This window comes from Phascolarctos cinereus, unplaced genomic scaffold (genome assembly GCF_003287225.1).
Source record: "Phascolarctos cinereus isolate Bilbo 61053 unplaced genomic scaffold, phaCin_HiC Scaffold_3;HRSCAF=262, whole genome shotgun sequence".
Lineage (NCBI taxonomy): Eukaryota > Metazoa > Chordata > Mammalia > Diprotodontia > Phascolarctidae > Phascolarctos > Phascolarctos cinereus.
The window spans coordinates 184,899,691-184,971,779 of record NW_027555736.1 but is presented as its reverse complement, the minus strand read 5'-3'; the positions used below and the strand labels follow the sequence as shown (position 1 = coordinate 184,971,779).

The 72,089-nt window shown below is 42.2% G+C and overlaps 1 protein-coding gene across 1 annotated transcript; it reads right to left on the bottom strand.

Moving 5' to 3' along the window:
- Nucleotides 1-24,747: 24,747 nt before the first annotated feature.
- On the bottom strand, nt 24,748-44,666 carry IVD (isovaleryl-CoA dehydrogenase). The gene is made up of 13 exons (XM_021009345.2): nt 44,493-44,666; nt 42,615-42,704; nt 42,269-42,320; nt 35,250-35,419; nt 34,740-34,833; nt 34,352-34,488; nt 33,342-33,438; nt 31,248-31,341; nt 30,075-30,156; nt 29,262-29,366; nt 28,969-29,041; nt 28,347-28,489; nt 24,748-25,314 (listed from the first exon to the last, which is right to left on the bottom strand). The coding sequence occupies exons 1-12, from the start codon at nt 44,631-44,633 to the stop codon at nt 28,356-28,358; spliced, it is 1,269 nt and encodes a 422-aa protein (XP_020865004.1). The 5' UTR covers nt 44,634-44,666; the 3' UTR covers nt 24,748-25,314; nt 28,347-28,355.
- Between the last annotated feature and the right edge of the window lie 27,423 nt (nt 44,667-72,089).

Genomic DNA, 72,089 nt, shown 5'->3' with positions numbered 1-72,089 from the left:
CTTATCAATGGCTTCTCTAAAGGCTATACCCCAAAAGGCACACAACACTTCAGATGTAGTCTGACCAGGGCAGAGAACAGAAGAATTATCACCTCCCTGGTCCTCCTGGACACCACGCCTTTTTTAATGTAGCCTATGATGGAATTGGCTGTTAGGTGGCATAATGGATAAAGCACTGGGCATAGAATCAGGAAGACTCCTTTTCCTGAGTTCAAATCTGGCCTCAGACACCTCCTAGCCATGTGACCCTAGTCAAGTCACTTAACCCCACTTGCCACAGTGTCCTCATCTGTAAAACGAGCTGGAGAAGGACATGGCAAACCACTCTAGTATCTTTGCTAAGAAAACTCCAAATGAGGTCACAAAAAATCAGACACAACTGAAAAGACCCAACAACGCATAACAGAATTAGCTTTTTGGCTGGCTGTGTTATACACAACAGACGGGGATTTTTGTAATGTAGGTGAATGCTTATAGATGGTAACATTTAGTTTTGCAAAAATACTAATGGACAATGGAAGAACTATGAATCTCTGTGGGTGGAAATTTCATACTTGATAATATGTATAGAACCTACCTTATAGGATTGTTGTGAGAACCAAATGAGAGAATGTGCATAAAGTGCATTGTAAACTTTAATGCACTACCGAGTACCTACTGTGTGCTAGGTACTGTGCCAAGTGCCTCCAGATTTTGCTGTCTTCACTCTGTGTCACTTCATCCAAGGCTTCCAGTGTTTTTCTGAATTCTTCACATTCCTCATTCTTTATAGTACAAAAATGTCCCATTACATTCTTCAGCCATCAAATATTCAGCCATTCTCTAATGAATGGGTCCATAGCTTGTTTTACTATTACAGCAAGTACTGCTATGACCATTTTGGCATATATGGAACTTTTCTTTCTGTCTCTGACCTCCTTGGGGAGTAAACTTAAGAGTATAGAAAAGGATCACAGGATCAGCTTTGTGATTTCCTGCATAGTTCCAAATTGTGGCAAGATCCTAAAAAAGTGTGGTCAGTAAAACTAAACCCCAGAATGAGCTGAGGCTAGTAAGGGAAGTTAAGGAAAATAAAAAAGGGATTTTAAAAAGCTACATTAAAGAGCATAATGGGGGAGGGGCAAGGAAGAGGCGAACTAAAGGAGGAATGGAATTAGGTGGTGGATAATTAACAATAGTCACCGTAGCTTCATCAAGACTGAGTCATGCCAGACTAACCTTTAGTATTATTTATTGGATAGTATTATTAAACTATAAGATCAGGGAATGCTGTAGATATAGTACACTTGGATTTTACACTGTAGCCAAACTGAGTTACTGGGCATCTGGGCTACTGGGCTTTACCATCTGCCCTGCAGCCAACCCTGCTCATATTTTTATCTCCCTCTATTAGAATGTGATCTCCTTGAAGGTATTTCCAGAGCTCAGCACAGTGCTTTGTCTATCATAAGCATATGATAAATGCTTGTTTTATTTTATCAAAGCATCTGATAAAATATCTCATAGTGTTCCTGTGAAAAAGGTGGAGAGCTGTGAATTAGAAGATAATATGATTAGATAAATTAAGATCTGGCTAAATAGCAGAGAGTTTTTGTTAGGACAAATCTGGCAGGAGGTCTCCATGGTATGCCGAAGGGATCTATGCTTGGCCTTGAGCTATTTAACATTTTTGTCAATGACTTGGACAAGGAGATAGATGGCATGCTTGTTGAGTTTGCATATGACATAATTGGGAGGAACAGGGAATACACTGGATGATAGATTCATTACTCAGAAAGATGGCATTGGGCTAGAACATCGGACTGACTATAACTAGATGAAATTTGATAGATACAAATATAAAGTCTTACACTTGGCTTAAAAATTTGGATTACTATGTACAAGATAGGGGAAGAATAGTCAACCAATTGTCTGAAAAAGATCTGGGAGTCTTAGTGGGCTGCAAGCTCAATATGAGTCAGAAAAGTGTTTTAGGAGGAAAAAAAAGAATTAATGATGTTTGTGTTAAGGGAAGGATAGCTTCTAGGAATAAAGAGGTGATGGTCTAGCTGTATTCTGTCCTGGTTAGACTTCTGGGATTCCCAGTTTAAGGACACTAAGTGGAAAGTGTCCAGAAGACAACCAGGATGGTGGTGGAAGACATTGAGTATCTATGGTTTGAGAACCCACTGATGGAAATGAGGTTGCTGAGCCTGGAGAAGAAAAGGTTCAGGGGGCACAAGTGTTTGAGGGGTTCCCATACGGCAGACGATTAGACTTGTTCTTCTGGATTCCTAGAGTGGAATCAGGAGTAATAGAGGCAAATTGCAAAAAATACAAATGGTTTGATGTTAGGAAAAACTTCCTATCAGAGTTGTCTAAAAGTGGAACTGGGGCAGCTGGGTGGTGCAGTGGAAGGAGTACTGGCCCTGGAATCATGAGGAGCTGAGTTCAAATTCAGCCTCAGACTGGCCAGCTGAGTGCCTCTGGGCAAGTCAGTTAACCCCTATTTGCCTCAGCTCTTCATCTGTAAAAATAAGGACACAACTGAAGAAGGAAATGCAGACCACTCCAGTATCTTTGCCAAGAAAACCCCAAATGGGGTCACAGAGAGTCAGACACGACTGAAACAACTCAAAAACAACAAATGGAATCGACTGTCTGGAGAGGTCATTGGCTCCCCCTTGTTGGAAGTCTTCAAGCCAATCTCTTGTTGGTTAGGTCGTGGTAAGCAGGATTCCTGTTGGTATGGGCTGGATCAGCCAGCTGCTAAGGTCTCCTCCAACTCCGAAATGCTGGGATCCCAGGAGTCCATGAGCCTATGGACCTATGGACCGAGACTTTGTTTTCCAGAACAGTTGGACTAATTCCCAACTCCACCAGAAGTCAGGTGGTGTGCCTTTCACTTGAGAAGCTGGTGGTCAAAGGAATGACTAAACATGTCTCCAGAGGTCCTTTGATGAAACATGTTATCCACTTTCTGACGGAGACGCAATGGACTCTTTGTGACCCCTTTCAGGATTTTCTTGGCAAAGATGCTGGAGTGGTTTTGCCATTTCTTTCTCCAGCTCATTTTACAAATGAGGAAACTGAGGCAAACAGGGGGAAGTGACTTGCCCAGGGTGACATAGCTAAGTAAGTGTCTGGGGCTGAATTTGAACTCTGGTCTTCCTGACTTCGGGCTGAGCTCTCTATCCATTGCACCACCTCATTGCCCTAAGGGGACACAAGGTGCAGAGACATGCGTTTTTGAACACGATTATCACGTAGTTTTGTTTTGCTTGACTGTGCTCATTTGTTACAAGGGTTCCTCCCCTTCCCCTTTTCTCTGTTAATTGGGAGGAAGGCTGGGGTGGGGAGGCAGGGTAGGGAGGGTGGGAAGGAGTGTGTGTGTGTGTGTGTGTGTGTGTGTGTGTGTGTGTGTGTGTGTGTAAATTAACAATAATGATGCAAAAAAAAAGGCCGCTGAAATGTTGTGAGTTTTTTAAATACACAAGGTAACATAAGGAAATTCATAAAGACAGTTCTGAAAGTAATGTATAGAATTTTAAAAAGTAATCTTTGTGAAATGGAGACATGATGTCATATGGAATCTTTCTTTTTGTGTTCTGCTGTGTGTATGGAAATCTTCCTTTTTTGGTGTTTAAATTCAGAATAAAAAAAATAAATGAGTATGTACATTTCTTACCACACCCTGGATTCTTTGATCTTTTACTTTCTTTGCCAAATTGAAGGATAGGAAGTAATAACTTGGTGTTGTTTTAATCAGCATTTCTCTGATTATCAGTGGGGCAATGGCCTTTTTGACCTTGAAATGTCTTCAGAGTTCATTAGGGCTGATAGAATGGAGTCGGGTCAGGGTTTCCTCTCCACTACAGTGAAAGTTGGCAAGGGTCTGTGTTTGTTTTGGGGTTCCCTAACCCGAGATAGAGGAAGCATGAGGTCTTACAGGTCAAAGAATTCTCCTGTTTCATAGCCCTTGACCTTGCTTCTCTGCTGTGGGTGAAGCTGGGGAGATCTTGAAGGCCTCCAAAAGCATGTAACCTTGTAATTCACTTCAGAGCCCTGAACATTTGGAACTATGTGAGAAAAGCTGCTAAACTGTTCATACCCTTCTATCCATCAACTCCACCACAGAATTTATATCCCAAGGAGGTCATTGACTACTCTAGAAAGCAAGGATCCATGTGTACCAAAATATTCAGAGCAGTGCTTTTTTTTTTGTAACAGCAAAAAAACTGGAAACAAACTCTGAGTGTAGCACTTGGGGAACAGTTAAACAAATGATGGCATGTACATGTAATGGAATATTACTGTATTTATTTGGGGCAAGAGAGGAAATGGTAGGGGTCAGAGCTGGCCTTGGAGTCAGGATGACCTGGGTTCAAGTCTGCCTCTGGCATACTAAGTGACCACGAAAGAGTCTTTTGTAACCTCTCAATGCCCCCACATACTAAGACTTTAAGTAACAGATAAGTTGCCAATCCACATTTGTCCTGGGAATTCTTTATAAAAATGACATCACAAGTCAAGGCAAAAAAAAAGTTATGGGTAAGGGGAAAGTGGAGTAATGAATTACTGAATTTGGAATCCAGAAGTCATGGGTTCAAATATCATCCCTGACATTTACTAAATGTGTAGCTATGAGTAAGTCAACTTAAAACCCATCTGAGCACTAGGCAACTCTCTAAGATATCAGTTCTAAGCTGGGAATCTGTATAGGTGGAGGGATTTTCCATAACATCAAAATCAGAGACCTCTGATTATGAATTGGTGGTACTACAAGGCCCTGGGGTTCAAAGACAGATATGACAGACCAGACTGTTCTCTGGGGACTTAATAAGAGAATAGAAGGAAATGGCACGCATCCAAGTAACAGGGCAGCATGTGATAAGAGCAAGGGAGAAGTCCACAGAATTCTGTGAGGAATTGGAGGAGGGAAAGCTCATTTTTGTCTGGGATCTGGAGGAGGAGAGGCAAAGGAGGGCTTCATGGAGGAGGTGGCTCCTAGGTTGAGCTTTGAAGAAAGAGAGAAAACTCAGTGGACCGGGATGTGGAGGAGTCTGTGGTAGGCAGAGGTGTAACTAGAGTGTAGCTAAAGTGCTGGGAGCTTTCTCTCAGGGTGCCAACCTTGGAAGGAGTTTCTTCCCAGACACACACTGGCAAGTACCAGGAGAATATGTTTCCCATTGCTCCTTCTTCCTCTGGGTTGCTTTATTCTTCTGCTGGGTGTGTGTGTGTGTGTGTGTGTGTGTGTGTGTGTGTGTGTGTGTGTGTGTGTGTGTGTTGGGAGCCTCCACCCAGAGGCTCTACCCTTTTCCTCCCAGGGGTTGGAGAGGGTGTTGTTCATGGAATTCCCCCATCTTTGATTCCTCCCAGGAATTGCCTGGAGGCAGGGAGAAGTACAAGAATGCCATGGACTTCTAACCCTGAGATTGTATCATGAGGCTCCCTCACCTCTTGGGTCTTCTGGTGAGCCTCCACCTACCACCTCCCTTCCTGCCTACCTCCCCCAAAGAACTTCACCCAAAGGGATGGACTGTCCTCCTCTGCCTCTTAAACTGAGGTTGCTTCCAGGGACCTCAGCATGGTCTATTGGAAAAGAGTGTTGGATTTAGAATCAGAGAACCTTCCAGTGCTAGAATCTAGGTTCTAGACATTCTTTTAAAAAATCAATTAATTAGGAGCAGCAAGGTGGTGCAGTGGATAGACCTCCAGCCCTGGAGTCAGAAGGACCTGAGTTCAAATCTGACCTCAGCCACTTGACACTTATTAGCTGTGTGACCCTGGGCAAGTCATTTAACCCTGATTGCCTCACCCCCCCCCAAAAAAGATTTAATTAATTTTTAATTTTCAACATTAACTTTTATAAGATTTTGAGTTTTAAATTTTTCCCCCTCCCCAGGATGGCATGCAATCTGATATGGGCTATACATGTACAATCATATTAAACATATTTCCACATTAGTCATGTTATGAAAGAAGAATCAGAACAAAAGAGAAAAAACATGAGAAAAAAAAAGAGAGAGAGAGAAAATAGTATGCTTCAATCTGCATTCAGACTCCGCAGTTCTTTCTCTGGATTTGGATAGCATTTTCCTCATTAGTCTTTTGAAGTTCTCTTAGATCATTGCATTGCTGAGAAAAGCTAAGTCTATCAAAGTTGGTCATTGAGCAATGTGGCTGTGACTGTGTACAACATTCTCCTGGTTCTGCTCACTTCACTCAGCATCAGTCCATACAAGTCTTTCCAGGTTTTTCTGAAGTCCACCTGCTCATCAGTTTCCAATTCTTTGCCATCACAAAAAGAACAGCTATGAACATTTTTGTATGTGGGTCCTTTTCACATTTTTATGTATGATTTCTTTGGGATACAGACCTAGTAGTGGTATTGCTGGATCAAAGGGTATGCAAATTCTAGACATTCTAAAGTTATACTGTGATCCCACTCCGGTCCCCCACCCCCTACTTTTTGCTTTAAGATTCTGATTCCTCGGGGCAGCCAGGTGGCACAGTGGATGGAGTACCAGCCCTGGAATCAGGAGGACCTGAGTTCAAATCTGGCCTCAGACACATAACACTTAATTAGCTGTGTGACTCTGGTCAAGTCACTTAACCTCATTGCCTAGCCAAAACAAATAAATAAATAAATAAAAAGATTCTGATTCCTCCAGATGGTTGCCCAGGGAGAACAGGTTCTATGGGGCAAACTCTCTTTGGTGTCCCCTACTTCCCCCACCTTCCCCCAGTCCTTGCTTGATTTGACCTGAGGGGTGATTTTCCTTGGCTTCTTCCTTCCCCTCTTTCTTCTTCCCAGGGGGCTGTTGGAAGAATGCACTTGACCCACTGGGGAGGACTGTACTCAGTACCTCCCCATCCTCAGTGCCAACTTTGCTCCAGGCTCCAAATTGCCTAGTCAAAGCCAGGGGGACAGTGGGTGAAGATGTAGATGGGAGATAGCAGGAGGAGAACACAGAGGAAGAAGGTTCTGTTTGGTTGGCACACACATGATCTACGTAAGAGAGAAGGCCAGAAATACAGGTAGTGGGGCAGAGTGGAAAGAACACTGTACTCTTCTCTCAGGATTCCCAGGCAAGAGCCAGCATTTTACCAGCTTTGTGACCTCAAAAAGAGTCTCTTCATATCTGTGGACCTCATGAGCAAAATGAGGACCACTGCCGCCTTCCATGATTGTTGCAAAGAAAGCACTTTGTAAAACCTTAAACAGATAAATGATTAAATAAGGCCAAGTCACTTGTTCCAATCCAAGCAGAACTTCCTGCATCCCAAAGAAATAGGAAGGAACACCTCAGAAACCAGAAATCCAATAGTTGCTAAAATGTCATTGAATAATTACAACCCTATTCCTCGTTTGTACAAAGGAATATGCTCATTGTCTACTCAAATCTGAATTCCAAGCTTTTCCCAAAGTTTGACAGTTTGAATGAAATCAACCCCTCTTAATTCCAGTGCCTGCCTACTTTTAATTCTTTTCTATTTACTCTTGCATATAGCTTACTTCCTATAGATTTGTTTGCCATGTTGTCTTCCCCATTAGATTGTGAGCTCCTTGAAGGCAGGAGCTGTCTTTTGCCTCTTTTTGTATCCCTAGCACTTGGTAGTACTTGGGGCAGCCAGGTGGCATAGTGGATAGAGTGGATAGAGAGTACTGGGTCTGGAGGCAGGAAAACTCATATTCTTGAGTTCAGATCTGGCCTCAAGACACTTCCTAGCTGTGTGACCCTGGGCAAGTCATTTTGCCTCATTTGCCTCAGTTTCCTTATCTGTAAAATGAGCTGGAGAAGGAAATGGCAAACCACTTTGGTATCCTTGCCAAGGACATTACTGAAACAACCGAACAAGGACAACAAATAAATATTGATTGTATTTGAATGAATTCAAATTTGTGTGAATGTGAACTATTAAAAGCCAGATTGTGGAGTGCATTGAATGCCAACATCAGTAGTTTATTTGCTTGACATTAGGAAGCCACTCACTGAAGGCTTTTGAGTAGAGGAATGATTGAATCCGAGTCTTAAATTGGGAAGATTATAAATGTGTCTGTGTGAAGGATGAATTAGAACTAGGAGAGACTGCAGGCAGGAAGACCACTTCAGAGGTTATTTATTGCAAGAGCTCAAGGGAGGAAAGTGGTTGAGAGGAGACGAATTGGAGAGACATTGTCAAGGCTTCTGCTGTTAGCTGGCAGGTTCATATATGTGAATGTGAACTATGTGCCACATTCTCCTATTAGAATGTAAACTACATGAGGGCAGGGGCTTTATCTTATTATTTTGTGCCTCCCTCAGTGGCTTCAAAAATATTTGTTCAACTGCTATTGAACTTAACTGCAGATTCTTAGCTGGGGGCAAGAAGAAGCTATTAATTATAATTCTTTCATATTCCTTCCCTTCCTCCTTAGTTCCTGGACTGTTCCAGGCCACATTAAAGGTGCTCAGGAAATGGAAGGGACTTCTGAGGTCCTGTAGTTCAACCTTCTCATTTTACAGATAGGGAGCTGGCAGCCCAGGGAGTGCCCAAGGTCACCTCCCTGTGTGCCTTACCTCGCCCTATTAGAATGGGAGCTCCTTGAGAAAGTAAGCAGGGACTGTCTTGTTTTGGCTCTGTATTCCTAGCACTCAGCACAGTACTAAGACACAAGACTTGATAAATGCTTGTTCATTCTTTCATTCATCAGCTGGGGGCAGCTAGATGGCACAGTGGATAGAGCACTGGCCCTGGAGTCAGGAGGACCTGAATTCAAATTCAGTCTCAGACACTAAGTAGCTGTGTGACTCTGGACAAGTCACTTTAACCCCGATTGCCTCCCAAAACGATAGCAAAAATGAACAAAAAAACCAGATGGGTTTAAGTAGCGGGGGATTCAAACCCAGGTCCTCTAACTCCCATTCTAACATCCTCTCTGAGACTCAGTTTCCTCATCTGTCAAATAGAGATAGCTAATTCTGATTATACCTCACAGTGCTCCTGCAGGGAAAGCAATGTGTAAACCTTAAAGGGTTATATAAATGTGACTTATCAATCAGTATTACTATCTCTAGGTCCTGAACTAGGAACAAGATGCATGTGGGAGCAATGGACTCAAAAACAAGAAGCCTTGAGGATACACCTCTACCATAACTTTCCACCTGGAGTTTATTGTCAGTCCTCTTCCTCACAACCAGAGCCAATTCTGTCTAACTGGAGCCTTTCATTATGGAAAGGAGAAGGGAATAAGCATTTATATAATGCCTACTACCTGCCTCTGCTAAGTGCTTGGCTTTATAAATATTATCAACTTGAGGGTCACAGCAACCCTGCAAGGTAGGTGCTATTATTATTCCCACTTTACAGTTGAGGAAATTGAGGCCGAGAGAGGTTAAGGGACTTGTCCAGGGTGATAGAGCTACTGTCTGGGGTCCCACCTGAGCTCAGGTCTTCCTGACTCCAGACCCAGCTCTCTATCCACTGCACCCCTTAGTTTGTGTTACCCAGCTGTGGTCCTCTTCTAGCTGGAATGGGTCTTGGCTTATTGCTACAGCAGGTCCCAGCAGGGTCCATTCCTGACTTTCCCTTTTTCTGGATACAGACAGATGGGTCTCAATTTATCCCCACCCTCTAATGTTTCTTATCTCTGTTCAGTTTCCCAAAGCCTGGGGTGTGAATTCTGCTCTGATCCAATCCGCCCTGTCCCCCTCTGTCCTCCCCCTGACCTATTTCATTCCTTCCTTGCTGGAATGAGGCAGTTCTTCCTATCTTTCCTTCTCTCCAGTCCCTTTACTCCTCACTTTTAGGGGTGGGGCAGGGACCCATCCAAGGGCTTTAGATAGTTTTGTCCCCGCCAGACAAACCATGAGAAAGAATGGGGCAAGTCCAGGACCGAGGTAGGTTCTTCTCCCTCTATTTCCAAGAAAACACTAGGAGGCATTTGCAGCGTGAATGAATGAATGAAAAAATAAATGAAAAGTATTAATATATTATTTACAATATTTATTAAGCCCTATGCTAAATGCTGGGGATACAGAAACAAAAAAGAGTCCCTGACCAGAGGAACTTACATTTTAATGGTAGAAATAATCCACGTAGGGGAGTGGTGGCCAGGGAGGGGTATTTTGGTTTGAGAGTTGTAGGGGCAGTGAGAGGAGTCATAGAGGAGTAGACGTGACACAATTTTTTGAGTAGCAATGGAAGTATTGATTTGCTTATCGTTCCAGACTAGATGCAGGGAGGGGTGTTCTCTTTGGAGAACATTATATGAGCTTCTTAAGAGCAGATACTGGTTTGTTTGAGGGTTTTTTTTTGCCTCTTTTTGTATGTCTAGTGCTTAGTACAGGGACTGGCATACAGTTGGTGCTTAATAAATGTTTGCTGACTGAGTGAAGGTATGGGTGAAGTGACAGGGCAGGTGGTGAGAAGGGGCCATCTGGATTTGGGCCATAGAGTTCCAGAGCTGAAAGAGTGACTGAACAAACTGAGGAATGACTGAACAAATTAACATATATAAATGTAATGGAATATTTATTGCCCCATAAGAAACAATGAATATGAGAAAGTCTTGGATGAACTGATGCAGAATGGTATAAATAGAGTGAGGAAAACAGTATATATAATGACTATAGTGCATATAGTAGGTGCTTAATAAAGGCTTATTGAATGAATGACTAAATGAAAAGAATCATGAAACAAAGCTAAAAGCTGTGTAATTATCTTGACCAGTTTCAGCTCCCAAATGAACTGAGGAAATATATCTTTCTTCTTTTGTTGAAAACGCAGGGGGGACTATGGGTATGAAATGTTGCATACCTTGTCAGATACAGTCATTGTTTCAGTTGATTTAACATGTTTTCCTTTTTCATAAGAGATGACTCAGTGGAGGAGAAGAATATCTAGAACTGATTGTGATATTTTTCAAACACACATGAATGAAACTTTTCTTTTTAAAAGCCAATGCTGGGGCAGTTAGGTGGCATGGTGGATAGAGCATCAGCCCTGGAGTCAAGTGGACCTGAGTTCAAATCTGGCCTCAGATTCTTACTAGCTGTGTGACCCTGGGCAAATCACTGATTGCCTCCTTATTTAAAGAGATAAAAGGAGATGCTGTAACATTGGTTTGAGGCAGGCCAGGGTACAGATCAGTATACAGGAAGGCCTCAGACCTCAGGATATGACAAAAGTTAGCCTCTCTTTCCCTTTGTGGATGAGCAGCCGGGGAATGGTCCCAGGCCCCTCTGTGCCTAAGACCCCCCGCTGCCATCCGAGATTTGAAATGTTGCTGAGGCTGCTTGTACATGGTACAGCTGTGGCTCTGGAGTCAGTCAGAAGACAGGGGTTAAATGTCCTCCTTAAAAATGGACTGTATGTATGACCCTGGGCAAGTCACAGATTCCTTGGCCCTCAGAGAGGGGGTTAATCCTATGTTCTACTCCTTGGTGAAAAACAGAGCATGTATATAACTGATCTAGCTGGGCAAGGGTGCCATGCATCCCCAGAGCATAGTGAAATGGTGCTGGAGAGGGAGCTGAAAGATTGGAGATAGGAAATGGGACGGGAAAATTGGAAGGGGTGGGGAGATCTGAGTGTCAGAGATCATACTTGAACTCAGGTCTTCCTGACTCCACGCCCAGCACTTTTTATACGCTGCGCCACCTAGAGGCCTCTAAAGGAAGAGAAGAGAAGACAACGGGCCAGTAAATTTGAGTCTGATCCCTTGCAACATTCTAGAATGAATTATTAAAGAGATAGTGAGTGAATGTCTAGGAAAGGCTGTGACAATCACAAAGAACCAATGGAGTTTTATCAAGCACTAACCTTATTTCCTTTTATGACAGGGTCATACAGTTTGCCTAGATTTTAGCAACAGATTTGATAAAGTATCTCACATTATTCTTTCTTTTATTTCCCACTTCATTTTTAAAAATTCCGTTTTATTTTATTCTCCCTCTCCCACTCATTGAGAAAGCAAGAAAAACAAAACCTGTTATAAATCTGTATCGTCAAGGAAAACAAATTCCCACATTAGCCATGTCCAAAAAAAAAATCGCTTCCTTCTGCCCTTTTCCCATCACCTCGCTGGAAGTGGGCAGCATGTTTCATCATGAGTTTCATCATGGAATTGGGGTCGGTTCCTTTAATGTCACATTACTCTTGGGGAGAAGATTGTACTAGACAGTCCAATTAGTTGTATGGATGAATGGCTGGATTTAAAAAGCAGTCATTAATGGTCAACCTAGGAGAGGGTTTCCAGTGGAGTACGAAAGGGGTCTATGCTTAGCCCTGTGCTATTTACAATTTTTTGTCAATGACACCAATAGTGATAAAGATGGCACATTCAGCAAATTTGCACAAAGCTGGGAGGAATAGCTAATATATTGGATAACAGATTCCTGATTCAAAAAAACCTTGACAAGCTAGAGCCTCGGGGTTAAGCTGAAGAGGATGAAATTTAATAGGGACAAATGTAAATTCTTTTTTTTTTTTTTTTGGTGAGGCAGTTGGGGTTAAGTGACTTGCCCAGGGTCACACAGGTAGTAGGCATCAAATGCCTGAGCCTGCATTTGAACTCCGGTCCTCCTGACTCCAAGGCCAGAGCTCTAGTCACTGCGCCACCTAGCTGCCCCTGTAAATTCTTACACTTGGTTTCAAAAAGTCGATTTCACAAGTACAGCATGGGGGATGGGTGGAGGCCTGATGAGACAGCCGTTTGTCTGAAAATGATCTGGGGGTTCTAATGGACTTCAAGTGTGTTATGAAGCAGGAGTGTAATGTGGTAGCTGGAAGCTACCAGAATACAGTCAGCAGTGGGCTGCATTAAGAGAGGCATAATTTCAGGGCAGCTAGGTGGCACATATACAGCACCAGCCCTGGAGTTAGGAAGGCCTGAATTCAAATGTGGCCTCAAACACTTACTAGCTGTATGACCCTGGGCAAGTCACTTAACAGCAATTGCCTTTAAAAAAAAAAGAGGCATAATTTCTAGAAATAACGAAGTGACAATCCTATTATATTCTGCCATGGTCAGGGCACACCCATAGTACTGTATTTAATTTTAGGTGCCTCAACAAACTGAGAATTGTCCAGGAGATGGCAACCAGTATGATGAAGGGCCTGAGTCTATTTCACATGAAATAATGTTGAAGGAATTAGGAGAAGAGATTTGGTGGTGGGGCAGCATAGGAATGGAGAGTATGACACAGTAGTTGTATTTAAATATATAAAGGACTGTCATGTGGAAGACGAATTCTATGTGTTCTATTTGGCCTGAGAGGGCAGAACAGGAGCAATGAATGAATGGATGGATAAGGCATGTATTAAGCACTTGATGTATGTCCTGTGCTGATCATTGGGGGTATAAATAGAAAAGTAAGACAGTCCCTGTTCTCAAGGGACTTCCATTCTAACGGGGGAGACAAAACATGGAAAGTTTCAGCTCCAAGTCAGATGAAAAGTCCCATGGTGCTTAGGCCATAAGGGCAGAGTGGATGTTAAAAACTTTTTTCTTTTAATGTCATTTCCACTGATAAGATCTTAATTTCTGATGGTGCACCATTTAACTGTGCCAAGGACCTTCTTTTTTGGGTCTTCAAAAGATTTTCAAAGAGGTGAATCTATTGAAGGCTCGGAGATAGAAGACAAGACTTAAGGGGAGCATGGTAGCTGCCTTCAAGTGTTTCAAGGGTAGCCATGTGAGAAGACAGATTCGATTTATTCTTTTAGAACCCTAAGTCAGATTTAGGAGCAGCAGAAACAAGTTTCGAAGAGATAAAATGAGGCTTGGTGTAAGGAAAGCCTTCCTAGCAGTTAGAATTGTCTGAAAGTGAAATGGGCTCTCTTCGGAGGTCTTCAAGAAAAAGCTAGATGGGGCAGCTAGGTGGTGCAGTGGATAGAGCACCGGCCTTGGAGTCAGGAGGACCTGAGCTGAAATCTTAACTCAGATACACAGCACTTACTAGCTGTGCGACCCATTGCCTAGCCAAAAACGAGAAAAACAAAAAGAACCAAAGAGGACCAGCTCATTTTACAGATGAGGAAACTGAGGCAAACAGGGTTAAGTGACTTGCCTTGCTGAAATCCAGTTCACTCTCAAGTGGAGACAACATCCCATGATGTCATTGGTCCTCTTAGAAACGAAGAATAAACAGCTTACCCTAATATCACAACTTCAACTTACTTTGCAGGATTGTTGAGAGGATAAAATGAAATAACATGGAGTATTACAAAAAACTTAATATAGTTTTTAGCTTAAAACTCCACTCACTCTGTATAGACAAAGTATAAAGCACTGTGTGAATGTTAGCCACAGTTGTTGCTACTACCATCACCTCCTTCCCCTCTCCCCTCCATGTCTTCCTCCTCCTTCCCCTTCTCCTCCTCCTCATTCTCTCCCTCCCCTTCCTAATTTTTTTTTTAGGCAATTGGGGTTAAGTGACTGGCCCAGGGTCACACAGCTAGTAAGTGTCAAGTGTTTGGTCACTGCACCACCTAGCTGCCCTACTTCCTCCCCTTCCTCCTCTTCTTCTTCCTCATCTTCTTTCTCCTCTCTCTTCCCCTCTTCTTCTCTTCTTCCTCCTCTACCTCCGTTTTTATTCCCCCTCCTCCTTCTTCTCACTCTTTTCCTCCACTTCTCCTCCTCACCTCCTTCCTTTTCTACTCCCTTTCCTCCCCTTCCCCTTCCTGCTCCAGAGGAGAGAGTGAGACTGCTGACTTTGCACAGCCTTCCTCACTTAAAGCCGATTCACTTGCAAGTTATGGCATCGCCTTCCTGATGCCGTGGTCCTCTTCGAGAACGAAGGATAAACCACAACAGCCCCCTCCTCCCCTTCCTCCTCTCTCTTCTCCCCCCTCCACTCCTCCTCTTCCTATTACTACACCCTCTGCAGGCACCTTGTACCAGCTCCCATCAAACCCGATCTCAAAATGAATGTTCACCAGGCCATACATTTAGACTTGGAAGGGCTCTGAGGTCACCTGGTCCAGTCTCCTCACTTTATGCATGAAGTTTAGCTTCACTTTAGCGTTTATTAAGCACCTGCTGCATTCCGGGCACTGTGTGAAGTGCTAGGGATACAAAGAAGAGTAAAACCGGTCCCTGCGCTCAAGGAGCTCACAGCCTAATGGGGGAGACTGACATGCCGACAGCTGTGTGCAAACAAGACACAGACAAGATACCTTGGAGACAATCTCAGAGAATGCACTGAAATTAGGGAGGGTGGGGAAAAGCTTCTTGCAGAAAGTGGTTTGTAGCTGAGACTTGAAGGAAGCCAGAGAAGCCAGGAAACTGAGATGAGGAGGGGGAGTGTGGCAGGCATGGGGGATGGTCGGAGACAATGCACAGTCAGCAGAAGGAGGGTCTAGTGAGAAGAACAGCGAGGAAGCCAGTGCCGCTGGATTACAGAGTATGTGGAAAGGAGCAAGGTGTAAGAAGGCTGGAAAGATCTGGAGGGGGGCCAAGTTAGGAAGCACTCTGGAAGACAGATATTTGATCCCCGAGGTAATAGGGAGCCACTGGAGTTTCTCGAGTAAGGGGGTGATACAGCAAGATAGTGCTTTAGAAAGATCAATTTGATAGCCGAGTGGAGAATGGACCAGGGTGGGGAGGGCCTGGAGGCAGGGAGACCAACCAGCGGGCTGTTTCAGTAGTCCAAATGTGAGGTGATGAGAGCCAGATTGTCAGAGGGAAAAAAGGGGAGCGTATAAAAGAGGCATTTTTAGAAATGTCAGCACTTGACTACTGGTTGGATATGGGGGGGTGAGAGAGGGTGAAGACTCGTGGGACACCCATGTTGTGAGCCAGGGTGGTACCCTCCACAGTCATAGGGAAATTAGGGGAAAAGAAGGAGTATCTGAAGTGGAAAATAATGAGTTCAGTTTTAGACATAATGAGTTTAAGATGTCTATGGGATGACCAGTTCGAAATGTCTAAATAGGCAGCTGGAGATACGAGCCTGGAGGTCAGGTTAAGGGTCAGGGTTGGACAAGCAAATCTAAAATACATGTACATAGAGATGATAATTGAAAACATGGAAGCTGATGTGATCACCAAGTGAACTAGAACAGAGGGAGAAGAGAAGAGACAGAGCTCTGGGGAACACCCATTGTTGGTAGGGTTAAATGGATAAAGCTCCAGAAAAGGAGACAAAGTGTGTATATATGTGTGTGTACATACATGTATGTGTACATTCATGTATATGTACACATGCATGTTCATATACATATATGCATGTGTTTGTGTGTGGGTCATGTATGGTCATGTGTGGTGTATGTATGTATGCATGTGTGGTAGACATATATAACCAGAAGAGAGAAGTGTCACAAAAACCTAGAGAGAAGAGAGTATCAAGGAGAAGTGGGTAATTGACAGTGTCAAAGGTGCAGAGAGGTCAAGAAGGATAAGGATTGAGAAGAGGCCATTATAGTAACTTTAAAGAGAGTAGTTTTAGTTGAACGATAAGGTTGGAAGCCAGACTGCAGAATTAAGAAGACCATGAGAGGAAAGGAAATGGAAATACCATTTATACTCAATTTGTAGGCAAACCAAAAGGAGAGGACATGGACAATGGTTGGTGGGGATAGAGAGCTCAAGTGAGGGTTTATTGAGGAGGGGGGAGACATGGGCATGTTTCAGGCAGTAGGAAATCAGCCAGGAGACAGGGAGTGATTGAAGATTATCCAGAGGGTGGGGATGACAAAGGAAGCAGTCCACTGGAGAAGACTGGATGGAGTGGGATCACTTGTACAAGTAGAGAAGTTAGCCTTGGCAAGGAGAAGGACCATCTCAGTATGTGGTCCAAGGGCGAAGGAGGAGATAGCAGCAGAAGGCATCTGGGTGATATGAGATGCAGAGGAAGGGAGACTAGAAGGCTCTCTTAGGAATGGCCTCCATTGTTTTAATGCATATTGAAGTGAGGTTCTCAGCAGAGACTGGTGGAGGGAAGGGAAGCCGTGGCAAGTTTACAAAGGTATGGAAAGATTTAGAAAAGTCTCCAGTGAGCGGCATAGGAAATTGATTAGAAAGGTGTCAAAAGACTGCTTTGTCACATCAAGGGTTCAGTTGAGATTATATAATATAAAGTCAGTCCAGTATTGTGACTTTTTCCAGAAGGTCAGAGAGATTAAGTGATGGAAATAGGATTTGAACTCAAGGACTTTGAATCCCAATCCAACAATTTTTCCGCTGCTTTTTGATGCCTTTTATCTTTTAGGGGGCTACCTGATCTTCATAGACCAAGAGGAAATCTTAACGATTATTTTACATGGATCCCATTTTACAGATGATAGAACTAAAGCTTGGCTTACCCAAAGTTAATTCAGTTATATTTAGAAAATACCTGAGTGTCTATGATGTGCTATGTGCTGGGGAGTATCAAAACAAAAGCTAAATGACCTCTGACACTAGGGAGTTCACGCTTTACGGGGGGGACATGTATGCCAGGGGTGGGGAACCTGCAGGGGTGGGGAAACATGTGGCCTCGAGGCTGCGGGTTCCCCACCCCAAGGTATACAGATAGATAAATATAAATCAGGTACACATTGGGGTGAAATGACTGGGTAGATCAAAAAAAGCCCCACATAAGAGGTGGCACTTGAGTTGAGCCTTGAAGGGAGCCAGGAGTTCTAAGAGACAGAAGTGAGGAGGGCATTCTGGGCATGCAGGACTGCTCAGGCAAAGGAGTGGAAGTGGGAAATGGGATGTCTCTAACAGTAAGTAGGCCAATTAGGCTGAAACAGAGTGAGTGAGCAGGCTAGTGTGAAATAAGCCTGGAAAGGCAGCTTCTAAGCAGATCATGAAGGGCTTTGCGTTTTATGTTATAGGCACCAGGAAGACACAAAAACTTCATGAGTGGAGGAATGACATGGTCAGACCTGCATTGTAGGCATATCAGTTTGGAGTGGATGGATACAGACTATTGCAGGGGGGAGGGGAAGGAGAGAGAGGGAATTTGAAACTCAAAAGGCATCACAACTGAATGTTAAAATTAGTTTTTACATGTAATTAAAAATATAAAAATATTCTTTATAGAAAAAAAAGAAGAAAAAGGAAGACTGTTACAATAGTCTGGGCGTATTATATGCAGAGAAAGGGGCAGAAGGAAGAGATGTTGTAGACATGTTGCCACCAGTGGGCAGTGTGTGGCTGACACACTTCCAGCTGTGGCCAGAATCAGATTAAAATATAATTCCTATCTGATTTTAATGTCTTGATGTAGTGAACATATGGGGGCAGCTAGGTGGCGCAGTGGATAGAGCACTGGCCCTGAAGTCAGGAGGACCTGAGTTCAAATCCGGCCTCAGACCAAACACTTGACACTTACTAGCTGTGTGACCCTGGGCAAATCACTTAACCCCAATTGCCTAAAAAAATATAAATACATAAATAAAATAAAATAAATAATGTACAAACATGTGATTTTCCAAGTCAATATGTGGCCATAGGGCAGTTTGGGGGGTGTCTCCCCTTGCCCATTTCTATTTGACTTTGACACCCCTGTTGTTGACAAGACTTAGCAACTGATTGGATATGATGGGGTAGGATAGTGGGAAATGAGGGCCAAGAACAGAACTCAGGTAGAAAGATAATCTGTTTCAGAAATGTTGAGTTTGAGATGCTCACGACATCTTATGATATCTTATGATCGGTGATATGAAGTTGGGAGAGAGACCTCCTATGCTGTACAATGGAATCAGTATCTAAAAAGAGCTCAGTCTGAAATGATGGATGAAATCTAATAAGATGGAATTTGATGGAGAAAAATGTAAAGTGCCACAGTGCCTTACAGTGGAGAGAACACTAGCTTTGGAATCAGATTGCTAGGATTCGGAGCCAGGCTATCCTATTTACAAACTGAGTGATGTTGAACAGTCATTTAACCAATTTAGGCTTCTATTTCCTAAGTAAAATAGGGGCAGTCAGACCAAATGGTCTCTAAGCTTCCTTGGGTTATTAGGATCACCTGCAGCTGTATAGGATTGGGGAGGCCAGTGTGATTAGACAATATTAAATTAAAGACAGTAAGTGATAATTAGGACTAAAACTTCGATTCCCAGCCTCCTCATCTCCTTGCCACTACTTCATTAGTAAACATTTATGGAGACCTGCTAGACAAAAGAAAGGCCCAGACAGAGCTAGGCCAAGAAAGCAAAGAAAGGAGTAATTGTATTTTAAACCTTATCCTAAGTGTCTAGTGAAAGACTGTCCAGTTATAAGAATTTCCACTTCAAATGAATAGAGAAGTTATTTTTGGAGATCAGGGCCCCTCCATATTCACTCTTCTTTTGAAGGACCACAGAATCACAGAGCTGGAAGGGACCTTTGAGGTCACCTAATCCAATTCTTTTGATTTATAGATGGAGAAACTAAGGTCAGAAAAGGGCCTATCTCAATGTCACTCTGACAGAACTGGGATTCAAACCCCGGGATTCTGACTCCCAAATTAATGTTCTTTCCAGTAGAATAGGAGGTGCTGTCTAAGCTGCAGGCAAGCCCCAGAAATGAAATTGAGATATTAGAGTAAGTTGTTTGCCCTTCATTTCGAAGAGGACCAATGACATCATGGGGTGATGTCTTGACTTCAGCAGAGCTGTGCAAAGTCGTCAGCCTCACTCTCCTTTCCAGAACCATCGGAGTCCAGTGGCAAGACAAAAATCAAAATGACCAGTGATGGCCCTGGAGGCAGTGCATGAGCCTGTTGTCTTTGATGTCTGACCAAGCTCTATATACTCCACAGCACCTGCTTCAGCCACCTTCAAGGCCAGGGGAAGTCTTCACATGCTTGGGGTAGACATCCCCGTGACTCATTAATGGGTTTGATTGGTGTTCCTGGGGTATGGCTTCTGTGCATACTATAGCTTCTTGGAACCACAAGTGAGAGTTGGGTGACAGGTAGATACTAAAGGTGGATGAGCAGCCCTGAGAAGGGCTCAGCAAGCCCTCACACCGGAGGTGCCAGTCTTCCCTGAACACCCCACATGCAGAGTTTGTGTCTACAAGTGTTATCTGAGACCTTCAGTATGTTCAGCCATCTTTTAGTCGTGTCAGACAATTCATGACCCCATTTGGGGTTTTCTTGGCAGAAATCCGGAAGTGGTTTGCCATTTCCTTCTCCAGCTCATTTTACAGATGAGGAAACTGGGGCAAACAAGGTTAAGTGACTTGCCCAGGGTCACATAGCTAGTAAGTTTCTGAGGTTGGATTTGAACTTAGGAAGATGAGTCTTCTTGACTCTAGGATTGGCACTCTATCCATCGAGCCACCTAGCTGTTACATATCTGAGAAGGGTATGTATTTTTAAAAGAGGTTTTATCGATGCCTTTATATCACAGTTATTTCCCACCTTCCTTCTCTAGGTTAAGTTTTCTCTTGTTACAAAGGAAAACTAAGCAAAAACATCCCACATGTAGTGACCATACCTAACAATGTATGCAATATTCTGTTCTAATAGCTCCCGACCTTTCTTCTATGAGAAGATATGGCTTCTTTCATTTTCTTTTCTGGGACCATTACTAACTTTTCAAGTTCTGAGTTTGATTGCTTTTGGTAATTGTTTCATTTACATCATTGTACTCCTGTATTTTGTTCTCTTGTTTCTGCTTATTTTACTTTGCATCCTTTATACAAATCTTTCCAATGTTTCTCTGAATTCTTCCTTTTCTTTATTTCTCACTGCACAATACCCCATTGCATTCACAGATTATGAACTGATGACCACTCAATTTACTTCCAGTTTTTTGCTGTCATAAACAATGCTGTGATGATTTTTATTGTTAAATTGTGTCTGACTCTGTGATCCCATTTGGAGTTTTCTTGGCAAAGATACTAGAATGGTTTGCCATTTCCTTCTCCAGCTCATTTTACAGATAAGGAAACTGAGGCAAACAGAGTGAAGTGACTTGCCCAGGGTCACACAGCTATTAAGTGTGCCGGTAAGTATCTGAGGCCAGATTTGAACTCAGGAAGATGAGTTTTCCTGACTCCAGCCTCAGCCTCTATTCACCTAGCTGCAATAATATCTTGATATATATTGGACCATTGTCTCTGCCTTTGACTTCCTTGGCGTATTTATGTACAGCAGTGAGATTTCTAGGCCAAAGAGTATGGACAGTTGTCGTTTTTCTTGCATTATGCTAAGCTGGGGTATATCTTTGTGAGTCATTTATTTGTGGGTAAATAACACATATATGATTGGGTTAGTACTTTCTGTTTTCTACTGTTGCTATTTTCTTTCTCTTTCTCACCTTTACCACTGCTAGGCTTAGTTGCAGGTTTTTAGCCAATGATCCATCCATCTTGGATTAGGTGCTGAAGGTTAGGGTAAGCCTGGGGGTGGTGAATACCATAGCAATAGAGAAGAACACAGCTTACTCTTTATTTTGGCTTCCTTCCTCTTAGTGCAGAGAATGTCTATAATTGGCAGCTATGGGGGTATAACTCGGGCAGGGTACCAGGCTTAGCTTGGATCTCAAAAACACAACCCAAACTTATGGGGTTCCATCAAGGAAAGTGGGTACCCTTATTGTTTTTGTTCTAGCTCCATGAAGAGGAATTGATGCCTTGTTCTTATTTTCTAGCTTGTAAATTACAGAGCATTTAAATAATCCCTTAAAGAATTAATTCAGGGAGCACCAGCCCAGGAGTCAGGAGGACCTGAGTTCAAATCCGACCTCAGACACATAACACTTACCAGCTGTGTGACTCTGGGCAAGTCACTTAACCCCGATTGCCTCACCAAAAGAAAAAAAAAAGAATTCAAATTTGTAAGACTAAGAGTCATTTCCCAATTGACAAATGGTCAAAGAATATGGATAGGGAGTTTTCAAAGAAAGAAATCCAAGCTATCAATAACCATATTTTAAAATGTTTAAAATTACTAATAATTCTACCTAAGCTAAGTTACTTATTCAGTGCCATACCAAACTACCAAACATTACTAATAATTAGATAAATGCAAATTAAAGACACTCTAAGGTTTTACTTCACACCCATCAGATCAGCAAAGATGACAAAAAAGGAAAATGATTAATGCCAGAGAAGCTACTGGAAAATAGTCACATTAATACACAATGGATAGAGCTGTGAATTGGTGCTACCATTCTGGAAAGCAATTTGGAACCTGTCCCAAAAGTCACTAAACTGAGCATACGTGTGGACCCAATATATACCATTACTAGGGTTATATCCCCAAAGAGATAAAAGGAAGAGGAAAAGGACCCATATGTAGAAGGCAATTCTTTTTGTAGTAGCAAAGACCTAGAAGTTTAAACTAATGATGATTTGGGGGAACAGCTGAACAAATTATGATATACAAACATAACAAAATACTATTATGCCATAAAAAATGATGAAACAGCCAGTTTCAGAGAAACCTGGAAAGATTTGTATGAAATGATGCAATGAAGTGAGCAGAGCCAGAAAAATTTATACCATAAAACTATAAAGGCAAATAACTCTGCACTTTAGGTCTCTAACCAATGCAATAACCAATTACAATTCCAGTAGACTGAAGATGAAGTTAGGGACTAAATATGCAGAGACACACATTTCTGGTTGTGGAGTTTATTTTTGCTTACCTCTGCATAATTGTTATAAGGGTCCCTCCTTATAAATGGAGAGAGAGAATATAAATGCTTATTAATTTGAAAATATAAATTAGTAATTTATATTACTTATATATTATATACATATATATTATATTACAATATCACAATTCCTTCAATGCAAGTTTGGGTCTATCTTGATTGAGCTGGGAGCCCCTAAAAGGGATGGCAAGGAATGCGAATGCTGATGGAACCTAACTAATCCTGAACCCTTGGGTTGGAGTGGAGGCTCTTTTTGTCCCTTGTGCTGCTGGTTCTTCGGTGTACCCTTTATACTGCACAAACCTCGAGAGTCCTGATTATTCTTTCCCTTGGAAATATTCTCCGTTTCCCCAAGCTGGAGTATTCCCTAATCTTTTCCCATTTACTTCTCAAAGAGAAATCCCTGCTTCAACTAGAGACTTATCTGTGAGTAGCCAAGTCAGAGCCAGGAATATGCATGTAGATTCTTGGCCCACCAGGGTAGACAGAACCATAGGTGAATTAGAGGCAGGGAATGGTGATCTACATGGACTGAACAGTTTTGTTTCTACCAAGCCTGAAAACGGGCTTTTTAAAAGAGTCATTCATTCATTCAACAAGTATTTGTTAAGCATTTATTATATATAAGGCACTTTGGCACATACAAAGTCCTTGTCCCTGCCCTCCAGGAGCTTACACTCTAAAAGAAAAGACTGTATACAAATAACCACAACACTAGGTATCATGCGATATAAATACTAATGAAGCTGAGGCTGGGCGAGTGTGAAGGAATAGCTCAAGATAGCTACAGCTATCAGGTAAGACTGCAAATCCCAGTGTGCTTCCTTTCTTTCCTAATCAACTGAGATATTGCATGTAAAGCACTTGCTAAGCCTTATACAAATGCCAACTATTATCTGAATATTCCCAGGGGCAGTTAGGCAGCACTCAGCAGGATGGGCACTGAACAGGCCCATCTGGGAAGGCAGGGAAGTTTGAGTAAAAGGGAAAAATCACAATCTTCTGAAATTCCAGCAGGGGGCAGGCAAGCTCTACCCAGCCCAGCCGTAAGACTAGGTTGGCAGCAGAGCCCAGCCCAAGCCTGGCACTGACACTTGAACAGAATTGGCCAGAGATAAAGCTGAAGTATTAGCCAAAGCCCAGGCGGGAGAAGAAGAGATGAGGCAGGTCTACCTCTTTCAAACTGCACCGCTTAAGTCACTTTCACCTCGGAATCCTAGGCTCTTTGCACAAGCTACAGCTCGCTCTTCCTGGTGCCCATTTAACTCAAACTTTTTAATGCCATGGACTGCTTGGCAGTCTGATGAAGCCCTTCTCAGAATGCTTTTAAATGCATAAAACAAAACATACAGGATTATAAAGAGAGCTACTTATATTGAAATAAAGTGATAGTTTTAAAGTTTGCATACACTCCCCTTCTTCCCCTCAGTTAAGGGAGGCAGGGGTATCTTGAGGGTTTTCAAACCCTCCAGGTTAAGGAAGGCAAGGGCATCTTTGGGGGTTTCCAGGCACTATTCCCCCCATCCCCAACGGAAATTGACCTGCACTTCTCTCAAGGGTGGATGAACCAGGGAAGGGTCCTCCCCCAGGTCCAGTCTGGAGGAGCCCAATAATGACTCTAACACTTTAATGCAGACTGTGGACTGGACTAGGGTGTGCATCTTGCCTTGGGCTACTTATGAGAATAAAAGATCATAGGACTCAGAGATGGAAAGGACCTTAGAAATTATCCAGTTCAGTCTCCTCCTCTTGCAGATAAGGAAACTGAGGTCCAGAGACTAAGATTTGCCCCTAGTTGTACAGATGCACCCTTTTGTGCATGCTGCTCCTTTAAGACCACCTCTCCTAACCCCTGAATGGTCATTCTTCTGCTTTTGACTGATTTAAACCAGTGGCTCTTTTTTAAAAAAAAAATTTATGCTATCCACATCCAGAGAAAGAACTATGGAGTCTGAATGCAGATTAAAGCATACTATTTTTTTTCTCTTGGTTTTTCCCTTTTATTCTGCTTCTTTTACATGACTAATGAGAAATGTTTAATACATGTATATGTACATGTATAGCCCATATCACATTGCAAGCTATCTTGGGGATGAAGGGGGAAAAATTTAGAATTCAAAATCTTATAAAAAATGAATGCTGAAAACAAAAATAAATAAATAAATTTTTAAAAAAAGAAAAAATCTTTACAAACAGAAAGTTTTTATTTTAAACATTTTTATTTTTAAATTCAATCCCAAATTCCCTCCCTCTCACCCCCTTCACCACCCACTGAGAAGGCAAACAACAATAGCAATCATACATGTGAAATCACATAAAACATATTTCCCCATTGCCAAAAAAAAAAAGCCAGAAAAATAAAGTGTGAAAATTATACTTCAATTTGCACTCAGACCATTGGCTCCTGATCATTTAAACCAGATTTTACTTGAAGTAAGGTCACACAGATGTACCCTCATGCTGCTCCTCTAAGATCTTTCCCTTCCCAAAATTCCCCCTGAAGACTACTCTTGGTGGCCACTTAAATCTGATTTTACTTGTACTCTTAAAAATAAGAGTGCAGGAAGGAAAAGCTAAGGGATAGTACACTGTGTGGCTTATCCTAGGACGACATTTGAGAGATGACACAGAATCTGGGGCTAGCTAACAGAGAAATTCAAGCAGGCAAGAAGCCAAAGGGTCATCACAGGTCCTGCTGGGCATCATGCCAGAAGCACCACTTTCTCCTCCTCCTCCTCCACTTCCACAGTGGTAGGTAGTATGTGCCTGAGGAAGGAATGGAATGGAATAGAACAACTCAGACCAGGGGTAGCTAGTGGTGCAGTGGATAGAGCACCAGCCCTGAAGTCAGGACGACCTGAGTTCAAATCTGGCCTCAGACACGTAACACTCACTGGCTGTGTGACTCTGGGCAAGTCACTTAATCCCAACTGCCTCACCAAAAAAGCAAAACAAAACAAAAAACAAACCCAAAAAATAAAGAACAGCTCAGACCTGCGGCAGCATGGAAGAAAGTTGAACAAGGTGTGAAATGACAGGCTGGTGGATTCAGTACAGCAGCAAAAAGGCTTCCATTTCCTCTGCTAGTGCAAGTCACAAGACCCCGAATCTGGCTCTAAGCTCCACTTTGGGCAAGTGACCATCTCTCTAGCTAGGCCTCAATAGTAGCAGCTAGTACTTACACAGTAGTGCTTTAAAGTTTGCGAAGCACTGTGTATATGACCTCATTTGAGCCCCACAACAACCCTATGAGGTAGGTGCTATTACATCCATTTCACAGATGAGGAAACAGGCTGAAATAGTTTCATTTTATCCAGGGTCACACAGCTAGGAAGTGCCCAAGGCAGACCTTGAACCCAGGTCTTCCTGACTCCAAATACTACACTCTGGATACTACACCACCTAGCTGCCTCAAATATCCTTGTTTGTAAAATAAGAAGGTCCCTTTCAGCTAGCTTCTTAGCAGTCCACTAATTCTAAACCTCAGAGAACTTTAATGCAGCTAGGACAAGCCAATAGATACACATGGTTTTGCCAGCTGGTTAAAAAGATCAGAGAGAGGGGTGTGTGTGTGTGTGTGTGTGTGTGTGTGTGTGTGTGTGTGTGTGTGTGTGTGTGTGTGTGTGTGTGTGTGAGATGTATATGTGTGTGCATATACATACATTCCTTCAGGAAACAGGCTAGCCTTTTGTGACTTCTCTTCCTACTCAACTATCCTTAATGGTCACTTAAACCTGATTTCACATGTAGAAAAATGTCTGGCAGGGGAGAGATAGTAGGGGAACAGTCCCACATAACTCCTGGAACCCTTTTAATACCTCAGGGAGGAAGGACTAGATCCTGCAGGGGATTCTCCAAATCCCTTAAGCCAACAATGAGGGCTAAGGACAAGAATGAGGCCATACTCAGAAATTCCACGATGGCCAAAGGACAGGACACCAGTCAGAGTAAGAGGTCAGGAAACAAGGCGAATACTTGCCACCCACTAAAAACACATTTTGAAATCAGATGGATTGGGCTCACCACACGTGTTACAAAACAGCCAATGCCAAAGTGCTGTGACAAAAAAAAAAAGCTCCAGAGATTACAAGGAAAGGCACAGAATCCGGACACTGGCCAGCGCTGTTCAGGTTGAACTGGCACTGCAGTGAACTGAGACATAACTTAGCTCCTGGTGTTTGGAAAGGTGGGGAAGAGGGTTCAAAGATGCTGACCGTTCCAACGGAGCACAGGCACAGGAACCTTTCAGCTACTGCCTTAGTTCAGATAAAGAGAACACTTCTAACATGAGATGGCCCTGAAAGGGGGGCAAAAAATAGGTATATACTAACAAAGACAAAATAAGGATTAAATGTTTTCCGCTGCTTCATCCTCATTTTGTTCTCTTAATAGATGTGATTCTGGGCTGTATATAAACCAGACTAGGGGAAAGTGGGGCTTCTATTTAGACCAATACAGTATACTTTCAAGTCATGCCAACCCTGAACTAGACTCTTCTTTGCTAAACTCTAAGGACACTAGGAAGTTAGGTTAGGATGCTTGGGACCTTTGTGAATGACACACAGCTTCCTCAAGGTAGACACTCCAGCAACCATTTGGTTTTGGGGGAATGAAAAATATAGTATAAGTCTTTCTTTGTAGGGTTACATGTAACTGAAAGAATCAAGGGATTGCAGGAACTGGCTAGGTGTTATGCAGCCCTTCTTTCTACACCTATCATAGCAGTAGGGTACTTGTTTGAGGCAAAATTTAAAATGAGAGGGTCTCATCTAGAACAAACTAGCCTCATCTGTTCTTAGCAGCAAGCTTCTAGGATCTGAGACTGCTGAGTGGGGAGGGGAACTAAGGCCATTTTTCACTTTAGGGAGGGGGGTAGAAGCAAGCAGGAAGAGGAGAAGCCTGAATAAATAACTAATTCTTCTCTTCCCCCACAACCATGGCAGGTGGGGAAAGGTTCAACTACCTCAAAAGTTCAACACAAGCTGGAAAAAACAAAACGCCCCAAAACAAACTGAAGAGGGAGAGCTGGCCAACGACCAATGTTCTGTAACAATTCCCAGGAAGAATTTATGTGACCTCATGGTACATTTTCAGTTAAATAGGAGAGAATATGTTAACCTCTGACTATAGACAGACACCATGGAGAAAGGCAGGGTGGAGTGCTTGCATGTGTTTGTGAGCATGTGCAAACGGACTGAGCAGAGAAGCTGCAGTTTAAAAGGAAAAGAGAAAACCAAGAAAAATTCAGCAACTGTTGGAGCAATCACATGCCGCTCCCCAAAGACAGACAGAGGAGATGGGAGGCTGGAGAAGCCAAGTGACCACCTGCTCCTGTGGAGAGAAGGCCCCTCTGCAAGAATCCCTCTGGTGATGACCCTTCCCAGGCGGCCAGGCCCTTCTACAGCAGAAGAGTGGAAGTGCGGAGCTGGTGGGGAGTGGGGAACAGAACAAAGGAAATCTGCCTTAGAAACTCCAAGGCCCTTCTCTAGCAGTGCCAGCATAAGCTGACTTCGTTTGTGTACTCAACCCAGCAAAAGCCTTAAGGCTTAGGAAAACACTATCCTTGGCTGGCTGGCTACAAAAGCAGAGTCAAGGTCATCTTGAGCATGCCTGCTTCCACTGACCCATCATCCTCACTGGGCATATCTCAGTAAATCCTGCCGGGTGGTGAGCTTCAGCTGGACAGTCAGACAAGCAGCAGGACTGGCCTTCTGCTGCTCTGGGTTACAGGAAAGAGGCAACAACCCAGCTTCCCACAGAAACAGCCTTTGGCTGCTCTGCAAGGGAGGGGTACTGACTTTTAGGGGTTACTTGAAGGCCTCATTGAAGGCCCGGCCAATGACTAGCCTCCGAATCTCACTGGTCCCAGCCCCGATTTCATACAGCTTGGCATCTCGAAGAAAGCGTCCCATAGGGAAATCATTAATGTATCCATTGCCACCTGCAGCCAAGAAGGGACAAGATGACATTAGTGGAACTAGGATGTGGGAAAATATCCATCTTTTGCTACCATTTCCTTCTGGGCTTCAAGTAGGGATTGGATGGTGAGGGGGTAGGGATGAGGAAGGATAATGTGTGGAGGCTGGTCCTCAGCTGTGGCCTAGACTGAAAAGGACCTGAAAAAGGACCAGGGAACTAAGAAGGGTAGAAGTAGGAAAGGGCATTGGGACTGGTTGTGGTAATAATGCTTCTTCTGTAACTACAGGCAGCTATGTTTGTGTGTCTGCATAGGAGAGAGGCCAGCATACTCCCCCAGCAGCAGCCATTGCCCCCCACTAGCTCCTTGTCCCCTAATGTGGCCTGAACAGTGTATCAGGAGCCAAACAGTGAGAGGGTTGGGGTGAGTGACTAACATGGGCAAAAACCTCAACAGAAGCAGCTGCTCCCATGAGGCAGCTGAGTAGCACAGGGTACACTTACCTAGGCACTGGATGCCATCCAGAGCCACTTGTGTGGCTGACTCTGCTGCGTAAAGGATCACACCTGCACAGTCCTGTGGGACGATGACATTACCCTGTACCTCTGATAGGGCCCCTGCTGGACCCTGACAGAGGGGAGCACCTTAGGAGCTGGGGGGCCCTTTTGGCAGAGTCTTTGCCATAGGCTGGCATACAGAGAACCTCTTCTTCTTCAGCATTCCTTCCCCTCCTCCCCATTTCCTTTGGGTCTGAAAGCCCACCCACCCCCTTTTCCCTGACAGGGGAGGCACTTACCTTGGGAGTATGATGTCCCTCATCACAAGCTTTGGCAACATTATAGACGTATTGCCGACTGGTTGTGAGGCGGGTGTACATGTCTGCCATTTTCCCCTGCATCAGCTAGGCATAAACAAGTATCCATGGTTATTATCTCTAGTTCTTTTCCTCCTAAGAGGAAAAGAAGTGGCTCTAGGCTCCAGCAGGGGAAGCAGCAGCAGCAGCAGCATAGGGAAGGAATTAAGGAAGGGAGTTGGGGTAGGAGTGGAACTTGCTTAAAGTGCCAGTGCTGGCTGAAACCTGGGAAGTGACACTCTCCATCATTCCACCCCAAAAGATTTAGGCTGTCTTAAAAGTACTTTCTTCTAAACAGCCTTTCAAGGGAGTTATTAAAAATGCCTTATAGGACTCACCTCCTTCTTTTCTCACATCCTTTCCTGCCCCTGCCCCTGCCCCAAACAATAACTGAATGTTCCCACACCAATATCAGAAGAGAAGCCCTGAATTGACGTGGTGCAGCCTCCTTAAAAGCCAAGCGTGTACGCAGTAAGGGAGCAAAGGCATGTTTAGCGAAGCCCATTTTCTACATGAAAACACCTAGAGATCAGGGGAGTAGGTGGTGGGTCCCATGAATACTTCTTGGACAGCTCGTGCCAGGAGTCTAGCTCTATGGAGATAATCAAAGAACAACTTCCAAGGCAACTGGGCTGTTTCCACGAAGCACTTGGGGTGCTTAAGAAACCTCAGCCAGGGAAAAAGCAGCCAGATCTGCATCCCATGCCTTGCTCCTTCCTCTAGCATGGCATACCTCCCCAGCCAGATTCTACTCACTTGAAAATGGCCGATCTTTTGGCCAAAGGCTTCCCTCACATGCAGGTAGGGGATGGTGTGATCCAGGACGGCTTGCATGATCCTGCCAGAGGGAAGGGAGCCCTTCATTGCCCATCCCTGAATGAGGATAGCTGGCAAAGGAGCTCGGTGGGAGAGATGGGGTAGGACTAGTGATCCCACAGTAGCAGGAGTTAGGGGTCAGTGATGGCAAAGTCACAGAACCATAGGGAGAAAAAGGAGCATGACATTGCATGCTCTTCTGATCTCTTTCTTCCTCTGATCTCAAAGCACTAGAAATGCAGTATATCACAGATGAAAAAGCACTGAACCAGGAGTCAAAAGACTTAGGTTCCCAGGCCAGCTCTTACCACTAACAACACTGCGGAGCCTTAGTTCTCTCATTTGAAAATTGAAGCTTTTACTCAATAACTCCAGCCAGACCAGATGATCTCTAAAGGCTGTTCTAGCTCTACTTTTTTTTTGAGGGGGTGGGGGTGGGATGGGGTGGAGGTGGGGGACTAAGTATATGGATCTATGATTTTATCCATACAAGAAATATTTCACGTGAAAAATCCCTTAACAGATTCAGCCTGGGAACTTACCTGCAACTTCTAGTCTGAGAGACTGGAAGCACTAGGAGGGTAAGTGACTTGCCAGGATCCCACAGTTGGTATGAATGTCTGTATGTGAGGCAGTACTTGAACTCAGCACCTCAGTCTAGTCCTCTATCCACTGTGCAGGCTGCTTCTCTGTCCTATGACTGTGAGTTATTAACTTCTCTTTCTCTAAGGGTTCTTGGCAGAGGAAAACTGAGACGTGGAAAAACTTAGTGATGCCTGCTACTCCTTGACAGCAGGTTTGGGTTTAGAACCCAGGCCTTCTGCTTTACCCTGTGTGCTGAACAACACAGCTCCCTGTGGCCTTTTCATGTTGCTCTGAAGCACATTCCATTGCTATGCTAAGAAATGTAAAGAGAGAGAGAGAGAGTATGTGTGTGTGTGTGTTTGTGTGTGTATGTGAGAGAGAGAGAGAGAAAAAAAATGGAGATATCACCTTTGTTCCAAAGAAGGAAAAACTGAAGCCAGAGGTGAGGAATCAAGGGTCCTAAAGGAAGACTGATGATGGCATCAGCTGATAAGGAGGAAGACTCAAATCTAGGTAATGCATACTTACCCCAGAGGCCCGCCAGCCAGCACCAACCGCTCCAGATCCAGTCCACTCATCAGTACATACACACCCTTATTCAGGTGACCCAGGACATTGGAGACTATTGGGGAAAGTGTCTAGTCAGTTGGAAACAGAGGACTATACAGAGCCGCCAATAAACAGTATCACTTCATCTTGGATGGACTTTCAGCAAAGTACGCATTAGCCCATACGGTTCCAGATGCATGCAAGTGCTTAATAAGCTGCATGGGACTCATAGTTAACAGAACATGTTGCTCACAACTTTTTGATGTTACTAATGTCTACAAGGCTTAAACTGTTACATCTACCTCCTGTCTTGTAATCCATTGGTCACATCACCCAACCATGGCCTTTAGCAGACCTGTGAGATTAGGTAAATCAGGTCATTCTCTGGGCCCACATGTTCATCTATAAATTGAAGAGATTAAGGGGCAGCTAGGTGGTGCAGTGAATACAGCTCTGGCCTTGCAGTCAAGAGGACCTGAGTTCAAATCCAGCCTCAGACACCTAACACTAGCTGTGTGACCCTGGACAAGTCACTTAACCCTGATCACCTCACCAAAAAGCAAAAATAAATAAATAAACTGAAGAGACTGAACTAGGTGATCTTTAAGGTCTCTTTCAGCTCTAAAACCATCACTGTTACCTTTACCTATATTTAGGGTCATGATAAAAGAACACTTTGTGTTCCCTCTACTGACACCAATCTTCTACACTGATGCTATGCTTCCTACACACCAGTCCCTAGGACCACCTGGGTTAGGGTAGTGGGTCTAGAATAGGAAGACCTTAGGGATTTGTGAACTGAGTCAAATCTCCTTTTGGAAAATCCCACCAGATTTGTATCGTGGTGGAAAGAGCACTGGGTCAGGCCCCAGAATCCTTGGCTTGTGACAGTGGCTCTGACATTATTAGTTACATGAATGACATTTCACATCTCTGAGTTTCTGTTTCTTTGTAAAATGAAGAGGCGGGATTGTGATCTCTAGTTCTCTTTCAATTCTATCATGGAATCATCATTCTGAACCACTCCAGGGTCACAGAAAGGGGAAGACAGGTTTTAGGCCCTAGAAGCCACTCACCTCATGCTCAGTGACACAGGGATTTGGCTGAAAATTTTTTCTGGATAACCCATTAGGACAGTGGATATCTTTGGGGACAATATGACTGTTCCATTAATAGAAATGTCCTTTAGTCCTGAGTTTGCAGAAATGATGCACTTCAGTGAGTTGAGCTTTGAGCTCTTCAAAAAAACATCAGTGGACAAACACTGATCCATCCACATTTATCGCCTTGGGACAAAAGCAGTATTTTGTGAGGCATGTAGTCAGGGTGGGAAATTTAATGAAGAACTTAACAGTAATGCCACCTGGGCCACGGGATGATCAGACTAGCACTAGCCCTCCTTAGATGCTGTCTCTCCATACTGTCACCTTGTCACAGATGCTGTTTGATCAGGGAGGAAGAATTCAGATGGTAAATTAGCATCTCTCCACTGGGTCTACATTGACAGTTCTGTTCTGTTTTTCACCCTTGCCAGTGAATAATTCAAGTTGTCAGTGTAGACAAATATTCCATGTACTTAGTAGGGAATTACTGGCTTGGAACAGACCCTGTTTTTGTGTCCCACACACTATTTCTCTGTCAAGATTAACATGAACCAGAGACCTAGCCTATTTCTCTGCATAAGGACTATAATTTATCCCCTTAGACTCTGGTGTGTGGGCATGACTGCCTAAAACTACCTGGTCAGGAGTGACATCTTCCCAATATTACCCATGAAAACAGTGGCATGTTCAGGGCCTAGCTACAGATCCTTGATGGACAGTCTAACAGGACTTTTCAAGGAAGAACGGGAAAAAACCATGGATTTTAAGTCAGAGGAGCTGGGCCTAAAACCTGGCTCCAATGCTTATGTGACCTTGGGCAAGTCATTAAACTTCTGGGCCTGTTTTCTTGACAGTAAAATGAGAAGGTTGGACCCAATGATCCACAAGATCCTCTTTAGCTCCAAACCCCTCTTCCCACCGTCTCTGGGTGGAATGGCTGGAACCAGGGCTCATGCTCAGGGATACTCACCAGGCACCTTGCAGTTTTCAAAGATCAGCTCACAGGTGTTAGAGCCCCTCATTCCCAGCTTGTCTAGCTTCTGGGACGTGCTAAATCCAGGCATGCCCTGTGTGGAGGAATAAAACATGCTCCTAGGCTGGATCCTTAGAAAGGATCAAAGATCCTCACAAGGAGGCACAGAGCAAACACAGAGACCAATTAGATCCAATTAACAACACACATTAAATGAGAAATGGTGATTCTGTACTCTGGTAATGCAGAAACTGCTGAGCCTCATGCTTGGGGATCTTATTCTAGCATAAGTTTCCTATTCCACTCAGGTCCTCCAAATTCCTAATGGAGGAGAAGATGGGGAAAAAAGAGAGGCTGGTCTTTGGCCAGCAATACAAAACATTTTTGTTGAGCTTTTCATCTCACGTGGTACTGGATGAGGGGCTATCTACAAGTAAAACTCCAGACATAGTCCCTGCCGTCTTGGAGCTTAACACATATCGATACAGATAGAGATAAATGGACAAAAAGACAAGAGAATATTATATAATATAGTAACACTGGGTTTTAGGTGAAGAAACTTTGGGGGTTGCATTTTTTTGACAGAAGGGTCCAGGGAGAATGAACTGTTTCTTTCAACTAATTAAGAAAAGGCTTCAAAGAAAGGACAGCATTTCAAACGTTGCTTGAGAGGAGACAGTTTTGTGCAGCAAGTGGGAATTCTAAGTGTGGGGTGTAGTGTTGGATAAAGTTTAAAGACATGTGTAAAGTGATCAGAAGCAAATTTGTTTGAGATAGGTAGAGAGGTTAGTCCAGAGGCATAGGAAGAGACATAGGAAATGAGGTAGCTAAATTTAAAGTATCTTAGACTTGACCTACAATGTAATATGAGGCCTGAGGGTATTAAGAAGGGGGCTATCAGGGTCAGAGTTGGCAAAGAATAGTATTTTGGCAGTAAAATCAATCTCTTGGCTTTAGTGCCATGAGGAAACACATCCCCTCTGGGATGCATACTTGCCCCTGCTCACCTTCTCCACGATGAAGGCTGTGATACCTCGAGAAACTGGCACAGCAGACATATCTGTCTTGGCATAGACAATGAGGACATCAGCATCCGGTCCATTGGTGATCCAAAACTTTGTGCCATTCAGGATATAGTAATCCCCTAAGGAGATGTAGTTCTGGCTAGTCAACCCAGATCCCTTGTTTCCATCTTAACCAGTCAGACAATGTAGATCCTTTCCAAAGTAGGACATTCCCTGGTCCAAGGAACAGGTAACTAGAACATTTATGTGGAGCCCAAATGCTATTCTTCTAATATGCCATATTCCCACCCCCCACCCCCCGGCCCAAAGTCTTCCCTGGACCCTGTCATGGTAGCCAGTTGCCCAGGGTTGAAGCTAAGAGTCATCATACCTTTCTTCTCAGCTTTCAGCTTCATAGACACAACATCAGAACCAGCACTGGGCTCACTCATGGCCAAGGCTCCAATGTGTTCCCCACTGATGAGCTATGAGAGACATCACAAAACCATCATGAGGAAATGTGGGGCTCTTCCAGCAGCTACCCATTGTACCAAAGTCCTGATGCTTTCTTTGTGGCTTCTTTGGATCTGAGCACTGGTGAGGGCCCAGGAAAAGAAAGGTTCGTTTCTCAAGAACCAGAGAGAGCCTGTCTTGTCCCTAAAGGTCTGATGAATCATGCCAATCTGTTTCCATAAGACCTCACATATCGGTACTATCAACGGATTTGCTCTGGAACGCTGAGTTTTATTCCAACCATATCAGGTCCAGGATGGAATGGTTATTAAACTGTCATTGGACCAAATCACTAAGGCAGGTTCCTGAATGATAGGTTATTCCCAAGTGCCACTTTAGCATCAGTACACCCTACCCTGCTGCACACACTCCTGCCATACATCTTTACCTTGGGGAGGTATTTCTCCTTTTGGGTTTCATTTCCATTTCGTACAAGCTGATTGACACATAGGTTGGAATGGGCTCCATAACTGAGTCCCACAGATGCAGAGGCTCGGGATATCTCCTCCATTACTACTACATGGTCCAGAAAGCCCAGGCCTGAGCCACCATATTGAGCTAGGGGGAGGGGGAGGACAGGAGGAGGAGGAAGAAGAAGAGACAGCAAACATAAAATAATGGCAGCCATAAAAATATAACTGCTTTGAATTCTTTAGGAGAAAAATGCTGTGAGTGATACATTTTCAGACAAGGCTAATGTGTTAATTTGTTCTGCTTGACTGCACTTATTTGGTGCACTGGAAGATTCTCTTAGTGGTGGGAAGCTACTGGGAAGTGACTATGACATAAACAAAAAAAAGAGCATTAAAAATATTAAATCCCAGAAAGAGAATTTGTATGCTATATAGGTAGGAGACTTCTGTGTAATCACAAGCCCTTGGTTTTTGGGTTCTCCGGCAGCTTGTCATTGAGACCATTCTTAAAAAACCTTTCCTGCCTGCTGGGATCTGGCAAAGCCTCCAACAACCCAGGGTTATCTGTATGCCATAATGAAGCATTAGATTAGATGCTGGTGTAAGGGAGGGAGAAAAGCATCATTTGGTAATAATGCCTCGATGTTTAACCTATTAGTGATTCTAGTGATGAGCATTTCAAGTCAGGTGAAATGAGAGGTTAGTTAGCACAACAGGGCTTTCAAATAACTTTTACTTTTAAACTCAACCAGCCAGCCCAGAGAAGAAATGAGAAAATGTACCTCCCTTTCTTAAAGGGGTGGAGGACTCTATGCTTTAAGATTTGACCAAAGGGTTGGCTAGTTTTGTTTAACTAGCTTCCCCCTCTGCTCCCCCATTTCTTTTTCAGTCTTTGTTAGAAGAGATGACTCAATGGCTAGGAAAGTGAGGAGGTATATAACCAAAAATTAAAGTGCTATAAAAACAAAAGCAATATATAAAAATTTAAAACAGACTTAACCAACTCCCACCAAAAAACTGAAACATGACTGCCTAAATTTGAGGATCTTTCATGTTGTGACTTAAGGAAAATATTTGTTTGTGTTAGTAATGACCTTATTGTGAATATATAATGAAGCTTAATTTGTTTATTACATGAGTTTAGTTTCATAGTAGTTAAAACAATGTCCATTATACTTGTTTACTTATTCTTGGAATGACATTTAAAAATTTTTTAAAAGAGAAAAATAAAGATATTCTGTTTTAGTCTATGCTAAGAAAACCTCAGCCATTTAAACCTATCTGTCTTCTCCAACCCCAGAGAAAAGTGGTCTTTTCTCAACGGGAAAGCCAAGGCAGGGTGGTACAGTTGGCTAATCTGTTATGTCTTTTTTTTTTTATCTTTAAAGGCATTTATTTTGAGAACTTAAAATCTGCACATGTACAAAAAACATTTGAGCTTTTTAGTAAAAGCCAATATACTGTTTCAGTTTTTATCCTACCTATTAATATTCTACCTTAAGAGTTTAAAAAAAATCATTCCAGTCTGTCTGAGTTAGTGAGTTAAAATACTCCTGTTACATTGAGATATTAAACTACAAAAGAAATACTGAAAATCCATTCATTAAAAAAAACCTAAAACTAAGTTATCTTTCTTGGTTCATATACAGTAACCGAAAAAAAAAATTCATTTGGAAAAGTGTCTTTAAAAAGAAAAAATTTCTCACTTATAATTATCTATTTAAAAATGGAAATGCATTTAAAATAATGACAAAGTAAACTAATCTTACCAAAATGCCCCCTACCAAGAAGAGTTTCATGGTTTGCAATGTCACACTAATGCTGTTTGGCTACAGCGTTCCATTTTCAAAGGAAGAAATTTAATCTGGTTGGCATTTTCAACATTTCAGTTCTGCTATTGTAAGTCTTGTCTCTTCAAGCCAGGGTATCCTAACCTGCAGTTTTGTTACAGTATTTGAGGCCCACTGGCCTATTTCCTTTAGGATTACAAAAGTAGGAACTTCCAATTTGTGTCCAGCATGGTCTTTTCTTTTTTAAAAATCTATTTTCTCACCTGGAAAGACTTACATCAATTGATGCTGAGTGGAATGAACAGAACCAGGAGAACACTGTACACAACAACAGCAACACTGTGTGATGATCAACTGTGACAGACTTGGCTCTTCTCAGCAAAGTAATGGCCAAGACAACTCCAAAAGGCTCGTAATAGAAAATGCTATCCAGAGAAAGAACTGTGGAGTCTGAATGTAGTTCACAGCATGCTATTTTCACTTTTTTTTTCTCTCTTGTAGTTTTTCCCTTTTGTTCTGATTTTTCTTTCACAACATGATTAATGTGGAAATATGTTTAACATGATTGTACATATTTAACCTATATCAGATTGCTTGCTGTCTTAGGGAGAGGGACAGGAGAAAAATTTAGGACTCCAAATCTTACAAAAATGAATGTCGAAAACTATCTTTAGGGGGCAGCTAGGCGGCGCAGTGGATAAAGCACCAGCCCTGAAGTCAGGAGGACCTGAATTCAAATCCGACCTCAGACCAAACACTTGACACCTACTAGCTGTGTGACCCTGGGCAAGTTACTTAACCCCAGTTGCCTTAAAAAATAGAAAAAAAAAAAAAAAAAGAAAATATATTAGGGGTCTTGTTTAGGGGCAGCTAGGTGGTGCAGTGGATAGAGCACTGGCCCTGAAGTCAGGAGGACCTGAGTTCAAATCTGGCCTCAGACCAAACACTTGATACTTACTAGCTGTGTGACCCTGGGCAAGTCACTTAACCCCAGTTGCCTTAAAAAAAAAAAAAAAGGAAAACTATCTTTACATGTAATTGGAAAAAAAATACTATTAAGTGCAAAACAACAACAAAAATCTACTTTCTCTCCCTGTCTTCCCTCCCCATTGGAAAACAAAAACAAAATCATTGTAACAAATATGCATAGTCAAGCTAAAGAAATTCCCACATTGGCCATGTCCAAAATATTTAATGCAGATTTAATCAATTCTGTCAGGAGGTGGGCACATGTTCTCTGGAACAGCTGTTGGTCATTGAACTGATCAGAGTTCTAGTCTTTCAAAGTTGTTTGTCTTTAGAATGTTGTTACTGTATAAATTATTCTTCTGATTTTGCTCACTTCACTCTGTATCAGTTCATACAAGTCTAACCAAGTTTCTCAGAAACTATCCCCTTTCATTTTGTATTCTATCACATTCCTCAACTGACGGGTACTCTTAGTTTCTAGTTCTTTGCTACTACAAAAAGAGTTGCTGTAACTAATTGTGTACATTTGGGTCCCTTTCCTTTCTTTGACTTTTTTTGGGTATAGGCCCAACAGTGATATCACAGATCAAAAAGTGTTTACAGTTAAATAACTTTTTGAGTATAGTTCTAAATTGCTTTCCAGGATGGCAGGACCAATTTATAGTTCCACCAACAGTGAATTAATGTACCTGTTTTCCCACAGTCCCTTCAACATTTATAATTTTCAATATAGTCTACAGGATAGTTCTGGACTATACCTGAAAACTTACCAAACTGGTTCTGTTTGTCTTTCCTTTCCTATCAAGCTGATGCCTAGAAGGCAATTACAAATCGTATCTCAGGCCATATCTATCACTTCAGGAAAAAAAGGAAGAAATAGCAGGTTGTCAGGCAACTCAAATGATTAAGTTTGGAGGTATGGAATTTAGACAAGAAGGGGTTTTTGCGACATTGGTACAAGAGATGCTGGTAAGGGGTCAAGGGTAGATAGGCTTTAAGTGACAGGTCTTCTTGGCAACAGATTTATAAACCTAGAGAATCAAAAACTGGGCTGGTGACACAGATGACCTATTTTCGATGGGAAGACTCTGAGATGGAGATAAAAAAAATGAGTGGAGCTATGTAGAAAAATCAGAGTAGTTCTTGGGAAAGGCCATGTTAGGGTCTTTCAGGGAGTAAAACTGTCATGCCATTTGAATTTAAACAAACCAAAACAAGGCGGGGCACTGTGGTAGCTAGGGAATTTGCCAAGCTATTTTAGGCAAAAGGGCTCAAAGTTAGCTATCTTTTCAAGGATACCCCAACTCTACAGGTGCATTTTTACTGAGTTCTAACTCACATTAAAAATCAAACACTTTCTGACGCAACATATTCTCCATAGGGACTGGTGGAAAACTAGCACTTTCATTTAGAAGTTAATGGTATTTTTTTTTATTCCTTTAGTTAAATTTAGATTGTTAGGAGAACTCCTTGTTGTGACGAACCATATTTGCCATGGAAGGGAAAGAAGAGTATGTTCATTCAACATTTTAAAATCACCTACCAGGACAAAAGCACTGTTCCAGCCACTGGGCAAGAGTAATATCAAGAAGAACGTCAAAGGAGAGCAGCACACGAAAGCCTGCTTCTGCCTATGCCCTGATTCTGGAGCTTGCCAAGGATGAGAATTTACCTTTGGCTCGCCACTCCAGTCAAATGCACCACTCACACTCTTCGGGTACATAAGAGAACTAAGAGAAGGAATGCCTCCTGCACCCAAGGCCAAAGAGCACTAAGGTGCAGGCGCTTCACAAATCCCCAGGTTTGGAAACCCGTGGCAAACAGCAGGACAAAGCAGATTTTTGTACTGGGGTGGTGAAATTCTGTTCTCAAAGTCTTGGATCAGGCTATTCCAGGCAGGGGTGGAAAGGGGGAACTCGCCTAACTATCCATCAGAAAGAATAACTGGGCTTCATACCTCCTACTCTCAAGTCCTTTGGCATATTAAAAAACAACCTCCTCCCCACACCCCCTCTCCCACCCCATGTTCCTTCCCTGACCAGGCTCAAACCTCTTGGGATAGATGTCATTACAATCTCCTCCCTCTTCATTCCCTCCCCTCCCCGTCCAATCTGACCTAGCAGCTCTCCACAAAGAACCACGGCTGATAATTAAACCACATGCTGTTCCCACACATTTTCCTCTCTCTACGTCTTTGCTATGCTATTCCCTCTGTCAGGAATGTCAACCCTCCTCCATCTCTGCTCTACCAGACTCAACTCAGAAGCTACATTCTTTAAAAAGCTCTGCCTGATCAGCCCAGACAGAAATGATAACAGCATACTGGATGACAATCTTAGAAAGGATCGTAGAGACTATCTAGTCCCACACTTCACTTTACAGACGAGGAAACTGAGGCCTGGAAAGGTTAAGTGACTTGGATGGCACTTTGTTGTTCTCCCAAGACACTTACAGTAACTTGCAGGTCTTCCCTCTCCTCATAGATTATAATCTCCTTAAAGAAAGATACAGTCATTTGACTCTGTTCTATTTCCCCACAGTGCTTTTGACATAGTGGAAACTCGTTAGTTAAATGAATAACACTGAACTTCCACCGCACTCAAGCTCTTTGTGAGAGATGAGGCTCAGCAAAGGAACAAGCAGAACTGCACAGGCCTATGGATCTCTCATCTACTCTCCCCGCCCAGCACGGGAGACCTTTCCGATCAACCATGCAGCTTGTCTTGGGCTGGAAATTTGCTTCACTCTGTCTTTTTGTGGGTTCTGCTGCTTCAGAATGTTTAGAGCCATTTTTTATGAGTATTTGGAGGGGTCTGGGGGAGAGCTCAAGCAAGTCACCGCTTTTACTCCACCATCTTGGCTCTGCCCTCCGATTTCTCATGTTAATAACAGCAAAAGACAACCTCCCTGCTGCCAATGGATCTCAAGGCCAAATGGCAAAATTACACACTGGATCTGACATATTCAAGCAAAAAAAAGCTGTTGGCCGGACTGTTGTCAAATGAAGAAGCAATGCTAAGACACTAAAGCAGCCACCATATCTCATCCTTCTCTGGCCGCTGAGAATTGAGTCCCCTGGGCAGAAATCTAACACAAGGTCTTTTAGCCATTGGAGGGGTAGGAGCAATGAGGAATGGAGAAGACTGATTCTGCTAAGTTAGCTGGGTTTCATTTCTTGATTCAGTTCCCACAGAGGTTCCCAAAATGGGTGACACTGCAATGATCCAGTGGGCAGTGGTAGCCTTGGGTATAACTGGGGGGCACTGAATAAAAATGAGGGTGCTATGGAAGCATAAGGAAAGAGGAGAAGAAAATTTTGAAAAACTGTTCGTACATGGTTCATCTATTGCGTAACAAAGCTAAAGTCATAGCGATTGCATTATTTTCCAAACAAACACACAAAATGCAAGTTATAACCAATCAGTGGTCAAATCTGCTGACAGGTCTTAATAAGCAAGTGTTGGTGAGTTTGTCATGAATTGTTGGGAAGCAGGAATGTGTGCGTGTAATGACTTGTTTACAGTATGATACTATATGATTACATGATACAATATTGCATCATCAACATTTCAATGCAGGAAAACCCCCACAAATTTACAATGAATTATTAAATTTAAGATGTGCCATTTAGAAATTTTATTTTTTAAAAATGACACAAATTTCAAAAAAAAATCATTAAAAGGTTAAAGAAAATAAATTTCCAGGGGACACTGACTAATTTTTTTTTTTAAAAAGGGGGCGGTAGGCCAAATAAGTTTGGGAATCTCTGAGTTCCCATAGCCTCATCAGAGCCTGAATTCAGTACTATCCATTCATTGCCTGGACTCTGATTAAGTCTAACCAGAAATGAAGATGAGGGGGAGGATGCGGGAGGACAGATCTTACCTACCCCTGGCTACTTCAAGCTCTCAGAAGTCAAGACTACTCCCAAACCCAGACACAACAATGAAGGAAGATACTGGGAGCCACCATAGGAGGTTGGGAGTTAATCAACAGACCAGCTGGTGATCATGTTGACCCTTCAGCTGACAAGGATGGAGGAAGATGCCAGGCAGAAAAAGAAGAGAATTCCCTGAGCTGAGGCAGGCAAGAAGTTGAGGATACTGGGCAGAGCTGGGGAGGGCGAAGAGAAAAATTTCTTGTATTATCAATAAACACTACTCTTCCCGCTCCTTCTCGGAATACTGGGCATAAAGACAATAGGAAAATCTGTTTTCTTCAGGGGCCAGACTCACCAGGGACTGTGATGCCCAACACTCCAAGGTGCCCCAGTTGCTTCCAGAATTCCTACAAATAGAAAAGGAACTGCAAAACCAAGCAACCAGTATCTGACATATAAAGCAATTGTACAGAACCCAAACACTTAATCCCAGGCCACTTAAAGAAAGGACCTATTATTACTTAAGTAGGTTTTAGCAAAGCAGTCAATACAAACAAATTAATCTTCATAAGCAGTTATGTGGGTTCCTAACCATCCCAACTCTTGGGGCATAGCACACTTCATTTCTTCCTCCCAGATCTTCCTCTGAGAGGATGTGAGGATATTTTCTTGTTGCCAGTAATACAAAACTCTGGACTTACCCGAAGGTCCTTGAACTCATTGGTCTGATCAATTTCACGGGCCTTGGGAGCTAAATGTTGCTGAAGGAATCTGAACACGGTCTGTCGCATCTGGGAAGCAAGAAGGGAGGGGAGAACAACATGAGTAAGCATTGCTGAAGATCTTCAGACCACTCACTGTAGGTTAGGTTACAAATTCTTTCCACATTCTCATCATCTGGAGGCTAGTGACCCTACTAAGGCACACTGAAAGAACCAACCTCACCTTGAAGAGGGACATCAAAACAGATGCTGAGGTGTGGACCTAGAAATGAAATGTCATTCCACAGAAGAACAGAATCTCTAAATTGGCCCCAGAACTATCAAGAGGATCAGAGAATCAGACAGAGATTAGAAACAGAAAGAGATCTTAGAGGTGATCAAGTCCAATCCCTTTATTTACATTTAAGGAAAGAGAAGTGAAGTTATCATAAAGGTAATAATAAGTGAAGAGCCTAGATTTGAACCTATCCTCTCACTTCTCTCTCTAGTTTGCCACAGCAGCCAACTCAGATGGTCTACCCATTGGGTGTGATCTACAGTTGGTTTGGAGGCCCAGATACCCTCTGCCCAAAGGTCACACAGTCAGAGTGGTAGCAGTCATAGATAGGACCATACATCCAGAGCTAGCAGGGACCTTAGACCGGAATAGAGTCCAACCCTCTCATGTTAAAGATGAGAAAATGGAGGTTGAGAGGTTAAATGTCTTATTTGCCCACGGTTACAAAACTAATAAATGACTGAGGCTTAGATTTGAACTCGTGCCCTGATTCCAAGGCAGCACTTTTAAAAAACCTATCAACTATTGCTTTTAAATATTGGAACAGGTTACCAGAAGAGGATAGAGTAACTGTCCCTCCAGGAAAGCATAAGAAATGGCAAGGAAAATGCTGTTTGAGATGATTCAGGTGAATGAATGAAAACAGTATGAAAAACAGATTAAACCCTCTTGTTGTTCAGTTGTGTCTGATTCTTAGTGACCCCATTTTTGGCAAAAATACTGGAGTGGTTTGCCATTTTCTTCTCCAACTCATTTTACAGATGAGGAACTGTGGAAACAGGGTTAAGTGACTTGCCCAAGGTCACACAGCTAGTAAGTGTCTAAGGCCACATTTGAACTCAGGACCTGACTCCAGATCCCAAGCTGTCCATTAAGCCCTTAAATCCCTCTAAATTCTCAATCTCAGTCAAATTCATCGTCAAGCATCACTGAAATTTTGCTCACAGCAGGGGACTCTGGGGCCTTGGAAGGTATCTGAGAAGAGGGAGCTCTGGGTAATAGAACCAGGCTCTACATAAAGGAAAGGCATAATAAAACATTATCAGTCCGTAATGACCAGAGAGCACCACAGCCAAATTCCCAAGGGAACATGGCTCTATTTCCAATCTCCATATGCCCTCAGAACGCCCTCGTATAACGTCCTTCCCTACAAGACTGTCCGTTAATATTAACATTAAAAACACTGGCCGGACTGGAAGTTTCCTGGGCAAAGCCCCGGTGGCCCCTCTAAGTCCCCAGGCACCGCCGGGGGCCGCCTACAGCGTGCCTGAGGGTCCCCTGAGTCCGGCTCGGGAGTCACCCGAGCCTGGGGACCCGAGGCTCTGCAGGGGTCGCCCCCTGGGGGAGGGGGCCGACTCGGACCCAGGTCCCAGGGGGAGAGGCCAGGGCTCCTCCGTCTACCTCGGGCCGCCTGGCACTTGCGATGCTGAAGCTGAGCATGGGCGGCCCGGGAGTCTGAGCTCCTGCGGGCGGCGGAGGGAGGAGGGGGGAGGCCGGGGGGACGGCGCGCGTCTGGAGGCTGCCCCGTGCAGCCCCCGCCGGGGACCCCTCAGCGAGGGGCCGGGGAACACTTCTGCTACCTGTTTTTGCTCTTCGTTCAGCCCGTTTATCGTGTCATCCACTGGCATCGTCGAATAGCCCCGCCGTGAGGCGAAGAGCGCGGCCGGCCGCACTCTCCACCAAGACAGGCGGGCACAACCCTGCCAAGCTGCAACCGCCATCACTGCTCTCAATTGGGACCTTAGCCTTTTGGCCTGGGCCACCGCGAGCAACTCCACCAATCCACAAGCATCTCTGCCTCTGTCCAATCAGCGAGGGGGTGGGGTACCCAGCAGCCTCTCAGCGTCCAGATTCTCCGAATGACACCATCCCCCTACCAGAGCTACCTTCAGGCCAATCAGCGGTGTGTCCTGAGGGGTTAGGCTTCCTCCCCTCAAACCAAGAAATGGTCACAGTGGGCGGTGGCCCAAGGTCGCTTCGCCATCTCTAGGGGGATTAATCTTCTTAAAGCTGATTCGCCCACAAAGAAAATAAAAACAATTCTCCAGCAACATGCCTAGGGAAAACTTAGGCATGGCGGGATGGGGAGTGGGGATGTGTCAGAGAATCACCTTCTCATGCTCCATTCTTTTTACAACAGATAAAATGAGGACACAATGGATATTGAAGCTAAGAAAGTAACAAAATGGCAACCTAAAATGGGATTGGGAGGGCAACAGAGCAGAGTTGGGCTCTCATTTAGTTTTTAAAATTACTATTATTTGTATTAGTAATAACAACAGTAGTTAGCATTTAGATAGCAGCTCCTATGTGCCAGGCACTGTACTAAGTGCTTTACAAATATTACCTAAATTTATCCTCCCAACAGCCTTGGGAGGTGGGTGTTATGGTTTTCTTCATTTTACAGGTGAGGAAATTGAGGAAGATTGAAGTTGAGTAACTTGTCCAAGGTCATACAGCTAGTAAGTGTTTGAGGCCAAATTTGAAATCAGGTCTTCCTGACTTTAGCCCCAGCACTCTATCCATCATACCACCAAAAACTGTAGTACTAGTGATGGACAAAAATTAAACAAGTGCCTAATATGCGTGTATTGCTAGTTTCATGGGCAGAAGATAAATGCCAACCTGCTTTCATGAGAAGCTACTGTTAGGACAATAGAAGTGAGGTGGCTGCCCAGAGATGGGGGCCAAAAAGATTGCAACACATTGCTAATGGGTTCAATTAGTTGTGATGGGGTGCTTGGGTGCTTGTGTTTGGGTGCTTGTACTTGGACTCCAATTTCTCCCTAGCCTCAGAAACACAATCCCTGACAGTTTCTCCCCAGCCCAAGGACACTGTGCCTAGCAATTACTCATGAGTGGGCCCCGGCAAGACCCTTATCTCTTTCCCTGGTGCAGTTACAAACAACAACTGAAGGAATTATTAGTTTAAACTGGCTTTGCACTGGGTCATAAAGATATATACTACTGCCCTACCTCATTATCTACATCCTGGACTCCTCATTATCCGTATTCTAGACTTAAGACATATGTATACCCCCTACATCTATCTTGTCAAACAAGACATTGACTAGTGGCAGACTGGACATTCTCAGTTACCCCTGAACTCTAGTTAACTTAGTGACATAGCAGGCCTAAAACCATACCTCCTCATGGCCCCCCTTCTGGGCTTTTCCCAGTGAACTCTGGGTAAGACGCCTGTGCAATAGGAACAAGAAGTGCATGTTCTTTTAAGAACTGACTACTTTTTCACCACTCCCTAATCCCACCCCAAATCCCCTAGTTAGCATATTTGGCATATGTTTTATTATATTTTATCCTATATAAATTTTATCTGTGCCCCTCTAAGATTGCAGGTTCCTTAAGAATCCTTGCCCACCGAAAAGTGTAACAATAAATTTTTTGCCAACTTGACTTAAAGAATGCCTGAGTCTGTGAATTCATTTCAGACGACCCCTTCCTCTACTCTAGTCTTTGTGGGGTCACAACCTCTCAGACTGCAACATTTATTTGTTTGTCTTTTTAATGACTAAAAGCCTCCTTTCAGTCATCTAGGGTATCAGAGCAGCCTGGCTTAAATCATGCTTCCCTCTACCCTCAGAATACAGACAATAAGCCAAGAGACTTCCAAAAATATTTATGTTTAAGGTATTGCCTAGGCAGAAGGGCGACAGAAATGAGTAAGAAATATTCCATAGGCTGAGAGGAGCCCTAGCACTTGTGGCTGCAGGAGAGTAAGGGAGCTGGTCACAGTTCCAGGATCAAGAAGAGTATTAGCTGCAGGGAAGTAGAGGCCCTTTCTGGGTAAAGATGAGAGTGCAAATCAGGACAGCAGTGACCACAGCTCTCTCTGGATCACACCACCTTGGAAGAACTGAAAACTTGCAAACTCCCTTCTTTCCTCCCCTGAGCCCAAACTCTTCTGAAGACAGCAGAATGAAAAAGCTTGAAACTTGGCACAGTGCCTTTCCATCCCCAGGTGAGCAGAGCCCAATTTTAAGTTCAAAGTCAAGAAATAGGTTGGAAAAATGAACATACAACAACAACAACAAAAATTTACCATAAAAGGCTACTATGGTGGCAGGGAAGGCCAAACTCAGAAGAAGACAACAAACAAATAAAATAGCTACAAACAAAGCCTCAGAAAATACTAATTGGACCCAAGCCCAAAAAGAATTCCTAGAAATTTGAAAGAAAGAGATTAGATTGATAGAGGAAAAATTGGGAAAAGAAATAAGAGTGATGCAAGAAAATTGTGAAAAGAGAATTAAAAGCTTGGCAAAAGAAGAACAAAAGAAATACTGAAAAAAACACCTTAAAAACCAAAATTGGCCAAATGGCAAAAGAGGCACAAAAATTCACTGAAGAAAAGAACTCCTTAAAAAGCAGAATTGGCTAAATGGAAAAAGAGGTACAAAATTCACTGAAGAAAATAATGCCTTAAAAATTAGAATTGGGCAAGTGGAAGCTAATGACCCCATGAAACATCAAGAAACAATAAATCAAAGTCAAAAGAATGAAAACATAGAAGAAAATGTGAAATACATCATTGGAAAAACAACTGACCTGGAAAACAGATCGAGGACAGAGAGATAATTTAAGAATTATTGGACTCCTTGAAAGCTATGATCAAAAAAAGAGCCTAGACATCGTATTTCAAGAAGTTATAAAGGAAAACTTCCCTGATGTCTTAGATCCTGAGAGTAAAATAGAAATTGAAAAACTCTACCAATTACCTCCTGAAAAAAATCCCAAAATGAAAACTCCCAGGAATATTATAGCCAAATTCCAGAGCTCCCAGGTCAAAGAAAAACTATTGCAAGCAGCTAGAAAGAAACAATTCAAATATCATGGAACCACAGTCAGGATCACATAAGATTTAGCAGCTTCCATGTTAAAGCAGTGGAGGGCTTGAAGTATGATATTTCAAAAGGCAAAGGGGCTAGGATTACAACCAAGAATAATCTACCTAACAAAATGATATATTATCTGTGTTGGTCTGAGAGGTTGAGACCCCTCAAAGACTGGAGTACAGGACGGGTCATCTGGAACGAATTCATAGACTTAAGCATTCTTTAAGTCAAGGTGGCAAAGATTTATTCTTATGCTTTTCAATGGGCAAGGACTCTTAAGGAACCTGCGAGAGACTGAGGATGGAGCTAGGGCTTATATGGAAAAGGGCATGGGAAAGGAATGCCAGGATACCAATAAGATAATCCAAAGGTCCAGGTGTCTTTGGCAGCTATGGATGGGAAAGTACAGGGAGTATACCAGACAGGGAGGGAGATGACAGAAGTATGGATCTTTGAAGTCTAGCAGGAGGAAGAGTCCTTGTGCTGGCCAAGGACAAAACTCCTTGGGTTGGGCAAGGCACCCCTCTCCCTCTGTCTTGATGAGAGAATGCTCTGCAACAAGGGAAAGCTTTCTCACAAGACAGGAACTTACTAAGGAATTGGGAGGCTTCCAGAGACATGATCTGAGGGCTGGGGCCTGAGCAGCCCAGCACTGTCTCACCCAGCTTTGTGTAGCTGAACCAAGGAGAGAGATAAGGGTTGTGCTAGGGCCCACACATGAATAAGGCAAAGTGTTCTTGGGCTGGAGAGTGGTTATCAGAGACAGTGTGTCTGAGACTAGGGAGAAATTGGGGTCCAAGTGCAAGCACAAGCACCCAAACACAAGCACCCAAGCACCCCATCATCTGGAGGCAGCGAGGTGGCCACACTTACTAGCTGTCATTTAACCTGGGCAAGTCATTTAATCCCAGTTGCCTAAAGAAAAAAAAAGTGATTTATTATCCTTTGGGAGAAAAAAATAGATAGTTAATGAAACAGAGGACTTTCCAGCATTCCTGATGAAAAGACTGAATAGAAATTTTGACATTCAAACAGAAGACTCAAGAGAAACATAAGAAGGTAAAAATGAAAGAATAACCATAAGATACTCAATAAAGCCAAATTGTTTATATCTCTCTATAGGAAGATAATATATGTAACTTCTAAGAACTTCAGGCAGTTAGAAAGAGTCTACATGAACAGAAGGCATGAGTGTGAGTTGATAATGTTGGTATGATCTCAAGAAAATCAAGGGGTAAGAAAGAAGATGAACTGGGAAAAGGGGGAAGGGAGAGGTAGAATGGGGAAAACTTTTTCACATAAAAGAGGATTGTAAAGAAGAGGTTTTATAGCGGAGCTGAAAATGCTTGAACCTCTCTCTCATTGGAATTGCTTCAAAGAAGAAAGGGAAAAAAATACACACACACACACACACACACACACACACACTCGGGTACAGAAATTTATTTAACCTAATACAGAAATAAAAGGGGAAGGGGATAAGAGTTATGGGGGTGGGGAAGATGATAAAAGGGAGTGCAGATTAAGGGAAGTAGTAGTCAGAAGTAAAACAGCCTTTTGAGGAGGGGCAAAGTAAAAAGAGAGAGAGAATAAACAGAAGAAAATAGGATGGAGAGAAATACACAGTAATCATAACTGTGAATGTGAATGGGATGAGCTGACCCATAAAATGAAAGTGGATAGCAGAATGGATTAGAAACCAGAATCCAATAATATGTTGTTTATAAGAGACACACTAAAAATAGAAAGATACACACAGAGTTAAAATAAAGGACTGGAGCAGTATCTATTTTTTACTTTCCTTCAGCTGAAGAAAAAAAGACAAGGGTAACAATAATGATCTCAGACAAAGCAAAAGCAAAACCAGACCTAAATAAAAGAGATAATCAGAGAAACTATATTTTGCTAAAAGGTAGCACAGAAAATAGAATAATATCAAAAAATTTTGTAGCAAATTTCTCTGATGAAGTCTTCATTTCTCAAATATATATGGAATTGAGTCAAATTTATAAAAATAACGACCATTTCCCAATTGCTAAATGGTCAAAGGCTATGTTGTTGTTCAGTTATTTTAGCAGCATTCTGAGAAAGAGTCCATAGGCCTCATCAGACTGCCAAAGGGGTCCATGACCCAAAAAAAGGTTAAGAACTATGCTGAAGTTATATAAAAGTGATACAATGAAAAGAGTACCAAACTTAGAGTCATATGACCCAAGTTCAAATCCCCGTTCTGTTACTTATTATTCTCATACAAATCTTGCCTTTGAGGATTTTCTGCTTGCTACCTATGTGACCTTAGTCAAGGTCATAACTTAATCTCTCTGGGCCTCACTTTTCTCATCTGTAAAATAAAAAGGACTTGGACTTGATGACTTCTGACATCCCTTACAGTTTAGGATTTGTGATCCCAAGATTGGATGACTTATAAGATCCATTCCAACTCTATATCTGGGATCTTGTGCTGTTGTTATTAATCGTTATTAATTGTATTTCTTGGTTGCCAAAATCTTTCACAGATTTTGGCATAAAGTCCAATTTCTTAAGGTTGGGAAAGGGTGGAAAATTAAGGTGGTAAAAAGTCAGATAGAAAGATAATCCAGAATCCATATTCATATCAGTTATCTCATTAAATTATTAGCAACAAAGAATAAAGATAATCATACTATTGAAATATCTTGTGTGTGTATATATGTATATATACATATGTGTGTGTGTTGTTGTTTAGTTGTTTTCAACTGTGTACAACAACTCTTTGTGACTGTTTTTGGGGTTTTCTTGGCAAAGATACTGGAGTGGTTTGCTATTTCTCTCTCTAGCTCATTTTACAGATGAGGCACTGAGGCATACAGGGTTACTTTCCCAGGGTCTCATGACTAGTAAGTGTCTGAGGCCAGATTTGAACTAAAAAAAATGAGCCTTCCTGATTTCAGGCCCTGCACTCCATTCACTGCAGGACCCACCTGCATCTGATATGAACTGACAATTTTCAGAAGAAATCAAAGCTATTTATAGTCATATGAAAAAATGCTCTAAATTGCTATTGATTAGAGAAATATAAATTAAAACAACTCTGAAATACCACCTCATACCTATCAAAAATAACAAATGCTGAAGGGGATCAGGAAAAATAGGTACACTAATAAACTGTTGGTGGAGTTGTGAACTCATCCAACCATTCTGGAGAACTGTGCCCAAAGGGCTATAAAATTGTGCATACCCCCGACCCAGCAATACCACCACTAGGTCTGTAGCCCAAAGAGATCAAAGAAAAAAGAATAAAGGAAAAAGGAAAAATAATTATAGCAGCTCTTTTTTTGTGGTGGCAAAGAACTGAAAATTGAGGGGATGTTCATCAGTTGGGGAATGGCTGATCAAGATGCAGCATATAACTGCAATGGAATATTATTGTGCTATAAGAAAGGACAAGTGAGGTGGTTTCAGAAAAAAAAACAAACAACAAAACAAAACATGGCAAGACAGTAAGAAGAGGGGCTGTTAGGTGGCACAGTGATAAAGCACTGACCCTGGAGTCAGGAGGACCTGACTTCAAATGCAGCCTCAGACAAATAACACTCAGTAGCTGTGTGACCCTAGGCAAGTCACTTAACCCCAAGTGCCTCACCAAAAAAAAAAAAAAGGAGTGAGAAGGACTGGGAGATTGTTGTGCACAGCAATAGCAATGTTGTAATAATGATCAACTGTGAAAGACTTGGCCACTCTGATCAATACAATGATCCAAGACAATCACAAAAGATTCATGATGAAAATATGCTATCCACATCCAGAGAGAGAACTGATGAACTCTGAGAGCAAATTTAAGAGTACTTTTCTTGCTTTTTTTTAATGATATCCCTAATGTGGAAATGTTTTGCATGATTTCATATGTACAAATTAATTGTTATCATTTAGCTTGCCTTCTCAGTGGGTAGGGGAGACATGGGAGGGAGGGAGAGAATTTGGAACTCAAAATTTAAAAAAGAAAGGAATTGTTAACAGGATTTTTACTGAGCCAGTCTCTAACCTGAGAATGCCCAGAGCCACACAAAGCAGGCCTAGAGACGGAAGCACCAGCAACCAAGTAGTTTACTAATCAGTTTCAGAGTGAGGAATGCTCTCCTAGCTGAAGTAAAAGTACAGGCCGTATAACTAAATCACAACTGGGGAAGAAAGGGGGAAGGTGCATTACAAACAATTGGTTAGTGGTTCCCAAGAGAAACCCCTAAGTCTCACAGTATAACAATTCCAGAGTCAAGTCTCCGGGGGCTGTGACCACCTCCCTCAAAGCACAGAACCAGGCTCCACAATCCTTGATTGGCCCCACCCAAGGCCCAGTGACTTTGAACATTGCCAGCCTGATCAGTCCAAGCTGTACTTTGAGCTTTGACTTCCAAGCCAGAGAGCCAGCCCCTGAGAAAACCAAACCATTGGCACACCCACTACACACATCACATCTATCAGTACGAAAATTATAAATTCCTTTCTCATTCCCTCCTTTTGGCCAAAAAGGTTAGAATGATTCTTGAAGGCCGATGAGGAACATTCACTTGAAACACGATTTCTGAAAATGTCTTGATTATAGAAATTTGTTATAAAAGGAAAAAAGAGGGATGTAGTTATTATATAATAGGAGAAAAACTCCCTTAACTCTGTTTGATTCCAGGCATAAGTCATATCTGACAGCCAATCATGTTAGTTACAGAGTGTTAAAGCAAGGCACAGGATTAACCAGGTGGGAATTTTCCTTTTCCACAAAGGAAATAACAGTGGGAAAATAAAGTCAGGAGGATCCTATCTAGGCAGTGTCCTAAATTGTCCTCACTCAATTGTCCTTTCTCAGGAGCAGACATCCACCTTAGCAATTCTCAAACTGCTGCACATGCTATTTTCTATGATTGGCTTTGTGACAATTCAGACAAGTATTCCTGAAATCAAAACTCAAAACAAATTACAGTCCTGGGAATTTTTACCTTAAATAGCAAAAATTCATTAATCACAACTTAAATCACAATTTAAGGAGATAAGTACAAGATAAAAATGAAAGAAAAAAAACAACAACCTGCTACTTCCATGAACATTAAGAGACTGAGGGGATAGTAGCAAGGAGAAAAAGGCTTAGTTCACAGAGGGAGTAACTGCAAACCTCAGCCCACATCTGGGTTCTTGGGTTGGTGGTCTGTATCAGCTGTCATCTTTTTATGATACTGAGGGTCTTGGGAACAGCTGTCCACCTCAGACGTCAGCTGCTTCGGACCCTGTTTCATCTTTAGGGTCAGGTCACCTATGGGTTCTGAAATGCAAGTTGGCAGTATTGCCCTTTTGAGATGTGACAGGTGGATGCAGGACTCCACTCCTTGGCTGTAGTGGGAGTGGTGAGCAGTGAGCAGGACTTCAAAGGGGCCTTTCCACCATGGCTCCAAGGAGTATTTTTGGAGGTGACATTTCCAGTAGACTCAGTCACTGGGTTGGATCAATGGCTGACTTTTGGTTAGTTTTTTTAAAGAATGGGACTGTGAGACAAATTGGCAAGTCTCTGATATCTTCTGAGCCAACCCAATGCAATAGTGTAGGAGGGAGCCTTTGGCTGCTATGATTCCTACCCCCATGTACAGTGGCTATTACTATCTCACAGGATCTGAGCTTTCGGGAACCAACTGGTCTAGACCTAAGGCTTAACAGGGCTAAGGGAAGGGCTTTGGGCCAGGGGATACCTAATTTATAATTTTCATATTGATAGATGTGATGTGTGTAGTGGGTGTGCCAATGGTTTGGTTTTCTCAGGGGCTGGCTCTCTGGCTTGGAAGTCAAAGCTCAAAGTACAGCTTGGACTGACTGATCAGGCTGGCAACGCTCAAAGTCACTGGGCCTTGGGTGGGGCCAATCAAGGATTGTGGAGCCTGGTTCTGTGCTTTGAGGGAGGTGATCACAGCCCCCGGAGACTTGACTCTGGAATTGTTGTACTGTGAGACTTAGGGGTTTCTCTTGGGAACCACTAACCAATTGTTTATAATGCACCTTCCCCCTTTCTTCCCCAGTTGTGATTTAGAAGCTCCTGTGAAATGGGTACCTCTATCATTATGTATCTCTTCAGGAACCTCCCATAATGGAATGATTTTTTTCTTTTTTCTTTTTTTTTTGTTTGTTTTTGCTAGGCAGTGGGGTTAAGTGACTTGCTCAGGGTCACACAGCTAGAGTGAGTGTTATGTGTCTGAGGCTGGATTTGAATTCAGGTCCTCCTGACTCCAGGGCTGGTGCTCTATCCACTGTACCACTTAGCTGCCCCTGGAATGATTTTTTTCTAAGAGGATTTTTGCTACCCCAGAGGCTGTGGCAGTATGACAGGGAAACACTTCTACCCACTGGGAAAACAGACAGACCATCGCCAAAGCATATTTGTATCCAAGGGCAGGTGGTGATTGGTTAAAGTCGATCTGCCAGGTTTCAGAGGGTGCATCTGGAAGAGGAAACAGGCCATGAGCAGGCTTCAGAGGCTTAGATGCATTGTGCTCAGGTCAGGTGGGACACATCTCATAGGTGGTGACAGTGGCTCTGTGAAAATTCCCACCAATATTTTTGAGCTAGCTCCACTAGCTTGTCAGTTCCCCAGTGACTAACTGAATGAAGGTATTCCATCATGGTGACAGATAAGCTCTCAGGGGGTACTATAAATCCATTGGAGCTGACCCATAGTCCTGTAGTTTTTTCAAATTTACATCTCTCCTTTTGAAGCTTTTCTTGCTTTGTGATAAACATTCTTTTCTGGGCAGTGGCTATCTCTTCTTTTGTTAGGCTAGGAGTCTTAGGCAGGCCTTCAGAGTGTAATGCAGAACATTATTTTACCATTTAGGTAGTACGGCCCTTTAGGTCATGGAAAACAGAAGTTGCTGCTTAATCTTGCCCCAGACCTCTTTCCTCCTAAATCTAAACAATAGTGAAATATACTCTTGCATAGCTTAAGCACAGCCCATACCTCCAACGCAAATGGATAAGAAAGCTTGCAATATAATGGCTTTAGATAATTATGTTTATACCAGAAACCAGGACACCTGGTCTGGTTTGTGTGATCCCTGACCTGTAATGATGGGGTGCTCAGATGCTTGTGCTTATACTTTTGCCCCAAAAATGCCTCCCTAGTCTCAGAAACACTATCTCTGACAACCACTCCCCAGCCCAAGGACACTGTGCCTAGCAGTATTCATGCATGGGCCTCAGCAGGACCCTTATCTGGCTGCTCAGGCCCCAGCCCTCAGATCATATCTCTGGAAGCCTCCATTGTGAGAAAGTTTTTTCCTTTGTTGCAGAGCATTATCATGTCTAGACAGAGGGAGAGGGGTGTCCTTGACCAGGCAAAAACTCTTCCTCTTGCCAGACTTCAAAGATCCATCCCCCTCCCTGTCATGTATACTCTCTATATAAACCCTAGCTCAACCCCTGATGGGGGCTGCTTGATTTGGATGTGAATACCCCTGGCAGCCACGAGCTAATATAATAAAGTCCACAATTTAAATTAGTCTGGGTCTAACTTGCTAATTTCTCAGTATAACAAGAGCTAGACAGATGTCCTAAGGCCGTGCTTATGGAGACTTGTACCTTAGGAATTTGAGGATTCAAAGCTGCAGTTTTAGCTGCTTGGTCAACCACGTAATTTCCATGGGCATGAATGCTGTTTTCTCAACTGTGTCCTGGAATTTTAATTACTGCTACAATCTGGGGAAGCACTAAAGAGTCTAATAGATGGGAAACCTGTTTCTGATTTTTAATAAGCAGTCCTGAGGAGGTGAGGAAACCCTGATGTTTCCATATCATCCCAAAGTCATAGTCTGAAATCTCATCTTCGCTTTCCTTTTAAGGTAAATAGGTGGCAGGATTGAATGTGCTTACACCAACTATAATCCCTCCTTTCTCAGAGGTGAATAAATCAGATGGGAGAGCTAATTGCACAACAATAGGTGGGGTACTGATAACTGACTGCAATATCCTTAACATCTGAAGTCTGCAAGCTGGAGGGAACTTGATTGAGAGGTGGATGGTCAGAGGTGGATAAGGGAGGTGTTGGGGATAAAGGACAAAAGGAAGTGGTCCTCCTGGGTCAAATGCAATAGTGGCCTGTCCTAGCAAATGGCTAGGGGCCTCAGGGACCAGGACAAAAAGATGAAAAGCACTGATCTCTCCAATAAAAAAAAGTGAGGGGTTCTAAGATATGGACTACAATGGTCTTATTAGCAATTCCCACTCTTGACTCCGGAGGAGGGAAGTGGGGAAGACAGAGGGGTTTAAAATTGAGAGTATAGCACTGTGTCAACTACAGGAGACACTTCTTGCCCCTGTATGAGCAAGGAGACATCTCTAACAGGAGTCATGAGGATAATAGGCATTGCCTGTATGTTCCCCTCCTTTGCCACCCTTCCTGCCAGCCCTTCCCAGAGCCTAGTCACGCTGAGTGATCGGGATTGCCCAGAGGATCTCTCAGTGCTTCCTGGGGTGCTTTCTGGCACCAACTCCTAGTCTCCCCTTTCCTGACTGAGACTATCAGGAGTTAATACAGATCCAGATACCTGGGTCTGTATAAATACAGGGTTAGTTGGAACAGAACTGCTCAGCAAAGCCTAGGGGATCCTCCCTGGGGCTGAAACACTCTTTGGCAATACCTTGGAGTTCTCTAAGCTGCCAAGTCTTGAAACAATAGATCCTGATCAAGCCACTCTCCTTGGGGTTTTTTCCTTCGAGAACTTTGGCTTTTACTTTGAAAGGGAACATAGAAACTTGGGAGCTGATGAGAGTCTTTTGGTAAGGGTGGGTATATTTTAGGTAGTTGGGGAGTTTGGGGGTCGTTAAGTGTTGGGGATCTGTAAGGATGTAGAGGGCCACAGGCAGTTCATGAAGTCTCACTGATGGGCGGAGGCCCCTCTCGGGTGACTGATCTATGAGCAAATGTCGCCTGGTTCGGTGCTCCATTGTATGGATCTTTAACAATCTTTAACTCCCCTAGTTATAGTATGGTCATTAGCAGTTTCTCTGGGATTGGAGTCAGATAAGTGCACCGGATGTGCATGCACTGCCCTTAGTACAGCATGAGCTCTAGGTCATCATAACTTCAGAAGAAGTTCCTGTTACTTTACTACTTAAGTGAATGCTTTGTTAAAATTAAACAGAGTTGCTTCCATCTTGTCTCCTGCCTCATCAATGCGCATTCCAGCTAGAAGGTTAAGCTGGCCTTATCCCTTCAGAGTTAGTATAGGATCCTGGCTCTTGTGGTGAGCTGAGTTAGCTGTGCACAACAGTTAAGGAGAAGATTTTCAACTGATTTAATCTTTTCTTTCATTGATTCTAATTCAGACCTATGCTCTCCCTTGCCTCTGAGTACCATTTATCATAGCTGTCCCATTCAAGAGGCTGAGTTTCCTTATTCACCAGTTTCTGCCCTAAATACTCTAATCTGCTCTTGTAAAAGCTGCCAGCAAACAAGGCCAGCAAAGTTTAGGGTCATCAGCAGTTAAGTCAACCCAATCCTGGCAATATGAGGGACGGTCAAGGCCATATTTCTTACATTTGAAAGGCACATGTTTGTTCTGGGGGTTTGCTAATTTGCCTTTACAATACATCTGTCACATTTTAAAGGTGTACACTCAAAGATAATAACACCACTTAACTAACAAATACACAATACACAAATACACTGTAAGGGAATATGACAATACAAATACACAAAATACAAGTACACAAATACAAGTATTCCACATTGTGCTAGCAATTCACCTGAATTATCAAAGTAAACATTTCACAATTCTAACCAAGCACAGAATTAAAAAGTTTATTTCAACTGCTTTAACCGCATGAAAAACCAACCTCACAAGGGACTATTATGCCAAAAAAAAATTGCCACGTGCAGAAATGAAACCCTGCAGTCCATAGCTCAGACTTCATTTATAAAAGAGAGAAGACAAAAACTGCAGGCCATAGCTGGCCCTGCATTATAAGAGAAAGCATGCACACAAAGCCAAATTCCAGCGCCAAAAAAACCAAAACAAAGAACACAGGCCATAACAAAGTGATACGGATCAAGAAAAGGGGCCCTGGAGCATTCCTCACAATGAAAAGGTGGGCTTAATCAGAGGCTGGGGCCCTTGATGGAGTGAGAGTTGGGGCTGTCGAACTTGTCTATCAAGTAAGCTGAGATTTCTGGGAAAAAAAATTCAATGGCACCTGTCCCTTCTCCCCATACTGAAGAACTCAAGGCTTCACCCTGCTTCCACTCCTTAAAAACTTCTGTCACGGGTTAAGGTTAACAGGATTTTTACTGAGCCAGTCTCTAACCTGAGAATGTCCAGAGCCACACAAAGCAGGCCTAGAGATGGAAGCACCAGCAACCAAGTAGTTTACTTATCAGTTTCAGAGTGAGGAATGCTCTCCTAGCTGAAGTAAAAGCACAGGCCGTATAACTAAATCACAACTGGGGAAGAAAGGGGGAAGGTGCATTACAAACAATTGGTTAGTGGTTCCCAAGAGAAACCCTAAGTCTCACAGTATAACAATTCCAGAGTCAAATCTCCAGGGGCTGTGACCACCTCCCTCAAAGCACAGAACCAGGCTCCACAATCCTTGATTGGCCCCACCCAAGGCCCAGTGACTTTGAGCATTGCCAGCCTGATCAGTCCAAGCTATACTTTGAGCTTTGACTTCCAAGCCAGAGAGCCAGCCCCTGAGAAAACCAAACCATTGGCACACCCACTACACACATCACATCTATCAGTATGAAAATTTAAATTCCTTTCTCAGAATGTTAAAACAAATAATAATTTTTTTTAAAAAAAGAATATTTAAGGGGCAGCCAGGTGGCACAGTGGATAGAGCACCAGCCCTGGATTCAGGAGGACCTGAGTTCAAATCTGGCCTCAGATACGTAACACTTACTAGCTGTGTGACTCTGGGCAAGTCACTTAACCCTATTGCCTAGCCAAAAAAAAAAAAGAATATTTTTAAAAAATAACAGCCACAAAGGAGGGGCTGGACTGGGTTGGCCTTTGGGGTGCCTCTAAATCTAAGATATTGTTGTCAAGATATTAGGAAACACTCTGTTTTTCAGAGCTAAGGCCCAGCAAGCAAGCTGTGCACTGAGCTTGACATAACAACCCTTTGCACTCACCCTCTGGCAAAATCACATGACTATTGTATTGCTTTGAGGAGCACCAAGTGTTCTCTGAGCTTGGACAAGCACCAGACAAGTTAATCCGTGTTCTAGTCATGAAGCCCTGCTATGAATCAAACTTTTCTCATTGTACAACCATTGGTATAAGTACTGAGATCTTGGGTCCTCTCACTAGGAGCAAGGCCCTGGTACATGTGTCTAATTTCCCTCCTTGCTTGTAAATTATTTCCCTCACTTTGAAATTAAACTTCTGTTTGATTCCTGAGTCTCCTGTCCCTAGCCTGCTCTGTTTGGTTCTGGCCATCCACAGATTAGAGACCAGTTCATCCAGTTGACACTGTGAAGATTAACAAAGGCTATGTGCTGTGAATTTAGGGGACCAATTTCCTCTTTCCCAACATTTGAAAGTAACCTGAGGGGCAAACAAATGGAGGCTGCAGAGGTGTGTAAATAAAGAGAGACAGTCTTGAAAGACTAGGCTCTTTGGCGTATTTATTACATATGGCAACCCTTTAGTGTAGAGTTTAATTGTGCATACCTACTGCTTTCTGTCTCCTTCTGTTTTTCCTTTTCATGGTACCTTGCACCTGAAAATCTCTTAAGGCATGAACTGCTGCCTAGAGCTGGGACTGTTTGAATTGAGCAGCTGCCCTTGTTTCTTGACTTGCAACTTGAGTGACTCAAAAATAGAAAGCTAGGGCTTAGTCAAAAAACCCCAACCCTGTGATCCAACAAAAGGGCCTCTACTTTCTAACTGGCTACCTTGGTGTTAGGGATCTATAAAGGTGTAGAGGGCCACAGGCTTTTCAAGAGGTCTCATTGATGGGTGAAGGCCCCTCTTGGGTGCTGATCTTTGAGCAAAGGTCGCCTGGCTCGATGCTCCATTGTATGGATCTGTAACAATCTTTAACTCCCCTAGTTATTGTAACAGTCTGTTCTGGGATTAGAGTCAGATAAGTGCACACATGCACTGTCCTCAGTACAGCATGGGCTACATGTCATTGAATTAGTTGCGCACAACAACCTGGCGCCCAACGTGGCGCCCCGTTTGGTAGTCTGACTCCTAAGAAAATAAGAGTTTCTAGATATTATTGATATTAAATCTCCATGGCACCCCAGAGAAGGGAACTTAGATTTAGAACAATGGAAAATAGTGGGAGAACAATTGACAGAATTTTATAACACCAAAGGCCCAAAATCGTTCCTCTGGGTACTTTCACTATCTATAATCTTATAAAAATGGGCTTGTAGGAGCTGTGAGAACAAAGGAAGCTCCCACCATGTGCCAGGAAGAATTTCAAAATAATTCCCCAAGGGGAAGTAGAAAAGAAACGTGTAGTCACAGCACTATATTGTGGACATTGTGGAGCATTACAAAGTGAAAAAGTTTCCTTTTATAAAAACCAAAACCTTAAGAAAGATTTTGCCTGGTTTTAGAATACCATGAAAAGAAAAGATAAAATAAAATAAAAATAGTATTATTTCATTTGTGTAGGGAATTTCTGACAAGTTTCTCGCTTTTGGATTCTCCCTGTCATTTTGTGCCACGTTTGTCTGTGTCTGTGTGAATGATGGTCTGTGCTGAAATGCTGTTAGTGACTTTCTTCCCTTCTCCCTCCCTAATACCAACCGCATTTCCCGGGATCGGGTGGATGGGGGAGAGAATGGGAGAAAAAGTACTTCATTATATAGGTTATATAATTTGATAAAAGGCAAGAAAGTTTAAGCATACAGGAATAAGAAAAGTATGGATAGAAAGAATAACATAATCTGTTTGCATGAATAGCAGGAATAGATGATTTGAGAGTAAAAGATTTGGAAACTTTTGAGGAAAAAATTCTCTTTCTTTTTTGCATTCTAAAGCTCTGGCCAAACCTTTGGGTGTAAGATTGAAAGATTATGTTGAAAAATATTCTCTTCCTTTCTCTCGAATTCCAACCCTGGCCAGGTTGGGGGTGGGGAAGAAAAGAAGGAGAAGGGGGAGTTTTCCTCTTCAAATCAAAAAGAAGTTTTTAAGTATTGGAACACAATCTAAAGACAATTTAGTTCATTCACATTAGTAATATGCATGTTTCAAATTCTAAAAATCTAGTCTCATTACAAATTGGTACACTTTTATGTGTTATGTCAAATAATTTTTAATAATTTTGATGTTATTAAAACGTGAACTAAAAGAAACTGAAAGGTAGTGAGATAACTGTGTAAATCCAACTAAATTATTTTTATCAAGTCTGGCTAATCTTGTTCTATGATGTTTTATAACTATCATTTAGAAGATCAGGTATTTCTATTTTTACCTATGATTAAAAGAACAGCTTAGAGCTAAAATAATTTAACTATCACTCATGAAAATTACCAAAACTGTTAACTAAATTATTTGAAGTTACTGTTTTAAAGCTAAGACCTAGAATTCTTAATTACTTCTGAGTGAAAAAGAGGGACACAAGGCAATTCCCTTAACTTTGTAAGCTTGCCAAAAGCTCCTACCAACTGTGTCAAAATTGTCTGCTCTGAGAGAATTTGTTTGTTATTGAGTTCCTAAACAATTCATTTAGCTTACTGAGAAATTGCAACTTTATATAAATGATTTCTAATAACTGGCTGTTTCACCAAGACAAGTTTAAGTGTGGGAAGGAAAGGATGTTAAGTAAAATTTCTTATATATGTGAGTCCTAGTAAATCCTTATTGATTATTGCACTTCTATGAAAATAATTAACTGTATCTGACTTTAAGCCACAATCAGTGAAACTTACTGCTTGAGGTAAGACTCTTAGAACTATAATTAACTTTGTTTTGAGCTTGAATTTGGGTATAGTCGTCTCATTAAATCAGTATTTCCCATTTTCCCTATTATGATCCTTTTAAGGAGGAATGTTTCTTACCATGTGCCAAAATTTTGTTCATCACACTATTAAACTCGTTAGAAATATTCCCAGACAAAAATAATTTATTGTATGGATGATAAACTTTGCAGTTGTCCTACTACTACCATACTTTCCTTATTAATGCCCAAGTTTTAACAAGCTTTTCAGTCAACAAGCCTTTCAGTCTCATAGATTTATAATTACCCCTGAAAGGGTACAGAGGGTGTCACCCTTTGCTTACTTTGGGTGTATTGTTCTGCAGTCTGCAGGTATACCACCAAAATGTTACAAATTAATCAAGATTCCTTGATAATTTTTAATAACTTTCACATGACTTTTATGGATATTAATTACTTTTAGCTTGCCTAATAAATCACCACTAATCAATTATTTTAAGATGAAGTTAAACTACTAGGATAACAGGTAGCTAAAACTCAATTCATTTCCCCTTAATTTGTGGGTGCAATATTTTACATTTACTGAGAGCTGTTATTTTCTCCCGCTCACTGTTTGTGCTTTTTCTATCCATAAAACTGACAAAATACAAAATGAAATCCAATGAACTTGTTTGGGTTCCTTAAAATTCACCTGTTTTTATTATTGCAAAGAAGTCAGGAAAATTAACAATGCTTTATGACTTCCTAGACTTTGATAGTTATTGATTTAAAAGATTGCTTTTTCACTATTCCATTACAAAAGGCTAAAACTGATACATTACATGGATGACATTTTATGTGCTCATCCCAATCCTGAAGTGTTGGAAGAAATCTTGTTAAAAATACAAAATTTGTTGCAAAGTCATGTGCTTCAAATAGACCCAGAAAAAATTCAAAAACTTCCTCCATATCAATATTTAGGCCACCAGATACTTCAAGAAAAAATAGTTTTACATCCTCCAAAAATAGATCTACAAAAGTTAAAAACACTTAATGATTTTCAGAAACTTATAGGAGACATACAGTGGCTTCAGTCACAGATTGGTATTCCAAATTATAAACTGATACCCTTGTATGATTGCCTCAAGGGTGATCCTTCGATTAGATTCACCCCAGGTACTAACCCCTGAGGTGAAACACACATTGCTGTATATTCAGGAACAAGTAGCTGGAGCACACACAAACAGGATTGATAGGCATGAAAGTGTGGAGGCTTCTATATTTAACACTCCAAATTCTCCAACAGCAGTGATACATCAGAAACAAAGGCTTTTTAGAATGAGTATATTTACCATCTCAGCCAAAAATACTTTAAGCAATTAACATTGTATGGCACACATCCGGAAGTCATATACCTTCCATTTCCTCAACAAGCTATAGAAAAGGCAATACAAAAGTTGCCTAATTGGCAAATACATGTAAATTTGACACTTGTTTTTGGAAAACCCCTTAAATATCATACAATCTTTGAGAACTGGCCTTGGATACAACCCACACTTACAGCAGGTGAACCCGTACACGGTATTAATGTCTTTATTGATGCCACTAAGATGAATAAGGCCTCTATCTGGTGCCCTAAAAGAAAGGAGTTACATGTGATTGAAACACCCTTTATATCCACACAACAGAATGAATTATATGCTGTCTATTGTGCATTTCAAAAATATGAGGAGCCAATGAATATTATTAGCACAGATAGTAAATATGTTGAAGATATTCTAAAACATATAGAGACTGCTATAATAAAAAAATACTGGTAATAATATATGTCAGTTGCTTAATGATATGCAACTTATGATACAGAATAGGACAGAAAAATTTTATGTTTTGCATGTTCGTTCCCACACTCTTGCCCCAGGACCAATTTTTCAAGGTAATGATATTGTTGGTAGGTCTTTAAGAACTTTATATGGCATAACAAAATCACAAGCACATGAAATTGTTAAGCGCTGTGCTACTTGTGTGCCTTTTCAACCCCCTTTCCATGTTGATGTCCATAACCCCAAGGGACTTACACGTAACACCTTATGGCAAATGGATGTTACTCATTATTCTCCTTTTGGAAGACAAAAATGTTTGTGTTTCTATTGATACTTATTCAGGCTCCATTTTTGATACTGTTCAAGCAGGTGAGGCTGTTTGCAATGTTGTTAATCATTTGCTTCATTGTTCTTCTTCCTTCACTGGCCCACCTCAATGCTTAAAGACTGATAATGGTCCTGCATATATTTCGCAGGGTTTTTAAAAGTTTTGTACTGAGTTCTCTATTGGTCACACTACTGGCCTTCCCTATAATCCTTGTGGCCAGGCCATAGTTGAATGTGCCAATTATACCTTGAAAATAGTACTCCAAAAACAAAAAAGGGGAGCTAAGGGATCCCCTTGGCATCAATTGAACACTGCACTCTACACTATAAATTATTTAAAATTCGATAGTTGTAACCTCTCTCCTGCAATGAAATATCTGGCAGGAAATGACAGCAGTACTAGTGACACCACCAAATCAAACAGATTCCTTTCTCCTAAACATAATATGAAAGTTATGTGGAGAGACATTGACGGTGTCTGGCAGGGTCCAGGGCAAGTGCTAACCTGGGGGCAAGGGTTTGTTCTTATTTTCACAGGTGATGGAGAACTCTGGGTCAGAACGAAGGATGTCCGCATTATCCATTTAGAAGGGACAAGGCAAGCAGAAGAGAAAACACAGGCCCGCCAGGAAATTGAAGGAGCTGAAAGAATAAGAAGAAGGCACTACAAGAACTTTTAACCGAGCTGTGCCTCTTGTCGTTATCATCAGCAGGGATGCAGAATACAGCAGCAGCAGAGACAGAAAATACAACACGATGGGCCTTTGTGACAAAACCACCATGGCCCAGACTAGAGTCACGGGGAGAGACAATACCTGAGGTCATTCTGCAAGGAAATGCCTCCACAGGTTTTGGCATTTCATATCACCTAAGAACCCGGTCTCAATGCATTGTAAAAATGAACTTTACTGGTGTGGCTTTGGTGCCGCCTATTTGTGTTACAAAAGGCAATGACACCAAAGACTCCACATGTTTATAATTATTTAATGTCACCACCTTGTTTTGATGGGTATGTGGTTTAATAACACGGCACCCCCTCCTTATACTATTGTCTTTTTTCAATTTTGTAAGGTTACTTACATGAGTTTCTTGGGGTCACAGTGTGTTAATGACACACCTATCAGACATCCAAGTAATTCAAAGCCATGCTGTTATGTGACACTGATTAGCAAGAGCTTAGGGTATCCTCCCCTTGGTTACCTTGTTATACTTCAGAACGTCATTGTGTTGTGTTACAAAAGAATTTTACGTTACAATACTGGCACCATTATACTACGGAGAAAAACAACCATGCTTGGGCTTTTGGCGGGTTTCCATTTCCTCAGTGGGTTTCCCTTCATGACAGAGGGGTTGAAAATCAGTTGTGGAAGGTGTGGGCAGCCTTAGGCCCCATAAACATCATGAATTTGCAAAGAACCTTCCATGATAGTATGACAATCTGAGCTTGTTTGACTGGTAATCATGCATTTATGTGGGGAAAAGCACAGAATGTTAATATAACAGCCGTGGATTCAGGGGAACATAATGTCACTTGTATTAATTGCAGGATGTCTGAATGTATAGGAACCAAGATTAGAGACCAAATTATTTTCGTTATTACACAACAAAAGTTTGCCTTGGTGCCTGTGAAAAGCAAAGATTGGTATGAGTCAGGTTCTGATCATATTTTTGGAATAATAGACCAAAGTAATCAATTAGCAGTTGCTAGGAAAGAGATGTATTTCATGTGTAGCATTAGGAATTGTTTTACTTATAGCTATCATAACTGCTTATGTATCTTTATCTCAATCTATATTTATCGCAAGAAATGAAATGGTTCAAGCTGATTTTATGGATCAGTTAGCTTTGCAATGTATCTAAAGGTTTTCAAACACAAAAAAGGATAGATGATGAATTTTACCATATACTTGAGGGAATGAAGGAAACCATTATTGAAATAGGTGATGAATTGGATATTTTAGAATATAGAACACATTTGAAATGTGATTATAGGTATTTGCCTTACCAATGTTAAATGCAATAAATCCCAATGGGACTGGCAAAGAATACGTAGGCATCTAAATGGGCTGTTTGGGAATTCTACTATTGCAGTGGATATCGATGACTTATACGAAATTGCTAAAGATATTGCAAGGGCGGCTGGTAAAGATTTGATGCCAGATAAAACTGCCCAACATATACTTGATTGGCTAGAGAAATCCGTAACCCTTTTGATAACCTTGGACATTGGCTTATGTCTCCATTGTCTTCTTTGTTGCCACTATGTTCGCTATTGCTGGCCATGCTGTGTTTTGGGCCGTGTTTGCTCAGGTGCATAGCTAATCAGATAAAGGACTTTGGGACTGAGCTTCATATGCTCCGTCTCCAACAAAAACAAAAAGGGGGGACTGTTAGGGATCTATAAGGATGTAGAGGGCCACAGGCTGTTCAAGAGGTCTCACTGTTAACTCCCCTAGTTATTGTATGGTCATTAGCAGTCTATTCTGGGATTGCAGTCAGATAAGTGCACAGGACGTGCATGCACCGTCCTTGAGCACAGCATGTGCTATACGTCATTGTAACTTGAGAAAGAGTTCCTGTTATTTTACTATATGAGTAAGTGCTTTGCTAAAAATAAATGGAGTTGCTTCTATCTTGTCTCCCGCCTCATCAATGCGCATTCAAGATAGAAGGTTAAGCTGGTCTTATCCCTTCAAAGTTAGGATCCTGTCTCTAGTGGCCAGCTGAATTAGTTGTGCACAACACCTTGGCTAGGACTAAGAGAAATCTAAGCCTTGTGGCCCAACACCTGGCATTCCACATACTAATAAGAAATCTAGAGACGAACTTCTGGGAGCCAAGATGGCTGAGTAAGCAGTAATTCACTCTCACCCTCCTTTACTGACCTCTAAAAACCTAGAAAATATTGCTCCAGCAAAAATCCTGGAACAGCAGAGCTAGCAGAAAAATAGGGAGGAGCATTATTATTATTATTATTATTAGCCCAGGAGGCTTGGGGGATCAGCAGAGAAAGGTCCCTCTTGTTCTGGTGGAAGGGGAGCACAGTCTGGCAGATGGCCAGAGGCATCTGGCAAGCTAGAGATCCTGAGCCCCAGGCTGGTGGAGCAGGCAAGAGCCAACACAAAGACCCCACTGTGTGCCTTGACACAGCCAGGGAAACCAGCAGACTCTAGATGACAGAACCATAGTGTGTTCCAGCAGCTGAACCTCCCTATGCTTCAGTGCAGCCGACAGAACCATAGTGTGTTCCAGCAGCTGAACCTCCCTATGCTTCAGTGCAGCCCCGGATGAACAGGTGTCCTCCATTGGCTGGACCTCTATATGCTTCAGCACAGCCTAGTGGCCAGAAACCTCCCCACTTCCTGCACTTTAGTGTAGTGCTGGGGAAACGCAGAAAAACCCCATGTGGCCTCAGCACACACAAGTCACAACCACTAGGACCCCAGCTCAGCACCAGGTAAGCTGTCAGACTCCTTCAGCCTCCATTTGTCGGTACCTGAGGCCCCAGCACACAAAGCCAGTGACCAGGCCCTTGGCTCCCAGCACAAGAAGCTTGGCACAGTACCCCTGTGCTCCAGCAGGAGAGCTCAACTTTAAAAGCCAAGAATTAGGTAAACATCATGAGCAAAAAAAGCAGAAATGGTCATTGACCATAGATTCTTTCTATGGGGGCAGGGGCGATCAAAACAGAAATTCAGAAATTGTCGATATACCTACATCTACAACCTCAAAGGGGAATATGAACTGGTCTCAAGCCCAAAAAGTCTTCTTGGAAGAGCTCAAGAAGGATTTTAAAAGTCAAATAAGAGAGGTAGAAGAAAAATTGGGAAAAGAAATGAGAGGTATGAAAAGAGTCAACAGCTTGGAAAAAGGACAAAAAATTGACTGTAGAAAACAATTTCTTAAAAAATACAGTTGGGAACAAATGCTTAGAGGAGGTGAAGCCAAGATGGTGGAGGAGTAAAAGCTTGAGCTCTCCCCTAAACTCCTCCAAATACTTGTAAAAAATGGCTCTAAATAAATTCTAGAGCAGGAGAACCTGCTGAAAGACAGAGTGAAACAAATTTCTAGCCCAAGACAACCTGGATGGTTGCTTGGAAAGGTCTGTTGCACTGAACTGGGAGAAGAGCACAGTCCAGTGTGGCCAATGCAGGCAAAGACCAGGCCTCAGTGAACCTGGAGCAGTCTTTAAGGAATTGAATCAAGGGGAGCTGTGGTAGTTTCCAGACTTGTCAACCCACAAATACCAAAGACAGCTTAGAAGGTCAGTAGGAAAGGTCTGTCAGACCTCAGTGAAAGAGAAGCTTGTCCCAGCCCCACTCCTGGTGCAGCCCTGGGGTGGTAGCTGCTTCTGGAGCTCTTGGCCCACAGACGGAGGGGTGGTCAAGTGGCTGATCAGAGGGGGATTGCAGGAAATCTCTTTGCTGATGCTGAGGCAGGATTCTCTTGTTTTGCCTATGCTTGGATCTGAGTCACAGTTCTAGGTGGTGTCCCAGGGTGAGGTGTGCTGGTATGGTGGAGCTTGTGGTGGTTGTGTAGAGAAAATCCTCCTCACAGTTCCAAGGCAGAATAGAGTGCTTGTGGTCACTCACAGACTAGAGCCCAGGGCAGGAAAGCAGTAAACACCTCGCCCTTGATCATACCACCTTGGAAGAACTGATAATTTACAGGTCCCTAGAAATATCTCTGAAGGCAGCTGCACAAAACCCCTGAAGCTTGGGACAATACATTCTCCACACTGGAAGTAGATCCCTACCTTAACAAACAGTTTAAAACTCAAGTAATTGGCTGGGAACATGAGCAAACAGCACAAAAAAGTCAGACCATAGAATCTTACTTTGGTGACAAAGAAGATTAAAACATACAACCAGAAGAAGACAACAAAGTCAAAGCTCCTACATCCAAAGCCTCCAAGAAAAATGTGAATTGGTCCCAGGCCATGGAAGAGCTCAAAAAGGATTTTGAGAAGCAAGTAAGAGAAGTAGAGAAAAAACTGGGAAGAAAAATGAGAGTATTGCAAGAAAATCATGAACAACTAGTAAAAAAAAATACAATTGGCACTACTTGGTCTCTCCTAGATCCCTCCCACAGTCTTTCTGTATATAAGGTCCATCTAGCCTCCATTGAGATGCTCAGATTCTTTAAAATCTGGTCCATTTGCATCAGCGATACAAATATTCAGATTCTTAAAATCTGGCCCACTTGCATTAGCAGTACAAATGTTTAAATTCCTTAAGAGTCTGGCCAATATGGTGGATCTCTAATAAACACTGTCTTTGGTTAAAAAAAAATACAATTGATCAAGTGGGAAAAAAAAAAAGTCCACTGAAGAAAACAACTCCTTAAAAAGTAGAACTGGCCAAATGGAAAAAGAGGCACAAAAACTCATTGAAGAGAAGGACTCCTTAAAAAGTATAATTGGCCAAATGGAAAAGGAGGTATAAAAGCTAACTGAAGAAAATGATTCATTAAAAATTAGAATTGGTCAAGTGGAAGCTAATGACATCAAGAATCAGTCAAACAAAATCAAAAGAATGAAAAAATAAGGGGCAGCTAGGTGGTAGAGTAGATAGAGCTCCAGCCTTGGAGTCAGGAGGACCTGAGTTCAAATCCAACCTCAGACATTTGACACTTACTAGCTGTGCGACCCTGGGCAAGTCACTTAACCCTACTGTCAAGCAAAAAAAAAAAGAAAAGAAAAAAGAAAAACAACTGACCTGGAAAATAGATACAGGAGAGAGAATTTAAGAAGTATAGGTTTACCTGAAGGCCATGATCAAAAAAAGAGTCTATACAGCATCTTTCAAGAAATTATCAAGGAAAACTGCCCTGAGGTCCTAGAACCAGAGGGTAAAATAGTCATCGAAAGAAGCCACCACCCATCTCCTGAAAGAGTTCCCAAAATGAAAACGCCAAGGAATATTATAGCTAAATGCCAGAATTATCAGGTCAAGGAGAAAATATTGCAAGCAGCCAGAAAGAAACAATTTAAACACCGTGGAACCACAGTCAGGATTATGCAGGACCTTGCAGCTTCTACATTAAAAGACTGGAAGGCTTGGGACATGATATTCTGCAAGGCAAAGGAGCTTGGATTACAATCAAGATCAACTACTCAGCAAAATTGAGCATAATATTTCAGGGGAGAAGATGAACATTCAGTGAAATAGGGGACTTCCAAATTTTCCTGATGAGAAATCCAGAGCTGAACAGAAAATTTAATCTTCAAATACAAGACTCAAGAGGATAGAAAGGTAAACAGGAAAAAATAAAACCATGTTATTCAATAAGGTTAAACTGTTTACATCCCCACATGGGAAGATGATACTTGCAACTCTTGAGAACTATATCTTTATTATGACATTTAGAAGGGGTTATACATAGACAGTGGGTGTAAATATAATTTGATGTGATGATAAAAAAAATCAATTAAGAGGTGAAAAAAAAGATGGTACTGCGAGAAGAGGAAAGGAAGAGGCAGAAAAGGGTAAATTACACCACATGAAATGACACAAAGACCTATTACAGTACAGGGAAAGAAGGGAGGGAGGGGAACATTGTTTGAACCTTCCTCTCATTGGATTTGGCTCACAGAGGGAATATCATATACACTCAATTGGGTATAGAAATCTATCTTACCCTATAGGAAGTAGGAGGGGAAAGGGGGAAGAAAAGGGAAGGGATTAAGAGAAGGGAGGGTATAAGAGAGAGAATAAGTAGCAGGAGAAAGGGGAAAGAAAAGGAAGGATGATAGAAGGGAGGGCAGATTGAGGGAGGCAGAGGTCAGAAGCAAAATACAGGTGAGGAGGGAAAGGGAGAATGGAGAGAGAAAAACATAAATGGGGGAAAACAGGATGGAAAGAAAGACACAGTAATCATAACTGTGAATGTGAATGGGATGAACTATCCCACAAAACAGAAGCAGATAGCAGAAAGGATTAAAAACCATAATAATATAATATATTGTTTATAAGAAACACATTTGAAGCAGAGAAATACACACAAAGTAAAGGTAAAAGGCTGGAGCAGAACATGTTATGCTTCAGCTGAAACAAAAAGCAGGAGTAGCTAGCCTGATCTCAGACAAAGCAAAAGCAAAAATAGATCTAATTAAAAAGGATAACGAAGGAAACTTCATTCTGCTAAAAGGTACCATAATCAACAAAGTAATATCAACACTAAACATATATGCACCAAGTAGTAGACATCCAAATTCTTAGAGAAATTAAGTGAATTACAGGAAGAAATAGACAGCAAAACTATACTAGTGGGGTACCTCAACCTCCCCCTCTCAGAACTAGATAAATCTAACCACAAAATAAACAAACAAACAAAAACAAACTAACCAAAAAAAAAGAAATTGAGGAGGTGAAGAGAATCTTAGAAAAGTTAGATATGGAAGATATCTGGAGAAAAATGAATGAGAATAGAAAGGAATATGTCTTTTTCTCAGTGGCACATCGTACCTACCCAAAAATTGACTATGTATGAACTAGGGCAGACCTGCACAACTTGGCAGTAAGTAGGGGCCAAAATTAAAATAGGCACAGATAGGTTTTTAGTGGCTCACTTTCCAAGTAAAGGTATAACTACTTTGCAAATAAACCATATTTTAAAAAAGGGAAATTTCAGTTAATATCAATTAATTACACTTATTACTTAAGATTTTTGTTTATCATGAAATCACATTAATATTAAAAAAAATTACTTTGCTAAGCAATACAAGTTTTAATACATTTTTCAGGTTTTCTTACTGTTTATATTTAGTAACGACCGAAAACACAGTGAAGATACAATTCTCACTTCTCTCAGACTACAGAAAAACTGATGATGGTTGGTTCCTGTGGGTCACATGGCAAACAGGAGAGAGTCAGCAGTGGCAACCCACCCTCCAAGTTGCATGATGGGCACAATAGTGACTTGTGGAAGGCAGACTAAGCAGGACATGGACAAAGCACTCGTGATATATCTTTATTTTCTTTTTCATCCTCTACATTTTTTGGGTTGCCCAAAATGCTTTGGTGGGCTGCAAGCAGCCCATGGGCTGTATGTTGTGCAGGTCTGTACTAAGGCATAAAAACCTCACAGTCCAACGCAGAAAGGCAGAAATATTAATTGTATCCTTTTCAGATCATGATGTAATAAAAATTACATGTTAATAAAGGGCCATGGAAAGATAGACTAAAAATTAATTGGAAACTAAATAATTTAATTCTAAAGAATGAATGGGTCAAACAACAAATCATAGAAACAATAACTTCATCCAAGAGAATGACAATAATGAGACAACATA

Excerpts from the sequence above, each read along its gene's own strand:
- IVD (XM_021009345.2), bottom strand. The coding sequence starts at position 44,633 with ATGGCGGTTGCAGCTTGGCAGGGTTGTGCCCGCCTGTCTTGGTGGAGA. Across the intron at positions 34,834-35,249 it reads AGGAGAAATACCTCCCCAAG|CTCATCAGTGGGGAACACAT; the intron begins GTAAAGATGTAT and ends TGTCTCTCATAG. Across the intron at positions 28,490-28,968 it reads GGATGGCATCCAGTGCCTAG|GTGGCAATGGATACATTAAT; the intron begins GTAAGTGTACCC and ends TCTTGGCTGCAG.